The sequence below is a fragment of the Dermacentor albipictus genome, unplaced genomic scaffold, assembly GCF_038994185.2.
Source record: "Dermacentor albipictus isolate Rhodes 1998 colony unplaced genomic scaffold, USDA_Dalb.pri_finalv2 scaffold_11, whole genome shotgun sequence".
Lineage (NCBI taxonomy): Eukaryota > Metazoa > Arthropoda > Arachnida > Ixodida > Ixodidae > Dermacentor > Dermacentor albipictus.
In genome coordinates, this window is record NW_027225565.1 from 13,529,544 (window position 1) to 13,601,632 (window position 72,089).

The window sequence follows — 72,089 nt, forward strand, 5'->3', positions numbered from 1 at the left end:
AGAGCAGATTGGGTGAGGCAACAAACGCGAGTTAATGATATCTTAGTTGAAATCAAGAAAAAGAAATGGGCATGGGCAGGACATGTAATGAGGAGAGAAGATAACCGATGGTCATTAAGTGTTACGTACTGGATTCCAAGGGAGGGGAAGCGTAGCAGGGGGCGGCAAAAAGTTAGGTGGGCGGATGAGATTAAGAAGTTTGCAGGGACGACATGGCCACAATTAGTACATGAGCGGGCTTGTTGGAGAAGTATGGGAGAGGCATTTGCCCTGCAGTGGGCGTAACCAGGCTGATGAGTATGATGATGATGATGATGATGATGATGATGATGATGATGATGAATTTGGAGGACAGCAGTGATTAGGCAGCTGCAGTTGGACGAGGCCAGCAGCGCAGTCAGTGCTGGATGGTGCGAAAAATAGTCGTGGCCAAAGATCAAGTCATCGGAACACCTTTCAAGAACAGCTAGTAAAATCAAAGTGTTGAAACCAGCAACAGTTATTCGAGTCAAGAATAATGGGTGCTGCTCCATGGGGACCATGATAACACGAGGTGCGGCAGGTGTAAGTACTCCCTTCAGGTGGCAACGACGCTGGTTGCTCATTACCGAATCACGGGCTGCAGTATTCACAAGCGCTGGGGCATATACACCGTCAACTTCTACATCGACTATATTGCGTCTAGTCGGCAGGGTGAGACGCTTTGGCAGAGGCGTCGACAATGCAGCGCCGCCTCCGTGAGTTCTGCCCTTTAGTTTTCCGAAGGTACGCGCCCAGGTCAGAAAGACTCGACAAGCGATGAGACATGGATGACGTGGACGACTGGCAACGACTTTGCGGCGAATGGGACTCCTGAGTGCTTGGCGATGGCGAACGACGGCGTTATGTGTTAGTACCGCCGGTGGCATGCAGGTTAGGCTCGGCTTGTGGCTGGAACTGGCGAAAACTGTCATCTGAACAAGGGCTGTTTGAGAACGGCATCGACGGCCAGCGGTTGGGACAGTATCGGCCAACGGTGCAATCATCAAGTGTTCGCCGCTCTTCCATGTTGCGAGAAGTTCGAGGGAACCACTGATTTCGGGTATGCACGAGCGAAAGACGCTCGGTTGGCCGGGAACTGGCCACGGTGCAAACTGACTGAAAGCCGACATTGGCGAGTTCTTCGCACACAAGAGCGTGAGCTAGGGGAAACACAGGAGCGCATGTGCGAAAATATGACTATAAACGCATCGTTTTGCGCTAGTTTTCGACGACCTGCGTGAGCAGCTCGTCGTCGGAGAGAGGACGCACATGGCGTTGCACGTTGTGCGAGACACACGTTTGCGACGAGCTGCGCGGGCAGCGGCGTGTCTCGCTGTCGTGCCCGCGCTGACTGCGACAGATTGAGCAGAAATGGAAGGTGTCTGTTCTTCGCCTTTAGTCTGAGAAAGAAACATACGTGTACGGACTTTGGCGTATCAGAATAGCTTCTGAACTTGGTCGAGTTCCATGCCGACGAGCCGGACGGACGTCTCGAAAGCCCGCCAGGACTCGCGCTTGTCCAGGGCCCTCCAGTTGACCCAGTCGTCCTTGCAGTCGACTAGGTACTTGCCAGTGCTTTCCAAGAACCGGTCATCCACAGCCGCGTACAAGACGGTCTGGGCTCCCTCCCGGGGCGTCTGCATAATACGAATTCCACAAACGCAATGTCTCTCAAAATATGAAGTCTTTAAGAGAGTTCTAAGGTCTAAGTAACTTGTCTGTGAAGAACTTATGTATCGCAATAGCGAAATTTTTGACCAAGTCCTTGGCGAAAACCGGCAGTTGCTGCGTATTCATAATTACAATATCGCGAAAAGAAACGGGGCGAGCGTTTTCGACTCTCCGTACGAATACACGCTTTCTACGTCTTCTCAGACCAATCTAAATGAGAAAGATAAAGATAATGCTGAACTGGAGTAGCTCCGTCGATTCATTTGGTTAGCCGCTAGTTACCTGAGACTGCTATGTTTTATGATTATTTTTAGCTTGAAAACATATTTTGCTAGAAAATGGATGGAAGGCGACAGACCCAGGACGAACCACGACTCTGTTCCAAGCGTTGCTGTCTTAAGCACCAATCGCTGTTCGGCTTTTGACCTAGTATTTGAACCCGACGCAGATTACCTCCAAGATAGCGCACGTCATGCGCAGGCACGGCCGGGCTATAGAGGAGGAGACGCAGGATTACCCGACCCTTATTCCAAGGTACCGTACCCCCTAGCGCCATCTTGATCGCTTACCATAGGCATAGGCACTAAGAGGTGCGCCCAAAATAGCTGGATAAATTAGCGCCTGATCCTCTTCACAATCTCGATCTCTTTTTCACTCTCGTTACCGCGTGCTCTCCCTGCCACCCCCCCTATGCCTTTGCACATTGGCCGCGCCGTTAGATGGCATGTATCAAGACACCATCCTTCTTCTCGGGTCACCCTCGCACACTTTCCTTTGCACGCATGTTATTGCAATTCGGCTTTATACAGAACCTCATGGTGGCGCCGATGTCGACGATTCAACGACGGTTTCCGTAAACGGTAACGCGGAAAACAAAGCAGGAACGTGACGAACGACATGTACCAGAAGGACTCGTTGACTAAACTCCTGTAGCAAAGCTGCATTCACTTCAAGGTGACGGTATAATATCAAGAATATGACACCGCTGAACTTGTGCAAGCTCGAGGGTTATTGAAAACAACAGACCTCAACAACAACACCATTACTAGCGTGAGGAAGTGTCTATAACACTCACACCGGTTCCCAAGTCTGTTCATCCCAGTTGAAGAATGAAGTCAGTTTACACCCTTGAAACCTGGCGTTTTTTCCGCACCATTGCCCGGAAACGTCCAATACCGCAAGTAAATCCTTCACTTCTCTCGACTCGATATATTCTTCTTTTAGGTGCGCTTTATAGCATCCGATGACAGTATAGGTGCCTTATACTTTTCCAGACTTGCATGCGTGCAACGTTTCCAGAAAAAACGCATGTTTATGTGAACAGTCACGCCTGGTAAATATAGAATTCGACACTCACTTTTCCAATGGTCTCGTAGAGGAAGCGAAGAAAGAGCGACATCAACGAGTCCTTGTTAGCGATGGTGGTCTTCACAATGCCCGGATGTACCACGTTCACCGTCACGCCTGCAAAGAAGATACAGGACCATGACAGAAACATCACTTCTGAAAATGCACCGAGCTCCTTGCAAATAAGTTTACGTTCTACAAAAGTTTTCGCAACTTGCAGCTCTTCGTTAACTCTTTTCGTGCGTGGCATACTGGTTAGGGCACCCCAGCAGGAGGGATGCTCTAATTATTCAGCTTCTCTGACTTCCAAAAAAAAAAAAAAAACAAGCTCCATTCCATGCATCGCTGCGCTGCCACATTTGCGGTTTTACCGTAGGCGCCCAAAGTCAACCAATCTACCGATTACGAGCAGTAAACAGCGCTAAACAACAGTACAAAGAGAGGGACACAGACTACAGCGCTGTAGTCTGTGTCCCTCTCCTTGCCCTGTTGTTTAGCGCTGTTTACTGCTCGTAATTATGAACCAACCAGCCCAAATGCGTACTCTTCTGCAATCTACCAATCTTTGGTTAACTTCCGACTCCGACAAGATGTCAGATTCTAAGCACAAAATGGCATTTCCATACGTTAGCGCTGGCACCATTATTCCCTTTCCAGATGTCTCGCACCACCCCATATTTATTGTAGCCACAAAGGGCTGTATGTTTTGTTATCACTGTATTCCGCTCCCCTTTCGTTTTTAGATTGTCTTGGTGGATGCTAGAGTAGTTGTTTCCGTCATTTATGTATACACACAGGTATATATATAGATTGACTATGGGATGACTCCTTGTTTTATTGATACCACATTATCACTCGTCTTATCATTAAAGATCATAATTCCAGATTTCTCAGTGCTAAACTTAAAGCCTAGATTCATCGCTGTATTGCTACTTACATTCGTGAGTCTCTATAAAACCCTTGCATTATCTGTTAGTAGAGAGAGAGAGAAAGACAGAGAGAAGAGACGAAGGAAAGGCAGGTAGTTTAACCAGACTGAGTCGAATTTGCTAACCTACACGTGGGGAGGAGAATGAGCGAATGAAATAAAGAGAGTGAGAAGACATGAGTCTACTGGGGGCGAGGACTTACGGAGTCGCCATCTATCGGAAGCGCCTCCCTTTCGTAGTATGAGGGATCACGCGACGCGCTCCTCACAGGTTTCGCTTACGGCGCTCAGTAAAAACACCACGCGGCAGCCCTCCTGTACATTTCTGTAAGCAGTCTCAAAACGAGGAAAGTTTTTTACTGTCAAAATAATAATCTTGGGTAAACTGAAAGCACAGAATCGTTTACAGACGATGTCTCTTTACTGAATACGTACAGTGAACGCCACTGCGCGCGGTCGCCGCGATGTAGTCTCCCGAACTGGCTTCTTGCGTGAAAGGTAGGCAAACGCTGAGAGCAAACTATGTGAAATATGTTCTCATGGTGGGCTGTCTGTATAACCAAATGGAGCATAACAGAATGAAGCCTCAATGCAGTGATCGCACGGGTTCGAAGTGACTGACTGCGCGTCTGCATGCGTGTCCGCGCACAATGTTTCGCTTTCGCTGCGTGCGCGTTTTCGCACCGTGCCGCGAGCTTTACGCCGCAGAATATGAGCATTTGACAGTACACTAGTAACCATTGTTGCGTGGACGCTATCAGAAGTGTTCAAAAATGATTTCGTTATAGAAACTTCGACGCCTACGGCGACTGTGATGTGCCGTCGCAACGATTCAATCTTTTCTTTTTCTGCTAAATTCTTGGTTGGACGTTTCAATATTATTTCTGAAGTTGCGTCGCACTGCACTGTATGTTTATCGGTCTTCTCAGCGCGCGATTTCCCTCTGCTCATTTTTTGTAATCCAGTGCATTAATTCATAACAGAAACATGACCATATCCCATGCCTTTTTTAGTGTGAGTCTTACCACGCTTTTTCCGTTCCAGTGAACTTGCCAGTATCTAGCATCAACAAGTTCATAGACCAAACCGTCATGGCATTAGCCGGGCAGCGGGCGCGGGCGAGCGTCTCAGTGCGCATTTTCTGCTACACACCGAAGATCGCGCAGTACCGGCACCGTAGCAGAAATCTTCCTCGCGTCTGTGCTTGCTGCATACCCGAGTTGTAGCCGATGGCTGTCTACCGGTTCTAAGTTTCGCCAGCCAAGCTTCACGCAGCTCCTTGCCATGTGGCTACCTGTGAATAAGAGCCTACACCGGGCTCTGATGTGTCCGGCACTGCAGCACCGAGCAGTATAGCCTACCATGCTGCACGCCTCCAAAGGCAGCCACTACCTATTATAGTACCTTCAAATGTTGTCAAGCAGACATCCAGGGTGGCAAAGTCTCACCACTTAATCAGAACCGCGGCACAGATGGGACTTTAAACTTTCGTTTTCAGCTCGCTTCAGCGCTTCCCAAGCAGCCGACGCGGCCGCTGTGTCCACGTGATCCCTCATGCCATGTTTGCCGACGGTGGCGCCAGCTTTTCCAGTGGTGGAGTTCGCCCCCAATATCGCACTTGCACATGCGCTAAGCTAAGTACAGCAGGTCAGCAGTCGGGCACTCAAGTCTGTTGCCTTTAGCGTCAGCATACGACAGAGTCCTCGGCCAACAGCGGCACCTCGGGGCAACCGAGTGCATGCGCCGCATTCCTTTTTTTCTCTTTTTTTCTTTTTTTTGGTGAGCACACCTAATGGTCAAGTAAAACTCTTGCTTGGGCTAGTTGGTTCATGTTTGAAGTAGTAAAGGCAAGGCACAGAAGACCAGGACTCAGGAAGTCCTGGTCTGTCCTGTCGTTTGTGTTCTTCCTGAGCCCTGGTCTTCTGCGCCTTGCCTTTACTTCTTCACACCTAATGGGACGGCCGGAGCCAAATCTGCCACCGCGCGCAATCTCGGAAGGCATGGCTAATCATTATCTAGGTCGGTGCGTGCGTGCCTCTGGCGTGTGTGCGTAATTGGTCAGGACTGCGTGCCTCCGACGGTTGTTGTGTGGATGGCTGTGCGGAAGATGTCTCATGGTATGCAAATAAAATGTGTTATGTTTGAATAGGTTTTAATCGAGCTAATTTGTTCATAGTTATACGACGTGTTTTGAACAGCTGAACTGAAAAAACAAAAAACAAAAAAAAGGAACAAAGGAGTAAGGGATACAGACAAAGACGTCGCTATGCTAACAACTGATTTATTTTCGAGCTACGATAGACACGTATTCTCCAGAAGATAGGTGGTTGCATGCAATGTAATCGCCTATCATCTCCCTTTACGTGGCCGATACGAGGCGCGGACACTATGTATATACCTTTTCCTTCTTGCGCGTGCCCTATTATACAGGGTGTTTCACGCAACTTGTGCGAAGGATTTAAAAAAAAAAAGAAGTGGTAAGCCGCAGCTGAATGAAGCTAATGGCATATAGTTTGCCATCATGTGGCGCTGGTTAGAGAATGTTTTACATTCCGCCTAATAAGTTAATTAACTAAAATGAATTGGGCATTTTTTTTATATTCAGTTTAGGACCAAGTGCGTTTCGTTGTGTTGTAGAGGGGGTTCAGAAACGAGCGATCCAAATTTTTGTGGCAACGTACTGCACATCTACGTAGAGAGTTTTTCAGCGTTTAAAGAAGCCCACGATATATGAAATAAAACCACATGACTGCGCTCATGCGCTATCGCATTGCAGCGCTTTCCATCGCGGTTCGTAGGAAACAACCGGGCGAAGTGAGCGGCCGCGATTCCAGGCATCGGCGTCACAGTGCGTCAGCATCTTTGGCGGTAGCAAGCGGAAAGGAAGCGCCAGCGTCCCTGATAAGCGATAGGCTCGACGCACGGTTGAGAACGCTGCAATACGATAGCGCAAGAGTGCAGTCACGTTTTTTTATTTCATATTTTGCGGGCTTTCTTTAAACGCCTAAAGATACCGCCGCGCAGCATGTACAGTCGAGGACAGAATAAAATGGACCACGGGATCTCCGAAAACGTTCAATTCCCGAGCAGCCTGTAGCAGTAACCAGTAAAACTGCCCACGACAACATTGTTAGCATATTCTAGTCGGGGTCCAAAATGCAAATACCAGATTGCGTTGTGAGGTTGCGGAGATATTCAGCTTTTTCTTAGATTTCATGGTCCATAATATTCTGTCCACGACTGTACGTTGGCACAAAAAAATTGGATCGGTCATTTCTAAACCCCCTCTACAACACAACGAAACGCATTTGGCCCTAAGGTGAACATTAAGGCCCAAACAATGAAATGTTCCTTTCCTTCGACCGCTTCCTAACCTAACGTGAGGCCTCCTTACAACAAAGGATCGATGGAGGAAGCAAGCGTAATCTGAAAGCTTCCTTCTCCCCGTCCTTACGTAAGGAACGGTTGCCGCATGCCTGGGTTCGAGATGATCTCTTAAGAGCTTTATATACGCAAACAACATTATTCAATAAAAAGATGTTGTATCGTCGCATAATTTTTAAATTGAAGTGCTGATGTAGAGACGTGTGCACGCTTTCTTCTACTTTTGTTAAATAAACGTAAAAAAGTACCACATTATAGCGCAAAACTTGATAGGCTCTAGCAACGCTGTGCACCGGCGGCGTCGTGCAACACCTACACTGTAAACGGAAATAACTCCGAGGTGGGAGTATACTGCTTGTCCTCTAGCGACCCCCCGGTTCGGAGTTTATTATGCTCCGTATGATCGGAGTAGAATTTTTACTCCGTACGAGCGGAATTTTTGCGTGGAATTATGGGAGGTTTTTTTCTGTCTTTTTTTATTTTTTGCTTTGCAATTGACGGAGTTTTTTCGAGTTGCAACGGGAGTATAAAAAGAGGCATCGCGTCAGTTTGCGCGAACATGTTTACATGCAGAGGCTGCTGGTCAAATTTCGAAATGTGCACACGAGACCGCGTCAAATTCGATGAAACAAGTCAATGAAAGCACATATATCATGACATACATAAACATTCCAAAAACGCCCAATGCAGAAATTTGAAAGACATCCCACGTACACGCGATACTCAAGATGCAACGGTGCCAGTATATATAGCCACGATACTGTGTGCCTCGAAACCGCCAAGGGAGCAGCTGTGCTGTTTTCAGAATTACGACTCACATGCTCGTTCATACGAGATCTGCCTCTTTGAAACTAACAGAATACCTTAATCAACACAAAACTGTTAATTCAAAATAGTGAGAGAAAAAAGTTAATGGCGTTATTTTTCAAAACTATGCCATTCTGTGAGTGCTGAAGCGACTTCGCACACTGCTGGAGTTCGCGGCCAAAAAGTAGTGCGTTAGTTACAGTAAGCAAGAAAAATGTAAGTGCATGTGCTGCATAGCAAAATTACATTTCTTCGATGTAGTGGTAGCGTAGCAAGAAATTATTACATGTGAGCATGACCCGCAGCAGCCGACGTAACACTGAAAAATGCGCAGACATACATTTTATACACCGCACTACTTGCTCTGAGTACAAGCAATCTGTCTCGGTTGCGAAAAGGAGCTACATCGCTGATCTGTCGAGTGAACCAGTAAACTCGTAGCCAGCAGGCATGCGTCTAAATCAGTGTCTCGGATAGAGCGTAATGTTAATGCAATATCGGAAGCAACGACGTGACCAAAACCTATATGCGCGATAACAATTCGATTCACATCGCTCAATAAGAAGCTTTATTTTAAGCACACGTATATACTTATGTCCTACCGTTTTTCTTCGGGCGAGGATATCCGTTCACAGAGAAATAAAAACAGTTGCTTGCACTCCGGTCTTTCTCACTGGCAACACAGCACCGCAACGAACTTGGGTTACGCCATTCATGCGCGACTAGCACGGATGTCGTCGCTCGAACAGTGGCTGCTGTTGCCATTAATTGCTACGCGGTCCTTACAAACATTACACCGGACGTTGTCAGCATGTACTCAAAAGGACATAGAAGTGGCATTTCACGTACTGAAGAACACAAGACAGGGTGACGCAGCACGGAAACACAGCCAGAACGTGAGCCGACATCACGAACCAGTGAGCAGCTTCGAGGTATACCTAAGCCTTTTTCCGCACTTGAAAACGTGGTTCTTGCAATCATCGTTGTCAGCAAAGTGATCACAGCTAATGTACTTGAAGCTGAGATATAGTGAGCTTCAGGCATGCCTATAACACTTTCTGGAAGGAGATACGGGAAACAAATTGACGAAACGCTGTCACGGAACGACACTTCACAGACGTAAACAAACCGTCAGCCATGAGCACTGCCCGCTCCGCCGAACGCGCCCGGTCGCTGGCGAGGCGCACAGCCTCATGGGAAGCGCCACGTGACTAACCTGTATCGGCGGAGGGGAGTTTTTCAAAACTCCCTGTCGGAGTTTCACGGGAGAACAAAATTTTTAAGCGGAGTAAAATCGCGTCATGTCGCCCTAATACTCCGGCAGCTAGCCAGCGGAGTGAAACGAGGGAATGGCGCTGTTTTGCTCCCATACATCGGAGTAAATATTTGAGGAGGGGAGGTTTTAGGGCACATCACCTCTTAAAAACTCTCAGCTGGGTTTATTTTCGTTTACAGTGTAGCAACGCTCTAGCAACGCCTACGAACGCTACTCATGCCGAACGGGCGACTGAAACGAACATGCCTGGCAAAACGTACCGTGCTCGCGCTTCTCCGCAGGCGGGCGGCAGTGCGCATGCGCAAGCAAACATCACGTGGCTAAGCAATGAGGTGAAACGCTCGTTCAGGGCCAGGAGCGGCGTAAGGACGCATGAAGGTAGCTTTGGAGCTACCTTATGCTGAGGAAGCACCAAGGAAGCCTTCACCGAGGGCCCCTCAGTAAGGAAGCATTCAGAGTGACATAAGGTGGCCTCACCGCAATGAAGGCTTCCTTACTGAGGTAAGGAGGGTCTCATTGTTTGGCCCTAAGAATGTCGCATAAGTCATCTTAGTGAATTGATTAAGAGGAATGTAAAAAACCCTCTAAGGTGCGCCACACGACGGCAAACCGTATGCCATTAGTTTCATTAGGCTGCGGCTAACCAATTTTTTTTTTTAATTCTCGGCAGAAGCTACGTGAAACGGCCTGTTTATGTAGGCGCAAGCGCGAACATAAATTCACTTGTTACTATAGCGACGACTTCGTATTTTAGAGCGCAGCTCTGAGGTGCCCGTTTCAGATGCAAGCGTCGGCGTCGTCCCTCGGCGTCCTCGTAACCGAGCGAAAGAGCGCAGCAAAAGGGTTAAGGAGCGAACACAGAGTGCCGATGAAAGACAGTGATAACGCAGGGAGCGCGAGTAGGAAAGCGGAAGAGGAGGGAAGAGTAGCCAATATATCGCGAAATGAAAACACGTATACAGCTGCTCTCAAATTTTCCATTAGGGAGATAAATCATGATCGTCTGTGAATATTTTTTGGTTCAGCTGTCGAAAACTCATCTTAGTACTATGTTGTTCGTGTGGTTGATCTGTCCTGCTTCACGCTACACACGTAAAGAAGCAAGCTGTACGCATACAAAGAATTGCTACAGCTTTTGGTTCTCTCCTTGCGGCAAGAAAACTTTACAACAGTTTTATAAATCACTTCTAAACATGCAAAAAAGAGGTGTTAGTAATTTCCATTAAGCCCCTAATAAACGCACACACGTCATCTTTGTGCTCTGCATCACACTTGAAATGTACCACATTCTTTAATATAAACGCCTTGAAGTATGCACTTCTCCCAGCACACCATGAAAACACACGTATGATCTCTTCGAGCTCTTCTATATCTAGCTGCAGTATAAGAGCTCCACTATAAAAGAATGATTCATTATGCCTTGCCGCAAACCCTTCCGAATAAAAAAAATAATTGAATTAAAGAATGTTGACTTCTACTACAACGATAGCTCAAAGCACGACGTGTTTTGCAAACGTATCGCAACGCACTAGTGCTAAACCATGCAGTTTACTTGCAAGTCCGCAATGGGATGCAGTAACCCTCGTATTCGTAAATAAGTTATCTTTCGAACGCCTACCTATACTGAAGACATTCTGAAGTTCTCCCAAAATGCTGTTATTCCCTGCCCATGCTTGCAGGTTTAATTTGATTGCCTGCATTGCTAGCCTGTATATTACCGATGTAATGGCCAACGGTCTACACGAGTGAACTATATCTTTCTCCCCCCCCCCCTTTACATTTATAAATTAAATTCATTCTACTTTGTCGCCGACTGTCTGGTATTCGTCTATCTTTTAGACTTCCGTCTGCTGCTTTCAACAGAGCTTCCTTACTTTTTGAATTAAGTTCATCAATCAGCCTAACGAGAACCTCGTCTAGCCCTGACGAGGTTCACTTAAACTTCAATTCATGCCACCCGGCTTGCCATAAGCAATCCATTGTCTCATCTCTCGTGACGCGGGCCACACGCATCTGCTCAAGTGACCATGAAATGCAGAACGAACTGAAGAAAATTCGTCACGAATTATCCAGGAACGGGTACCCCAAGAAGTTTATTGACAAAATGGAAGCCCAGGTCCTCCATCCAAAGCCGTCTCAAGGCAAGTCGCTCATGAAACGCGCTGGCGTCCCATATGTTCCTGGCGTCAGCGAAGCTCTTAGCCGCGTATTCTCAAGATACGATCTCAGAATAGCCCACATGCCATCCAACAAGCTGAGAAATCAGCTTGTTAACGTAAAGGATCAGCTTGAAAGCAAGAATTATCCCGGTGTCATATACAAGATACCATGCGCAGACTGCAGTTGCAGCTACATCGGTGAAACGGGCATGTTCACGAGAAGATTAAAAGAGCACCAAAGGGACGTCTCCAACAAGAAAAAAGTATCGAACGCCCTTGCTGAACACGCCGATTATCGCAGTCACCGCATCGATTGGGAAAACGCTGTCATAATAGCTAAGGAAAAGAATTCGATGACGCGACTCTTGTTAGAATCTTTATTTATTCAAACTACTGACAACAATATCAACAGGACTGATGGGAATCTTCCTGCTAACTACACCCGTTCCCTACGTCACATTTTGCCATAAAAACGACTTGCGGCTTTTGCCCGCTTTTAGTGTGATCAAGGAACCCGTACGGGTCCCGAAACGTCTCTGTGTGTTTTTTCACCTTGACTTGGTCAGTGGCCGTAATTTCTTCATCACCAGCTAGCTCCTTTTCCATCTGGTTCTCTTTCATGCTCTTCTTTTTCCTCAACTATAACCTCGTCATTGCCTTGGAAAGATTCGGCTATTAATTTTCGGATGTAATTTTATGCCACTTCCCCTTCCAGTTTGTTTCCATCTTCGTCTAGGATTTGTTGTTGTATGGTTGTTGCCTTCCTGCCTAATAATTTTATGTGGTTCCAAAGTATTCTAGGTGCGGCCTGCCTTTTCCCACGTGTTTCTGTTAACCAACGCTCCCTTTCACCTTTTATGTTTGCTTGCACCAGTATTTGAACCATAGACCTTTTCTTCCGGTATATTTCACATTTACTGGCTGCTTCATCCTGCGGCAACTGCGCTTTATTTGCCTGTCTGTACTCTCGGGATGCTTTCTGTCGTTCGGTGATCACTTCTCGTATCTCCTTGTTCCACCAGCTTTTCGGTTTCTTTTATCGTTTCCAAATAACCTGTTGTTTTTCTTTCCGTATTTCGCCGTTATTACACTTGGAAACTCAATATATTCCAACTCTTTACTTGGCCATTTGCCAAGTTCTTCCTCGACTCTAGTAACTATATTTGTTATTTGTTCAGCGTTCAAATTTGGACTGGCCATTTTGCACTCCTTGCTCTCTTTCCCAACTACATATCCCATTTTCAATGTGATGCGTTTATGGTCCCTCCCTATGCTGCTGTACCCGTCATCATCAATGACCGTTTTTCTCAGCTTATCATGAATTCCTTCTGTCATCAGACAAGAATCAATTGTCGATTTCCGATTTCCCACTTCCCACGTGGTCTGCCGGTCACACTTAGGCCCTGTATTCACGAAAACGTGGTTATGTCGCTCACAATGATCTAGCTTTGACTTCCCGTTGTTGTCGGTATAGCCGTCCAAATCCTGGATGTGGGCATTCATCTCACCTAATAGGATAATTTTGGCATCATTCCCGAAACTCTTTATATCAGCACTAACACTAACTTAATATTGCACTAACTCTTGATTCTTCCTTGTGCAATTATTTGCGGTCCACTAATACGTTGCGCCCAGCCAAATTTTCTTTCCACTCATTGTACCTGAGAACAATTTTCTTGAACAGCGCAACACGCCCCCCCCCCCCCTATGCTCGAATCAGCACATATCGCTCATACAGCGTCCACAGCGACGACGCGGCCTTGAATCGGCCTGCCGACCATCAGTTGCTCACCGGTCCTATCTCTGCCATAGGATACAATGGCACAACCAAGCGTACAATTATACCCGCCCTGCGACCGCACCGCCAAGCGCATCCAGCAAGTGTTTCAGGACTCATCTTGCTGGATGCCACATTTTCGCCCGCCACGCATTCATGCGGCTCTCGTACCGTGTATCTTGAGCTTGTGCGCCAGGGTTCTCGTGAAGCAGACCATGGCCATCTTGGAGTCGCTGTAGGCGAGCGTGGGCGTCACCCAGGGGTGCGTGCCCCTGGCACGTTCCTCGAGCCGCTGCGTGTGCCCCAGGTGGTGCAGGCCCGACGTCAGGTTCACCACGCGGCTCGGGGCGCTTTTCTTGAGCAGATCTGCGCGCGTCACGGGGCGTCAACTTCGCGCGCGCACACACGGGCAAGCCGCCCACAAGGCGTCGCACGTGATAGCTGACACTTGTTCTCGCACGCTCGCTAAAGCCTCGATGGAACAATTGACGCCATTTCTGGTTGTTGCACCCGCCCCAGTGGCTAAACGTAGCTTGGTTTGTACCTATGCATTCAGGCTGAAATGTGATCTGCGTCTGTACCGCCGTCAGCTCGTTAAGCTGTTTTTCGCCTGCTAAGCGGATTGCCTGATTGTTTCTTTCTTAATTTTTTTTGCGCGTCATCTCTTATTGCACATAGCTAGTTTCCGTATGTATGGCTGGCGAAGCTAGGTGAAAAGAGTCATGCCATCTCAATGAAATCTCACTGGTTGTTATGTTCTGTTGTGTGTGCATATTGTTGTGTGCCACTTCCTCTCCGCCACCCGCTGTCTCCTGTGGCACCGTGATTGCACGATGGAGGTCTATAAACTCCGCCCAAATTCTAGTTCTGTTAAACTCTCAGGCTACCGCATTGTAATCCATACTAGCGTGATTCCATACGAAGCTTCAAACCAAGAACTCTCGTCCGCTGACCCAGTTTCAGATTTAAATTCCGTACGACGGACACCATCAGCTGGCGTCCTGTTACAGCTGTTCGAGCTCCGACGTTGTTCACAATTCTATAAGTTGGAAGCCCTGCGAATCCCCGTTGCCATCAAATTTCTCGCTCACAGGTCACATCCCTCGCTCAAGCACTATGCTTATGGGTGGAATGTGCGTTGCAGCTGTGTCGCGTTGTGCGTTTCTTAAAACTTCTTTTCATTTATTTTATATTAAGTCATTAAGTTATTATATTAAGAGCATCACCTATAGAGCAATATCTAACGCAACTACTTGCTTTCGAGGTGCGCCAACCAAAGCGTAGTTAGTAATTTCGAAGCGGCTTACGCGGGGATAGCCCAATTGCATCCTTTTTTTTTTCGTGCTTTATTACAACTTCAGAGATATGACACGTCAACAGGAATATTTTGATGAGGGCTGATCTTTACGAAGCAGTCATGTTATACAACTGTGGAACGCTTTTTTTGTTACGTGATTAAAGTATAGGTTGGCGTCTTCAATAGCTTCGGCTAGGCCTTCTTGTAGGACAAGGAAGACTAAAGCTACAACAAGACGAACGTTTGCAAGGTTTCCTACCCGAGTAAGGAAAGGCTAGAAGAGTGAGAAAACACGCGTATGAGGTAAGTTTTCTGTTTTGATTATTATTATTATTATTATTATTATTATTATTATTATTATTATTATTATTATTATTATTATTATTATTATTATTATTATTATTATTATTATTATTATTATTATTATTATTATTATTATTATTATTATTATTGCATGAAACTCTGCGTACAAAAGTGGATTCTCTACTTCTTCTGAAGGCTGAGTTTACTAAGCTTCCCAGAAGTGCTAAGGCACTAGAGAATTCGGTTTCATTTGTGTCGAAGCAGTATGATTCAGTAGCTGAAAAAATAAACGCTAGCAAAGAGCGCGAAACGCCCAGGGAGAAGACATTCTTCACTTGAAGGAAGTAGCCACGGCCCAAGTGGTACAGCTTGAGCTTCTGCAGGATGTACAAAATGAAAACGAACAGTACAATAGGAAGTCTAACTTTGAAATTAAAGGCCTACTACGGGAGCAAGATTTAAACTTAAGGCATGTGTTATCAGAGGTAGCCAACAAGCTAGCGCTACCTAGCTTTTCAAGCACTTATGCAGAGGCAGTGCATCGCGTGCCCAATAAACGTAAATGGATCCCTACAGTCCTGATAAGGTTCACTTCTGTAACAGCGAAAAAAAATCTTAGTTTGAATCACGAGGAAAACTGTGGCGACTATGCATGAACGGTTGTCTACCAAAGCTGTTTTTCAATGATAACTTGACAAACGCAAGTCTTTCTTTGCTTTGGCGCGCAAAAACTGTCTAAGGAGAGTTGATAGAAGTTCGCGTGGGTGAGAGGCGGCAGGATTTTTGTAAAGAAGGACTAAAATGCGCCTTTTATGCGAGTAATCGGGCCAGCTAATATTGCTAAGGATGTGTTAACAGCATGGCCTCTATTTTCTGTGCGCATCCTAATTTTAGAAATTGAAAATTGAAATTGGCCTGAGGTCACGACATAATTTTACTCTCATTATTGTAAAAATAAGAAGCCTCCGAAAGTATTGGAATTAATTTATAGAGATAGCGGAAGCGGCTAGCAATTGCGTTGACACCTTGTTCTCATTGAAGTAAACACACCACACGCATGTGCCGACATATTTACGCTGTCTGGTTATCGTTCACATTTCGTGACTCGACCCCGAGGGCAGGAGGTGGCATAGTGATTTTTGTTTGTATTAGAACAAACAAAAATTAAATATTATAACTGGAGTATATATTACATTCATTTATGTGGAATGTAGGGCCATAAAAATATATATATCAAGTGCCAATTTAATCATTCTTGCGTCAAATCGTTCACCATGTCACAGTGTGCGGCGATTTTTGGCAGAGCTCGATGAAATACTACGCGAATGGAGTTCAGCTGTGCAGTTATGCTTAGCTGGAGATTTGAACATAAATACGCTATGCGTCACGTCAACTAATGTGTCCCATTACTCATTCGTTTTGTGTTCTTGTGGGTTGGAATTCATCATAATTCCCCCGACTAGGTAAGAGTGCTTGAATAATCGAATAGTAGCGTCCTGCATAGACGAATATTCCTTGGCTACTTGCGTCATAAGTCAGAGGTTCATCATCATCATCAGCCCAGTTACGCCCACTGCAGGGCAAAGGCCTCTCCTATACTTCTCCAACTACCCCGGTCATGTACTAATTGTGGCCATGTTGTCCCTGCAAACGTCTTAATGTCATCCGCCCACCTAACTTTCTGCCGCCCCCTGCTACGCTTCCCTTCCCTTGAAATCCAGTTCGTAACCCTTAGTGACCATCGGTTATCTTCCCTCCTCATTACATGTCCGGCCCATGCCCATTTCTTTTTCTTGATTTCAACTAAGATGTCGTTTACCCGCGTTTGTTCCCTTACCCAATCTGCTCATTTCTTAACCCTTAACGTTACACCCATCATTCTTCTTTCCATAGCTCGTTGCGTCGTCCTCAAATTCAGCGGAACCCTTTTCGTAAGCCTCCGGGTTTCTGCCGCATATGTGAGTACTGGTAACACACAGCTGTTATACACTTTCCTTTTGAGGGATAGTGGCAACCTGCTGTTCATGATTTGAGAATGCCTGCCAAACGCACCCCAACCCATTCTTATTCTTCTGGCTATTTCAGTCTCATGATCCGGATCCGTGGTCACTACCTGCCCTAAGTAGATGTATTCCCTTACCACTTCCAGTGCTTCACTACCTATCGTAAACTGCTGTTCTCTTCCGAGACTGTTAAACAATATTTTAGTTTTCTGCAGACTAATTTCAGACCCACCCTTCTGCTTTGCCTCTCCAGGTCAGTGAGCATGCATTGCAATTGGTCTCCTGAGTTACTAAGCAAGGCAATATCATCAGCGAATCGCAAATTGCTAAGGTATTCTCCATCAACTTTTATGCCCAATTCTTCCCACTCAGGCCTCTGAATACCTCCTGTAAACATGCTGTGAATAGCATTGGAGATATCGTATCTCCCTGTCTGACGCCTTTCTTTATAGGGATTTTGTTGCTTTCTTTGTGGAGGACTACGGTTGCTGTGGAGCCGCTACATATATCTTCCAGTATTTTTACATATGGCTCATCTACACCCTGATTCCGTAATGCCTCCATGACTGCTGAGGTTTCGACTGAATCAAACGCTTTGTCGTAATCAATGAAAGCTATATATAAGGGTTGGTTACATTCTGCACATTTCTCTATCACTTGATTGATAGTGTGAATATGGTCTATTGTTGAGTAGCCTTTACGGAATCCTGCCTGGTCCTTTGGTTGACAGAAGTCTAAGGTGTTCCTGATTCTATTTGCGATTACCTTAGTAAATACTTTATAGGCAACGGACAGTAAGCTGATCGGTCTATAATTTTTCAAGTCTTTGGCGTCCCCTTTCTTATGGATTAGGATTACGTTAGCGTTCTTCCAAGATTCCGGTACGCTCGAGGTTATGAGGCATTGCGTATACAGGGTGGCCAGTTTCTCTAGAACAATCTGACCACCATCCTTCAACAAATCTGCTGTTACCTGATCTTCCCCAGCTGCCTTCCCCCTTTGCATAGCTCCTAAGGCTGTCTTTACTTCTTCTGGCGTTACCTGTGGGATTTCGAATTCCTCTAGGCTATTCTCTCTTCCACTATTGTCGTGGGTGCCACTGGTACTGTATAAATCTCTATAGAACTCCTCAGCCACTTGAACTATCTCTTCCATATTAGTAACGATATTGCCGGCTTTGTCTCTTAACGCACACATCTGATTCTTGCCTATTCCTAGTTTCTTCTTCACTGTTTTTAGGCTTCCTCCGTTCCTGAGAGCCTGTTCAATTCTATTCATATTATAGTTCCTGATGTCCGCTGTCTTACGCTTGTTGATTAACTTAGAAAGTTCTGCCAGTTCTATTCTAGCTGTAGGGTTAGAGGCTTTCATACATTGGCGTTTCTTGATCAGATCTTTCGTCTCCTGCGATAGCTTACTGGTTTCCTGTCTAACGGCGTTACCACCGACTTCTATTGCGCACTCCTTAATGATGCCCATGAGATTGTCGTTCATTGCTTCAACACTAAGGTGCTCTTCCTGAGTTAAAGCCGAATACCTGTTCTGTAGCTTGATCCGGAATTCCTCTAGTTTCCCTCTTACAGCTAACTCATTGATTGGCTTCTTGTGTACCAGTTTCTTCCGTTCCCTCTTCAAGTCTAGCCTAATTCGAGTTCTTACCATCCTATGGTCACTGCTGCGTACCTTGCCGAGCACGTCTACATCTTGTATGATGCCAGGGTTCGCGCAGAGTATGAAGTCGATTTCATTTCTGGTCTCACCATTCAGGCTCCTCCACGTCCACTTTCGACTAACCCGCTTGTGGAAAAAGGCATTCATTATCCGCATATTATTCTGTTCTGCAAACTCTACTAGTAATTCTCCTCTGCTATTACTAGAGCCTATGCCATATTCCCCCACTGACTTGTCTGCAGCCTGCTTCTTGCCTACCCTGGCATTGAAGTCGCCCATCAGTATAGTGTATTTTGTTTTGACTTTACCCATCGCCGATTCTACGTCTTCATAAAAGCTTTCGACTTCCTGGTCATCATGACTGCATGTAGGGGCATAGACTTGTACCACCTTCAATTTGTACCTCTCATTAAGTTTCACAACAAGACCTGCCACCCTCTCGTTAATGCTATAGAATTCCTGTATGTTACCAGCTATTTCCTTATTAATCAGGAATCCGACTCCTAGTTCTCGTCTCTCCGCTAAGCCCCGGTAACATAGTACATGCCCGCTTTTTAGCACTGTATATGCTTCTTTTGTCCTCCTAACCTCACTGAGCCCTATTATATCCCATTTACTACCCTCTAATTCCTCCAATAGCACTGCTAGAGTCGCCTCACTAGATAGCGTTCTAACGTTAAACGTTGCCAGGTTCAGATTCCAATGGCGGCCTGACCGACCACTATTTTGTGGCCTGCCGCCTTTTGAAGCGTTCTCTAGCTCAAGAAGACGAGTCGTGTTCTTCAGTTTTGGCTGGGAACACAGAAATAAATAAAATGAAAATTCAAATCACTAATACAAATGTGCATGAATAACGCATCTCTAATTTCGACTTGTCTGTGCTAATTGTTGGCAGTGCAGCCTATAAGCTGTATAAGAAGTTTTGCCATCAAATGCCTCTCGGCATTTCGTGTCATTAAACTTCTTTCTCTCTCTCTTGCCATCAACTTAGACGCTTTTAGCGCCTAAGCATATAAACTACAATGAAAAGAGGTGCACAAATAATATTAGCTGACTTAATGCCGATATTGCCGAGTGACCGCGGATACGGATCATGAGACTGAAATAATGAGAAGAATAAGGGTGGGCTGGGGTGCGTTTGGCAGGCATTCTAGATCATGAACAGCAGGTTGCCATTATCCCTCAAGAGAAAAGTGTGTACACTTTTCTCTTGAGCGTCGAGCTGCCTTCGGCGTGGTCCTCCTGGCAGAGTGATTACTCCAACTATCTTCCCGATGGTTCTCGAGTCAACGGCGTTAAAAATGTTAGGGCACTCTTTACCTTACTTTGGAGGGTACATTGGTATTGGCTGACATTTCACTTAAATAACAGGTTCTCATGTTGTTCCTTGCCAGCTTTTCAATATTGTCTGAGATGTGTGACGACAACTGCATATCATGTCAATAGCTATTGCCTGGTGACGGGAAAAGGAAGACCTGTGCTGAACGCAAATATTCTTACCATGTAGGTCGAGCTTGCTCAGGTATCGCGTCTAACTCTTTCTACGATGGGACAGCCGAAGCGTGACACTTCGGTGTGCAAAAGGTGCAGAGCATGCATAAAACAGGGAGCCCCGGCCCTTCAGTCAGACGTCACAGATCAAGGTGGGACCAGCGAAACACTGTTGGCCCTAATCGACGAAATTAGGGACGTCAAAAGGAACTTGGAATCACTGCCGGCTCGTCATGCTCAGGTCGTTTCTCTGCTGCTGCGCGAAGCTCAATTTGTGAAGGTGTCGAAAGCTGTCCCTGACCTCGAAGGTTCAATAACGGTTTTGTATAAATAGTACGACGTAACAAGGGACCCGTTGATGTGTTCTGAGGCGGCCATGCTGGATAGAGACAAAGAAATTCATGAACTGAATACGACGGCTCATACACAGGGGACACTTTTGAAGCAATTACCCCGACAACAAAATGAGTAGCAACAATATAGAAGAAAAAAACTTAGCAAGCCATGTTTTGCCAGTGCAGCGAAATGACCATCTTAAATCTCGGCTATGTTGTCTTGGTGATAAGTCGGAACTGCGCAACTTGTCAAGTGGTGATGTCATCGCTATACGCCGCCTCCCTTCGAGGTCCGAGTCGATTCCAACGGTCCTGGTCTTCTTTGCGATAGTAGGAATCAGGGAAAGCTGGTTTAAGACACCTGACAAACTTCGGTAGCTCGATGAAGCTAACTTGCTTACAAAGTTGTTTTTCAATAATAGCCTTACACAAGCGAGTCACCAGTTCTTTTAGCTTACACATTCTTACAAGCCAAGAAGTTTGAGTTTGTCTGGGTGACGGGTGCCAAAGTCTTCGCAAATAAAGGATTAAACCTCGCCCCTTATTCGCATGAAGTGTGAAGAGGATGTTGAGAAAATTCAAGGAACCAATTCGTAATGACTCTGACTGTTACAATTGAATTTACAAACTTCGATACTTTCAAAGCCAACATTGGCCCAAACTGCGGGATAGTCAGTTCATTGGTTAATCTCAACATTCGCTTGCGCAAGTATCGGGGCGAATTTAAAGCTAATGCAGATGATGCGGTTGGATTCGTTGATGTTTTTGTTGTGGCTGAAATTAACGTTCCTTATTCATGTGTTGATTTTTTTGTGTGTTGAATGGTTACAGTGCTAGTTTCATGACGCGTTCGTGACGCCGACGTAGTGAAATCGCTGTTTTTCTATTTAACCGGTATTCCTCGTCTCAATCCTGCTATAAATCTTACACATGCTGATTGCGTATCTTTAGGAATCCATGCTTCGCAATTTCCTCATAATCAGCTTGCCCTCTACCGCACGCCATCGCGCAGCGTAGGCCGTTTTGTACTCGAAGTAGATGTTTTAGGCCAATTTATTGGTGAAGGCCACATGCGCATTGCAGGTGATCTGAATAGAGAGCTTTAGTTTAGGGGACGCAAGGCGTTGGGGCCCCTAGCACTTGGATGCGTTTGTGTTTGGGTACGCAAGCAGAAACACGTTATGTGTTAAACGCAAGTCAAGTTAAACCCAAACCCAAGCCGCACTGAAGTCGCATGCGCTCGTAGCGCCATCAGCGTTTGATTGTTGCTGCGTTATTATTTTTTTAATTATGAAATCAAGCACATGAAGTAAAGTACAAACTATTCTTATTAAAAGCAGTTAATATATATATATATATATATATATATATATATATATATATATATATATATATATATATATATATATATAAACGATGTCTGACGACACTAGGCAAAAGATTTATAATACTATCTACGCGCCTACGTTACGACAGAAGCCGGGTCGAAGCAATCCAAACATACGTTTGGTAAGCTGTAGTGAGGCGTCTTGTGCAGCATAATCCGTTCTGGTCTGGCTTCTGTTTATTAAGAGCCCCCTGTAAATTTTGACATGCCGCCGTTGAGGCGACAACGTGCCAATGTGTGCTCTGCGACCAGCTTCTTTACCCCGTCGGCCGTGAAATGCACACCTGCACACGTCCTCGCCGGCGCAGCCATGTTTTCCGTCTGTATGGCGGGATGGGCGGCTTGTCTCGGCTGGTCTCGCTTCTCGTAAGTTCTCGTACACCGCGAGAGTCACATGTGTAGCGTGACCGCTTAGGGGCAGCGATGTTTTCGGCTGCCGCAACAACCCAAGGATGCAAGTGGACGTAGCGGTCTGCGCATGCGCAGCACCGTCGCCCCTAGTTCTTGCGTACGCAAGCCGCTTGCGTCCCCTAAACTAAAACTCTCTATTATCGATACTCTGCGTCCATGCCGGGTTCCGGTATCAGATTACTTATCCACTCTGTCGCCGTTTGGTTTAGAAAACACGATAACCATACCCTCGCGCTAAGAAATCGTTGATAGTAGACTGACGCATGCTTGTTTGGACCGCATTGCTCTACGGGCTCTAAATTGGAACATAGCTTCATGTGTGATTGCACAACGTCTAGCTGACTACTATTTTACTGCATGCGGTTTTTCTCAGAGCACTACACCTTCTGAATCTCTAAATACCACACCAGACATTCCAGTGAAAAAATCACGGGTGAATGTAGTCGATCAGCGCAAGCTGGACGAACTAGTTCAACCATTTAATTGGTCATGGATTATAATCTCTGGTTGTGCAAGTTCAACTTGCCAAAGAATTTTGTGATCAGATAAATAGTTTCGAAAAAACTTGTAGGAAGGTTGTTATATGCAAGCGCAGAAAGAACCACAACTGGTTAACCCCAGAACTCCTACAGGCAATCGCTGTTTGAAACGTATACGTTGGAACCGGTTAAGGCGTACAAAAAATAATGGTGCACTTCGAGCTGAATCCACAGTTGCCACAAGCACGGTGGTCGCTATTATGCGAAAAGCAAAACGCGATACTTCCAACAACAGTTAAAATTATGTAGTAAAATCCCAGCTAAAACGTGCTCACTGATTATATCCTTTCGCGGAAAAAACGATGAAACCTCTTTCGTGGTCGAGGTTTTCCCGTCTGATGCGGCGCGTACAGCGCTAGACGAACCTCATTTCTGTAATTGTAATTGGAAGGTTTGTTAATAAAGTTATTATTATTATTATTATTATTATTATTATTATTATTATTATTATTATTATTATTATTATTATTATTATTATTATTATTATTATTATTATTATTATTATTATTATTTCCTTGCACACCGCACAAATGTGCTGAAGAAGGAGACTGACTGATGACTGTAAACCGTTGCCTAAACAAGAAAATAAAAAGGATATTAGCAAAATACCACAAACCAGAGATGACAAGTACACAAGCGTTCGAAGCTCGCTATCAATTTCGGAGACAGAACATGCACTTAATACAGCATCCTAAAGAAAGAGTGTTTTTGTTTGTGTTTTGCAGGCTTCTCTCATCAGGATTAGAATGTGTATGCAGCGCGCAATGAGCAACTGATAGCTGGAACAAGAATTCTTCAGGATGGTCTACATTTTTTTCTTTGACAATTTGTCTCTGAATATAATGTCTGAGAGGTTAAGTAATTAAAAATAATTAATTACGCATTTAGGCGACATACAAAAAATAGTCGAATCGCTCCAAGCGACGGCAGACAACATTGGCTTGGTTCTATCCAGATACGTTGCACTCGCATACTTTCAAACCGTGGCACAAGTTGCGTGCGACACCCTGTACGTGGCTGAGAGGCAATATGTGTTATACCTATCACTCCTTCTCTCTATATGCACTTTTTGCAGCCACGTGCGAACTAGAAGACACGACACAACTTTTCAAACGCTCAAAAAGAACTGCTTTTAACAAACGCTTAATCCGCATGCTAAAGCTGATGCTTATCTTGGGTACACACAATTTGGTGAGAGCGGACTAAAAAGTACGAAACGCTGGGTGAGTCGGCATTAAGAAAGGTACAAGCGCATACTAAGACTGGAATTTATTGACAAAAGCGATAACATATATTACATTGCACACATCTGTAAAACAAAATAAAGAATGAGCAGTCAAGCAATTAACTTGTCCAGCGTCACAGATGACCTCGCAACACGCATGTCGCCAGGCCTGCGATTAAAGAAAGCTTCGGCAATCTCCCATGTAGTCTTGCCTTCGCGACTCGACCAGATATTCCTACATGACATGCAACGGCTTGCATTTGTACTCTTTGCAATGTAGGGATAAAAAGTGGGAGAAGACCATACGAAGCCCGCTCCTACAAGACCAGCAATGGGCCCTCCAGCAGGCTCGCGCAGCGGCCGCCAGGTACTCCCTGTCGGTCCCTGCGTGGGAGACGCCCACTGCGCGCTGGCGTGCGTCCTGCAGGACATTCATTAAAGTTTTTCCAATCCAATCCAATCTGCGATCCGTTAAACGATTATTCGAACATCGCCCGGTGTGAACGATGTACCAATCCTTAAAGGATTCGGTACTGTGGGGCGCCGCACCTTTCCCGCTTACGGCTAACCGGTCACGATGCTTAACTGTGCATTAGTGCCAATCTTGCGCGGCCACTTCAGCCTTTCTCTCTGCTGCTGTGCAGATATGACCCGACTTATCCTTTGCTGATAATCCATTTACGCCTTACCAGCTTCGCATGCCTTCTTCGTGCTGTGTGATTGCGCCACTGTGTGCAAGTAAGCAATATTAGCAACTTACTGGCTTATCGACAGCGATGCTTGTGTTACCGGTTACTTGCGTGCAATATGGATGTATTTGTTGAGCAAATGAGTAACGCAGCATAAATCAATACAGGTTCATTCATTTTGACACTGCAACAACTCTCTACCAGATATTTGTGTCCAATAAATTACTCCAATCCTCCTTTTAACCACTGAGCCAGGATAGAGCAACTTTTGCATAGCCTACCTGTAAGTAGTAGTGTCAGGAGGAAGTGGCCCAAGTAGTTGGCTTGGAAGCATTCTTCATATCCGTCGTCGGTCAGCTGAATCCTGTCTGAGAATAAAGCACGAGCATTTGCCCGGTTTATGGAGTGCGCATCATTTTTGCTTTCTCAATAGTTTTGCAAAGCGCGGTTATTTCATGCACGGTTTGTCGGTGTGTTCTTGATCAGTTTGTTCGCGTCCTATTCGAGTCCATATGTTGTCGCACAGAGTTGTCCTTTAAACACATTTAATTGTTTGTCCTGTAATTCGTGCGGCCCCGCGCTGTAGCACTGGGTGTGTTCGCGCCCGTTTAGGGTGGCGCTTTTTTCATAACCTGCTCTGCTTTTAGAGCATTTAAACGATTGGTTATTAGGTAAGCGCATTAGGTACATCAATGCGCTTGCTGTACGTGAGCTAGCAATCCCGGATATGAACAGCTGGATGCACAACCATCCACATGGAAGTACGCGCTCAACAAGAAGTTGTTGAACACTCAATATCCTTCGTCAACATTATAACAGCAAATTGTGTCGTTAAAACCAACTGTCCAACTGTGTCGTTAAAAACCAAGATCATCAGAATGACAGGAGAGACATTTCCCCAAAATGGTTTAAATGAAAGAAAATTTGTGTACGTATGAGTTTTCGCAAACGGCACCACACCATGTGGAAGAAAGAACTTGCCAAAAATCGAGTAATTCTTTCGTTGGCGCAAAATTTACTTTAATATAGCTAACGGACATGGTGTTTTACTGGTAAATAATTTAGACACTACTTTATAATTTTATTTTCCTAATGTGCTCCTAAAAATGAAAGAAATGTAGCATTTTAAGACGCTTTATGCAAAAGAAATATAAAGTTTGATGCGAAAGCCCAAACATACATTAATGCAGATGTCCTCAAAGCAGATTTATTTATCTACGTTTACTACAATACCCTCGGGGCTTCAGGGCGTTATAGAGGGCTATTGCCTATACAGGGTGACCCAACTTTCGTGCACAAAGATTTAAAAATATGCCACCTAGCTAAACAGAACCAAGGTAATGTTGTTCGCCGTAGCTTGGAGATACTCAGGCTATTTTTTTGCATTCTGCTTAATTACATAATTCGTCTAAATTCATCAAATTCTCTATTATTAAATTAAATGAAAAGTGTCAATGAGAAAATTGTAGAGCTACATGAAAAACTACCGATGAAGCTTTTTTGTTGCTCAGTACGTGCAGAACAAAAGGGCTTTTCCGAGCATGAAAGGAGCTTGCGAATACACGCAAGGTTCCTCGAGTGGCCAGTGAATTAAGCGTGAATTTTGCGCGGTTTTTTTGCGCTTACGACAACACTTTTATGTAGCACGTATTGAGCAACAGCAAGTTGTATCGGAAGTTTCTCATGTTTCCTACAATTTTCTCATTGGCGCTTTTCCTCTAATTATATAATACTTGAGAAGTTCATTAAATAATTTAGACTAATTATGTAGTTAGGCAGAATGTAAAAATTAATCTGAGTATCTACAAGCGACAGCAAAAGCATTACTTCGGTTCTGTCCAGTTACGTGGCATTTGCGTATGTTTAAATCTCGGGGCATGTATATATTCTGCCAAAATTTCATTTGTGCCTGAATGTTACGCAACTGCCCCGCAATAACACGCTCGACTTGGAAAACACAAAGAATTTTAGCCTATGCTCACGCATCCTATGCTAACGCGTCCGGCCTTTATTTTCTAACCTATTTCCTGCGCTACAATCCGCCTAACTGTTATGCAGGCAGCAACCTCCAAGCAAATCCTCACAAGCTTCCCCAGTGTCGAAGCAGTTGCAATCAGGATACGCGTACGATGCAGAACGCGTTCCGCACGGCTGGATACCTCTACTTCTCCGCTCACGAATGCATAGCTTCATGCCAAACGAAATAGCGCGAAAAATAATAGCGCAAGATTCTGGGTTTAGCCCATGAACCAAGAAGCCGTTGAAGCCGTTGACCAGGAAGCCGCACGCAAATCAAGGGTTAAAATTTTGAACCGCGAGGGCAGAGGTCAAGTAGGGGGTCGATCATATTGGACATTATTTTGAATTTAGGAACAGACTTGGTACTCCAGAGTGCTATATATAATTCGAAATAATCATTTCGTACTCTTTGTCATGAAAAAAAAAACGCTATGATAAAAGAGGCAGAAAGATTGTTGGTTAAAATTGCGCTTAATACGGCGTCTCTAAAGGGAGTTAGTAGGCTGACGAAAGCATTTCATGCAGGGAAGGTATTATGCTTGTTTTCCTTAGCAACGCTAGATGGATGAATGTTATGAGCATCCCCTTCGGAACAGGGGGCTGGCTTGCGCCCCCAAGCTCTTGCTATTTGACTGCCTAATATCCTACCTAGGTTAAAAAAGAAAAAAAGAAAAGAAAAACAAAACGCACGCGGAATTCCCACAAACAAATTTTCTGATCCCCTATTGTGAACTTTGTTTTTGTACGTCTACGGTTTTTTTTTTTTTGTCGTTCCCCTATTTTCTTCTACCAATCTTCCAATCGCCTCTTATAAATCTCTATTGCGGTCATGTTTACTTTCCCCCTGCTCTCGCGGAACCCAAGGGCTTCAAAGAGGCCTATGGTGCCTAAGTCCACCGCTGGGCTGACATCTTCACATTATAATAAAACATGCTCTATCGTTTCCCTAGATTTACCACAGCAAGCGCATGCTTCTTCTTCGTTCTTATATCTCGCTTTATAGGTGCGTGTTCTAAGGCATCCTCATCTCGCTTTGAAAAGTAATGAGCTTCCCTTTGCGTTAACAGAAATTGATTTTTTTTCCTGATTTCGGTTTTTCCTTTTATGTAGTTACTCATGGCAGGTTTCTTTTCGACCGCCGCCACCCATGAGATTATTTCGGCCTCTCTGACTTTCCGCTTGACGTTTTTTGTTGCTGTGTTGCCCACCCTACAGGCCGCATACTTGCTGGTCTCTGTAATGCTCTGTAATGCTCTGTAATCTCTTACTCCGCCGTCACAAAAGCATTCGAAAAAGAATAACAAGCACGTTTCCTGGGCAGTAGACGCAGCATATGCATGTCTGCATGCACATGCACATGACGCCTTTATTTTTTAGCGAGTATAATCCAACAGTTGTAAAGCCCGTCTTCCCGAGAGTTCGTAACCGCTTTCAGACATGCAAAAGTTGACGCTCTTAACGTATGCAGCTAAATGAATTCCGTCCAATAGCACCATGAAAATCTAAACTGAACTGACGAAGAACGCAAATGTAATGCCTTTAGCTGACGGCTATGAGTAATGGGATTACGCCGCACCGTTGAGCATCCCCATCGAGCCTCGCCCGATTATAAATTAGTCGCATTATTGCTTGTTTGTTTATTAGTCATATTAAAGGTAGGTCTCTGTGCTAAATGCAATGTCGAAGAAGTCGCTTTCTCATCGCATCTTCCCTGTATTTAAAAAATTCTGAACATATTTTCTGAACCACCCTACTAAGCTTAACTACATTATTATGCTGCACAACCGCGTCTTTTGGCCTCAATTTCGACCACAGCTCCGACCTTTCACTACCCTGTGCAACCTTAAAACAATATTACCTTTTCGCAAGCTTTCTGAACGAATAGTTCATGTCCATCTCTATGATAGCCGTTATTTGGCAGACTTTTACCAGGACCGCTACGGTGTTCTATGGACGCGTAAACATAGACCGACATGCTGTGTTGTCCAAGTTCAGCGTGGCTTTGCGAGGTTGTAGCGTGAAACTGAGGCGCAAATTAAGCTTTGGAAGATAATATGCTTTTTGGACATTTGTACGATTGTATTTTTGGGCTTTTGTATATCAGAATTTTTTGCATATAGTTTCTAGAAAACGCTATATTTTTGTCATTCTTAGAAGCAAATTACAGAAAGAAATATAATAATGGAGTGCCTGAATAATGTTACAATAAAAAGACATGTCTATCAACTATAATAATGTAAGTTCTACGGCAACGAGGAACATACTCGATTTTGGGGAATTTTGGCTCCCACCTAGTTTGGCGACGTCTGAAAAATAAATCATGTGGAACCCACGCACTGTGGAAATCAATGTAAGCTAAGCTTTCTGATCTGTTTGCTTTGGTTGATGATATCTGGAGCTGATTTTGACGGCGAGTGTTGTTTTTCAACGTCTAGTCCAACACAATAGTGGTGAGTTGATGTTAAACGTTACCTTGCCTGCACCACTGCTGTTTGTCTGCGTAATACACAGAACACACGAGGGAGGTGTTTGCTTGAGACGTTGTTGTGCTCCCTAATTCATAACGTATGAGAGGTTTGAGCATTGTCATTTTCTCACGTGGCGCATCGCCTCGTGGCAGAAGTATTAAACTTTGATGGAATTATGGGGTTGTGCGTGCCAAAAGCCCAATTGGATTATGAGACAAGTCGTAGTCCCGCACTCCGGATTAATTTTGGCACTGGGATGTTCTTTAACGTGTCCCAATTCTAAGTGTACGAGCGTATTTTATTTCGCCCCCGTCGAAATGCGGCTGCAGCGGTCGGGATTAAACCCGTGATATCGAGCAATGCAACAGACTCAAAGCTACCGCGCCTGGCACAAAAGGGTTGTTTGGACGTGTAACCGCTTCCGTAGGGTCGCCTAGACCCTACGGTGCGCTTTAATGCGGCTCTGCTTCTGCACGCCTTGCGTAAACTGTCCCAATGTGCATGGGGTTTGTTTTTCAAGAACACCAGAAACGTACCGTACCGCACCTTGAAATTAAATTTATCCCGTTTGCCCGCAATCACTGTCATGTCCTCACGTCACCTATTCTCTATCCTCCCTCCACCCCCCACCCCCCCACCCCTTGTATGTGAACTGCAGGGGAAGTGTGACAAGGTTGTTATTCAGTCGTTTCGCGACCGCGTCAATTCTGCCCATTCTCTGCCTTCTCGCTGTCATTCTAACTAGTTTCCCTCTGGACTTGCATGTGAGTAGAAATGTAAGCGCTGTAATTCCTGCACTGCTTTTGCGGAAGGTAACGGATAATTACAGCTGTCAAGAGGCTAATGTGGTGACGCCCAGGGAGCTCCAGAGGGCATTGTGCACATTCGATGCGGTGGAAAAGTCCAAACGAGCTATCCTGTATATTTTTTAAAAATAATATCGGAGGTGGTCGAGCGTATGGCCGCGACAGCTGACGTGGAATAACCCAATTAGAAGCCGCGCATGCGCCTGCGGTCGCAAACTTCTCGGTCCGACTCAATGTATGAAAAATACAAGATCAAAAGCAGTGACCAAGCGCTTTGCGGGGACCTCTACCGTCTATGTCCCTTTCGGGTGCCCATTCGATGGGGACGAGTCCAGTGTCTCTGCCTTGTTTGATTAGTAAGCGCACCTGGGAAAATACCGGCATTGTTGATGAGTACGTCGAGCCGCCGCTCATTGCGAACGATGTCATCGGCAAACTGGCGCACCGACTTGAGCGAGCACAGGTCGAGCTCGCGCACGACGACGGAGCAGCCGGTCTCCACCAGGATGTCCTCGGCTGCCCGCTGGCCTTTGGCCGGGCTGCGGCAAGCCAGGATGACGCGGGCGCCTCGCCGCGCGAGTTCCTTGGCAGTCTCTTTGCCGATCCCTGGAAGTGGGCGATACGCTTGACCGCCGGTCTATGCACTACACACTACAGCGGTACAAAACATCAAGAGAGATTAGTCAGAAACAGAGTCCGGCCTCTTAAAGAAGTCAGGCGCAACGCACCATGTGGTTTGAATAAGGGAGCTGCCGCAAATGTTTAAAACCCAGCTTTAGCAAAATTACCAGCACAAGACACTGCTCTTATAACGCAGACAATAGAGTTTCATTCCAAGGCTTTTTTAACGTACAAGAAAGCACCACAGTAGGAGGGTGCTGTCGCGACTATCACCTGCCAATAGATATACCAGACTGACTGCGGTTCACGCACAACATGGACAGCTACCAGTCGGGGACGGGAGATTCAATTTGCGGTACAGAATTTTTCCAGTCTCTCTTTTTTTTTTTCACTTGGACCAACTGGCCAAAACAATAGGTATATCTGAAGACGAAATAAACGTTTTTATTAGTATCGTTATTCACGGCACGTCGCCGCCGGTTAAAATATAACAGTTCCTCCTAACCTAACCTGACGCCTCGAACTTCCCATCAAAGTCAGCCTTTCTCTCAAGTTTCTCGTAGTCGATCCTTAATCCACGCTACTCTGTCTGCCGTTTAGCGCTGCACATATCGTTTTTCACACCATCGCTAGTGGCTCTTCGCCCTATCTCTCTCTTTCAGACTAGGAGAGGCTATAGACCGGTTCATCGGGCGAGGAGGATAGGGCGCGCGGAGACTAGGAGGTGTTGGCGGAGAGCCTTTCCTCCTCTCTGGCTTGGGCGATCCGGCGCGGCGCTGCTTGAAAGTATTGCTGTCGCGTGCTGCGGAACGATTTCGAGATGTTTTAAATGGTACTTTGTGAACTTCACGCAATGTCCGTTCATATAATGTCTTCAGGGAAGCCTTTCGGTGCATCGGTAACTACTGTAGGCAGAAATATGTCTTGGGGGCGCAAAAATGTGACGCGTTTTATCAGACGCGGTGTACGCACATTATCAGTCGCGGTGTGTGTATGTGTTGTGAACTATTTTGCTTATATCGGTTTTAATTCAACAAAGAAAACCGGTGTATCTGTATTAGCAGCATGAAATGGTAAATCTGCTCACTATCGAATCGCGTGGCGTAGGGAGTAAAACATAAAGCATAAGAGCGCATGCTCGTGCACGACCAACCTAAGGCAACCACAAAACACCTAAGCGGCAGGCGCAATCAAATATTTGTGATGCACCGGCATCGTTCTCGCGCATTTCAAGTCTAGTAGGCTTCAAATTACCATATGTCTACCCTAGCCTTCCTGCATGAGGCCGATGGCGCTGCTCAACACAGCGATCACTGCAGTTGGTGAACCAGCACGATACATATGTAAGCTGTGCGCTTCGGCATTGCCTTTTTGGCCTGCATACAGCCATAATATATGAGGGATCGCATAAAAAGAATGCGATGCCTATTTTTGAGGACAAAATTTCCGTAATACGTGTGAGTGCCTCGTAGAGAACGGAACGAACACAACCAAAAAAATCGGTTATCATCCTCTTTCTCGAAAAAGCAAGAGAAAACGGGCTAACGCCGCAGTAGGACCTCACATAGTCACGCCGCACAACGATTATAGATGTATAACCGCTGATGCCGTTTGCTTGGACCATGCGGTATATAGAACAAAGATATCTGTAATCCAGCACCTACCACTGCTTAGGACGCTCGCGTAGTTCGTAACCAGTCCATTTGCTGGACAAGTTTAATTCAGACTGTAAGGTACGCTGCTATTACTTGCCAAAACTATTTTATTCAGGGGCGGACACCTCATCCATCGAACCAAGTAGTGACGCAATGTAACCTGCAGCGAACAGTTTGAACGCTTGTCAAAGTATAACATCACAGCTCCTATTGTAGCAGAACGGTACCCACGCTGTTACGATCATCGCGTATGTTTCATGGCTCCTAAACCGCAGCTTGGAAATAGAGGATAATACTGCAATAAGGTCACATTAATTATTGGAACATTCAGAAATATACAATTGATCTCCGAGGCTGATTGTAGGCTCAAATATGCGCGCACACATCGCACTGCGTGTTCCGTCCACCTCAACGCCAGCAGAAATTCCGGCCATGACGCCTTAAACCACTTCAGCACGTCTCACAGAACCGCTTACCACGTAGAAGACGCACGTCATACTAAACAGACCACACGACCGCGAAAACAAACGCCAGAACCTACCACCGAGCGTATACCTGCCATGCAAAATACCGCTTTCACCGAAGCCAGTATGGCGCTGCTCATAGGCGGCGACACTGCGTTCACAATATGGCGGCGCCTACGAAAAAACGGTCTATATAAAGCGTAGGCTTGAACTATTCTGGTAAAGGATTACAGCGAAGCGCATCGTATTCCGGTATTTCCCGTCGTTCCAGCGGTAATAGTGAGCGCATGCAGCGTCACTCGTAAACCAGTGGTATTCGGAGTGTAACTTCCCGCAGTATACATATAATAAGTATAGACGGTATTTCGAAGGAAATTACCCGCTGTGAACAAAAATTTTGGGAGGTATTTTATGTTACACAACGTGTTTATTCAACGCAGTAAGCTTCATTGCAGACAATGGTACAATAAGCCTTTGCACATGAGCCCCATTGGCTGCAAGAACTAGAACAGTCCCATTCGAAGCATCAATAAGTTTACCCCCGACTCACCTGCATTGCCTCCTGTAACTACGACTGTCTTGCCGTCCATCCGATTCATGCCATTGTAAATGCCCTTGGTCCAGCGCAGGTACACGTTAGTGCCCGCAAGCGCAGCGACGATCACCAAGACCACCTTGAATCCATAACTACATAACGCCACCACAATCGAAGCAACGACTCCCAGTGAAAGGGACCAGACGTCGGAATCTATGACCGCTTCGTTTGTGCCCATAGTGTCGTCTGCAAAATTGGATCGTGGCAGAGAGATTAAAAAAAACGATGTGTTAGTTTTTCTCGTACTCAGTGGTTAGTGGCCATTATGGAAGACTCGCCAACAAGCGGGTTAGTCGGTAGGTTTGGTTGTTCCTCAATATACTTCAGTCGGGCCATTACGCGTTGCCCCTACTTTGACACGCGGTACTCCCACCAAGGATGTGTTATTGGCAGATCGACACGTTATGTCGGTAATGCGCTCATTTATGGGCGTTATTAGTCTCTCTTTAAACAAATATACCACATCTACGTCGGCCCAAAGTGTTGTGCAAGTATCGGACTGCAGCAGGTACCTCACGCGTGTGCTACAGAGACTACAATCATTTCTTGTACACAAGATAGGCATCACAAAACGACTCAACACAGAAGATGGCGCACTTCCTACGAACTGCTTTCATATGTGAATAACTGCAGCACTACAACGCAGTACAACACTACAACTACAACACAGTAGAATTTTTTAAAGAGAAGCTTGCTTTGCCTCCTATCCCCAATTTGCGGATGCTGGCAGCTGGCTGCTGCTGTCTTGTCAGTTATACTTGTTGGGCCACTGGGTATTATGTGCAAGTGCGTAGGCTTCCCAATAGACCACTTGCGTTGCTTGGTATGCGCCCTGGGTATTCCCAATAGACAACTTCGGCCACTGCGTATGTGCGTTGCTTATGTGCCACTGAGTCGATCCCCCAACAGACAAATTGAAAAAGCGAGAAGTGAAGAAGTCGGAAACAAAGGTGGAGTGTGGAAATGAAGTTTGGAGTACCGAAGCTTCTGTTAATTTTAGTAATATTTTTACTAAGTCGTAGGTCGTGGTGCTGAAGACGCGGCTGATTGTCAACAAAGATTTGGCGGGAAGAACCGCCACGGTTATTCCCGTGGCGTGTTCGGCAGCCATCTTGTGTATGCAGCGTGGCCGCAGCTTGTAAGTAATCTGTAGATACATTTTTTCACCTAATTGATTCACTAATTTGTCGCCGTGGAATTTTTGTGGAGGTTTGGAGCAGCCCCATGATACCACGGAGCGGTTGTCGCCTCGGTATTAACATTGTGACATTTGTTGCAACAGAAGTGCTTGTTGGCCTACTTGGTGCTTGCTAAAAGACATGTTTAAAATACATGGTGCGCAAGTCTCTAGCAAGAAACATGGCGCGTCCTACGGAGAATGCGCCACGGGGGTGGGGTACGAAATTCTCCTTGAGTGCGGCAAGTCCTACATAGGACAGACTGGACGCTGCATAAATGAGCGAGCCAGGGAACACGAACTAAATCTAATGAAAGATGGCGCGGCACATTCGCCAGCGCACTGCAATGCCTGAATGTGCAAACCACGTTTTTCTGAGATTAAGATTCTTGGCAGAAGCAGAAATCAAACAGCACGTGAGCTAATGGAAGCTTACAATATAAAAAAAGAAGGGTTCAAGTTGCATTAGCGATACATCAATCTTGCTCTACAAATCGGAAACGAAATTGCTTGACCGCTGGATAACGTAAGTTCGGGAACAGCCTGCGCATGCGTGTAGACAAGCCGCCCGTGTTGTCTTCTATGTGTTTTCCTTTTGCGTGTATTTTAAGTTGCGGCAAAAAACATGTCTTTTAACATTGTGACAGAAGAGGTGGCGCCAGCGCTGGCAAGCCCAACCGGTCTTCTGGCGTATCCGAAAGATCCAAGAAGGTTCTGTGATACCGATAGCGTCGACGTGGAAGATTGTATTGCCCCGTATGAGCGTGTGACTACCCACAACAGGTGAATTCAAATGTATGTAGTGTTGGCCAACTTGATGTTCTCCCTCCAATGCACGGCGAGGGTGTGGTCCACGAAGATGAGCTTACAGACCGGGACACATGTAAGCCGGGGCCCTCTAATGTAAAACTATTCCAATCTGTTTTTATTCCAATCTCCTGACGTCAAATTTACGTAACCACTGACGCAAGCATCGGGCGGTAACCCACAGCGTTGTTTGAAAAGCCCAATCAAACGCTCTCCTTTTTTATAGGCGGTAACTTTTTTTGCTTTCAAAACGAATAGCAACGCCTACATTGTGCATATTTCCTTATAGAATTGGCTGACAAGAGGCGACGAGCACGCTCAAATGGAGACAGATTCGATGGGGCCGAGCCAGAATAGTGAAAGTAGACAACCGACTGAAGAGAGTAGTGGCGGCGTCTGTGATTGATCCGCTTCCCTTTGCTTAGCTTGCGGTGGATGGTCGAAAATCGCGGCGGCGTGCAACGGAACGTTAAAAATGCCGCCAGAACGGATCCTCAGCAAAGCAGAGTTGGCAGAGTGATGGCGCATACGTGCCAAAGGGGCCAGATAGTGTTATAGCGCCACGGAAGAATGTTTACTATACGCAAGTAAACCCGTGTTCCGCGGCCGCTCCCAGTGCCTAGTGCCAGAGCAATCGGTGGGCAGTCATGTTCTATGCCTTTCTGAACGGGGCAGCCTCCGGCTATTCAGAAAAGAATTCAGTTTTGTTCGGCATATTAATGCGTGTTTTATGCGTACACGTCATTTTGACGCCATGAGTTTTCGTGGTTCTGTGACGCCGCGTGACAGACAGGTGAAGTGGGTGCAGCCCGAAAACTTTGGACCAATGGCAGAGTATTCTGGCGAAAAAAGCATCGAATGAGAAATAAATATTTTTATTTCGTTCGATCTAATCATAATCATAATCAGTGTGCACACATAATATCAGATGGAGCGTTTTCGCTGTTTTCTTGACGTTGCGTGAGAGACAGGCGTACGGGGGAGGGAGGGGGGCTTGATCATTTCGTGACCAATCATGGAGGGCTGATTGAAGAATTGGAATAAAGAAGTTTGGAATAACTTTACGTTATAGCGCCCCAGAAGCCGAAAAACTTGTTTGGTCATCCTTTTGGATGGAAGAATGCCGCTAAGAAAGACCTAGCGACCTGCTCCCAGACATCGACGGAATCATACGCCGCTTATATTCAGGACTTACCTGCTTTGCCACAGTGCTGACAGTGACATGTCTGATTTGGACGAGGTTGGACATAATTTGAAGGCCATCGTTGACGACTCTTTCAACATGCTGTTGTGCAAGAATTTTGGGACATTAAGCCATATTATCAAGTAGTGTCAACGCTTTGAGTAGGCAAAGAGCCACCGCGCGGCAACATCTTTGACCGAACACAGATGCGACATCCTCATGCGAGGACAGCAAAGTGCAGTGACCATCGACTTCAGAAGATCTGACACGAATCGCTCGGCGTGAAATTGAAGTAATGTTAGCTGCCACCCTTTCTACACGCTCCAGTGATCCCAACAGCTTGCCCGGGGTACCACTTGTCATGCGCACCAGTTTCCCTCGGGCCAAAGACGCAGGAACGAAATGGGCGAACTTAGAGAAAGTCATTAACCCTTTACGACAGCTTCGCTTCACATATATTCCAAAATGTGCATTGCATCATGCGTAATTCCCTTTTTAGAAGGATTTTAACCTTTTAACGTCGGTGTCACGTGCAAGAATTCGATTACAGCCTAATCAAGAATAAAGCGAGGAACGCATAGGTTAGAGTAACTATTTTAACGTTGCTGTAATCACACCCGAGTTTATACTTTTCTCGTCAATGCGTCCTGTGTAGCACACATGCGTCTAAAGAACGCTCAGAACTTGCCGATACGAGGCCACGATATCCATAAGCAATAACTGTGCGAAGTAAAATCTTGTGCTCACCTTTCGCGGTACAAATGGCTCGCAACGACCGTGACCCTGTGTGCCGCGACGTTGTGGCTCCAAAGTGAGACAGCACAAAAACCTGGCCGCACAGCCAACTTGAACGTCGCGCTTTTACTCTTCACCATTGTCCAACAACGGCGCTACACTTGGTTTCGAAACACGTCTCTTGTCAACGTCTAAGAGTGCGCAACTGAGTGTTGCGACCACTGGAACGAACGTGCCCAGAATTGAGGAAAGCTCGGTGAGGGTCACATCAGAGTGATTGTCTCGCACCGTGACGAAACAATGACGCTTTTTCCGTGGAACTCAAGCGACGTATGTTGAAATGGGCTCATAGACTACGCGACTACTTCACACTGCGGATACGTGGACACTACGCTCATTTTCCTTCTTGCAAGTAGCACGCAGTAACGATTGTGTTTGTAGAACCCATAGATGGTTGAAACAGCTTACAGTTGAAAAAGAAATTATGTGCATACAAAAGAAATCTCGTTTTTTTTTTTTCGTCTAAACTTCAGAATATGAATGGTGCAAAAAAAGATCTGTGCGTCCTAGGAACACATACGGACGTCCTGTTTTGACCTGTAATTCCTTTTTATTTCCATTCAACAACTTCCAATAGCTGTAATTGCTGTATTATTCAAAATACGCATTCTGTTAAATATTTTGCATACTCTTTGATACTTGTACGTGCTGCAAAGCTGACCTAGCTCATGTATGTACAATACTCCGTAGGGTTACTTGTATGTTGTGTTCTATTAACCCTTTGTGCTCTGTACAAGTTCGTAGATAGATTTTCAATACATTGAGCTGTAGTGGATTAAATTTGTTATATGTTGTTTTCATTCCTGTTCAAGAGTTTAATGTTCTAAAAGAGGCAATGTATTAAAAAGCACATCAAAATGGTTTTTGTACGGAAGCACTCGTGATGATTGCAGTAGTGCGCATATACTGTGTGTGCCAGACTTTGAATTGCTCTGTACAGGAACTCAAACAAGGCAGAAGTTCAAAGGAAGGCGGAAACTTGAAGCGATGAGCTCTAGTCGACCAAGGAATATCGTTTACGTTCCTTGTTCCGCTATTGCTCATCTTTTTTTTTCAGGAACTGTTGTATTAAATCACACCTGGACAAAAAAAAAATCTGCGGATGTTACACACATGTTGGAAAAGCTTTAGTAAGGCGGTTAATTAAATGCTTTAGAAATAACGTTGATGAGCGCAATTTTGTTTACTTTCAAGCCATGCGGTGCGTATTCTCATTGGATGTTTATCTTTATTCACCGCAAAAGTTGCAACTTTATGACATGCAAGTTCTGTGTTTATGTACTGCATCGTTCACATGCTATGCCGAGACCCAAACACAAATGGAGGCGAGTGCGTAGTGTATGTGAGACGCATGTGCAGTGATGTCACAAGGACGAAGGCGATGTAGTGGTGACAGTTGTGGTGCACAGTAAAAGTACGACACCTATTAAACAAGATTTAGGGATTCTGTACACCTCCTGTCACAATGGGGCATGCCCCATTCCGGAGGATTGCCCAAGAACCGTCACATCACCCGATGGCACACAATAAATGGCTAAATCCAAGATTATAAGGTAAGTTAAGGAATCCGTCAAATATAATTCACCATTCTATTAACAAATAGGTGTCCTTTAGGGATATCTGTGATCTCACATTATATGCCCAGGTATTATGCCGGAAGTTTATTTTTGTAGTGTTGTTTTACAGAACAGAGGTGCGCATGCTTGGTCAACACGCAAGGGTTATATGGGGTGTCCCAACTATCATGCACCAAGATTTAAAAATATGCAAATGCCACGTAGCTGAACATAACCAAAGTAATGTTGCTTGCCATCGCTTGGAGATGCCCAGATTATTTTTTTGCATACCGACTAATTACATAATTAGCCCTATTTATTTATTCAACTTCTGAAATAATATAATTAGATTAAAAGTGTCACTGACAAAATTGCAGAGCCACATGAAAAAAAAATCTCGATACCGCTTTTTGTTGCTCAATGCGGGCTACATGCCTCGTTCTGTTGAGTTTAGCCTTTCTCGCTGCGTGTGTATCACTGACGTTGCGACTTCTTCAAACGTGTTCTGTATTGCGAGGTCTTGGAGTTTTCATTGCTTGTTTTTCGTGGTCGTCCTCAGGCTATTTTGTATGCTGTGCATAATAACTCTATTACCTGCATTGTCTCTTTGTTTAAGAGTTTCTGGAAGGGGAGGCTGTAGGTTACGCGGCAGATGACAAAAGCCTGCTTGCGTGAAACCTTTCTTTATTTCTGGTAACCCGATGAATCATGCACGCAACACTTGTCGTTGTTTTCCTTAGGCTTGCTAAGGTGTGATCTGCTTTGCCATTCTCCTGTATCCATAGACCTAGTGTGCGTAGTGTTTTCACCTCTCTTATGGACCGGCCGTTTAGGTGTAGCTCGATATGTTGTCGTTGCTGATTTTACGCTTATGGGGCTTCCACCCTTAGAAATTCGGACTTTTCTTGTGAGCAGTGCATCCCTGCTTCTTTTAGTGAATCTCTCTACTTTCGTGATAGCTCTGTGTAGAGAATCCTGCTTGCTTCCGTTCGAGCCTTTAGGTGCCAAGATCATTATGTCCCCGGCGTAAATTGCATGTCCCAGGTCCTTCGGTTCCCCTAGCTATATCGCTAGTTTCCTCATTCCTATGTTGAAGAGTAGCGGGTTCAGTATCGAACCCTACGGTGTTCCTCTGTTTGGCATTCTAAAAGGTACTGATCTAGTCGACCTCAGGCCTATTGTTGCCATTCTATTGCTGTGAAAGAAGTGTATGTTTTAGTATACTCACACTCCGCATGCAATTTTCTAGACTTCTTCGAAGTTGAGGCTAGCCACAGTATACGTAATAAATCATTCTAGAAGCTGGAACTACATTATCAGTAACGGAACTATTCTGCAAGAGTTCTGGGCTTGATTTGTTTTTTCGGTGCGTGTTTCCCTCCCTGATAAAAATACATTACTAAATATCCTCTGCTCTGCAGCAGGCTTGATAAGAATGGACTTCTGTCCAATTAGAACAGATTCATGATTTACAGTACAATAAATATGCTCCAGCCATCGCTGCTATATCTTTGTCTCCATCTATTTCCATTGTATATCATGGAGCAGGCTTGATGGCACAATGTCTGTCCACAAGCCTGATTCTTAGGGCCAAACAATAAAATCTTCCTTACCTCAGTAAGAAAGCCTTCATTGCGGTGAGGCCACCTTATGTCACTCTGAAAGCTTCCTTACGGAGGGGCCCTCGGTGAAGGCTTCCTTGGTGCTTCCTGAGCGCATGCGTCCTTGCGCCGCTCCTGGCCCTGAACGAGAGCTTCACCTCACTGCTTAGCCGCATGACGTTTGCTTGCGCATGCGCGCTGTCGCCCGCCTGCGGAGAAGCGCGAGCACGGTACGTCTTGCCAGGCATGTTCGTTTCAGTCACACGTGCGGCATGAAAGCGTTGCTAGGCGTTGCTAGGCGTTGCACGACGCCGACGTGCCAGCGTTGCTGGAGCACATCGTTTTGCACTGTAATGTGGTACTTGTTCTACGTTTATTAAACAAAACTAGAAGAAAGTGCCAACGCATCTCTATATTAGCTCTTCAATTTAAAACATGTGCGACGATACATTTTTTCATTGAATAACGATGTTCACGTAAAGCTTTGAAGAGATCATCTCGAACTCAAGCATGCGGCAACCACTCCTTACGTGAGGACGAGTGAAGGGAGCTTCCAAAGTACGCTTGCTTCCTCCATCGATCCTTCGCTGTAAGAAGGCCTCACGTAAGGTTAGGAAGCGCTCGAAGGAAAGGAACGTTTCATTGTTTGGGGCTCCTGTTGCTGGTAAGGACAATACTCTGCAACATATTTTTGTAACAAGTGATATCTTTCGATGAAAGTATTTTTTTAGTAATTTCTCGCACTTCTTCGTTCATGTACAGGTAAACTTCATGCCTCGAGGGACTTGATGCAGTTTGCTTCGGCATGCCTTGAGAACCTGACAAATTAAAAGTTGCTTCTTTGTCTATACACAGTTTGTTCCTTCACTGGTCTAGCGGTCTCAGAAATATTTGGAAGCTTTATGCTAATAGCAATTCGATGTCCTCTCCACTTGCTTTGTTTTGTCGGGTGGTTTCTCTGAAGTCTCTTGTTAAACTGATTTTATCAGACGGTGAGCGGCTGAAGTACTTTTACCTGTGACGTCACATCTGCAAGAATTTGTACAATGCTCAGCACATTTTCGCAGATCATTTGCCTTGTATGAACATACATTGCTTGTAAAAAATTGTCTTTATGCCAATAAAACCAAGACTAGTTTGTATATTTACAAGACGAAGGGTGATCTGTTAGGAGTGTACTGCTATTTCTGCTCCCATATCACGGAACGATTTTTTTTTGTCATTTGTGTCCTGGTAGTTTCTTTTTTTCTTTTTGCGAAAGCTTTATATGCGTTGCATAATTTTATTTCACCATCACATATGTACATGATAGTCGGTGAGCTCCCGGTACAAAAGCATCTCTCGATAGCTTGACACAGCTGAGGACACCAAAGCACTTTAGCGGCATTCAAGCATGGGAAATTATGTGGGCAGATGGAGGCCTCGTGAGAGCATCTGTGGTTATAACCGCTAGATCAAAGTTGGAACCACGGACAAGCCCAGATGTCAATTTTAGTGTCCTGGAGGCGCCGCCAATGTGTACTGAATATTGACCCGTGGCTTATACTTAGTAGTTGCGTAAATTCTCAGCTCACTGCAATGCAATGCGTAAGCTTCACCACATCACAAAGCTGTATTGCTATGAAGCCATTATGAAAACTCGTATAAGATTCTCGTTTTGCCTTTTTTCGTTGCACACAAAGCTCCGTGTTTTAGTGGCATTTCTTCCTTTTTTACGTCTATTCCAATAAGACTCCTAAGTACTGTGTTGGCTGCGGGCTTGTGTTTTAACGACAGCGCATCCTCTTGTTCCTTAAATGTGAATGCAACGCCTCGCGAGTTTTTACGTAACAGCGCGATATTTTCTTTGCTTGCAGGCTTATGGACGCCCGGCTGCGTGCTTCTCATTTCCCACCAGATGTCCTCAGTCACTCTGCGTTGCCCAGAATAATTTTGCACAAGTGCTGCTCTTATGACCTAAGCAAGTGTATACGCGAGTAACCTTTGCGGCCCTACTGACATTCTCGGAAATATGCCTGTAATTTCTGAATTATTAGTGGCAACAAACACTTAGATGCATCATCCCGCCGTGTTCTTCCTTTTAGTTGTGGCCGTGTTCACTTTCCCCGTGTCATTGAAAACAAAGCGATGGCAGCGAAGCGTAGCGTTTCTTGAAGCATTTCAAGTTTCTTCGCGTGTCTCGGACTCACCGCAGTGCAAGCGATGCGTATTTCTATCGCCAGATGCCCGCTGCTTCACCGCGTCTACGCAGCGTCGGAGCGCAAACCAACGCGCAACTGGGGCGTCGCCAGCACGCGCCATCCCGGAGGCAGCGTCGCAGGTCGCGGCCCCCGTTGCCTCCAAGCTGGCCGAAGTAGCCTGCGTCGACAGCCAATAGACGTGCAGCTCTGGCCCCGGACCCTGCGTGGGACCTGATATCCTTATACGCTATGGGGCCGACCCATGGCGGATGCGAAGCAGGCTTCAAGTACTCCGCCCCTAATAATACTAATAGTTGATAATAATAAATGAAATAAATAAATCAAAATTTCTATTTATTTTTTATGTTTGTGCGTCAGCAATAAAGAAGGTGAGCGTGGGCCGATCCAGGAGATCGTGCAACACCAAACCGGCACGTGGCGGACGTGAAGCAGGCTTCAAACACTACGCCCCTAATGATAATAATGATAAGTAATAATAAATGAAATAAATCAATGAAGATTCATTGTTTCAAGCCGATGGGTATACTGGAATCGTTTGTGAACAGCACATGGACTCACAAACGGGTGGCTTTGCCATATACACAAAAGGCAAAATGTATGTGCAACCACACACCCTTGACTCGCAAGATGACAGTTCCACCGACTGTGGGGATGTCCATGTCGTACAAACTACACAGATATCCACCGTGTATATTGTCCAGGCACACCCAAATGTGATATCGAGAAGTTCATGACCACGCACTTTTGCTTGGGCTGGCCCCGATGACACTACCCGTATGATCATCGCTGGAGTGTTCAATGAGGACTTCAATTGAGGCTTCTATTCCAAAGCCAGAGAAGAATCGTGCACTCAGTTTCAGCTAGAAGAGTTCATTTCGAAGTGCCAGACAATCCCAAGTCACTCAACGACTCACTAACTGTGCTGTATAGATTTAACTTTGGGCAAGATACTGTCTACGGTTGTAACCGAATCAATCAGTGTAAATCGTATTACTCACGATTGCGAAATTCTGAAAACAAATACATGCACCATTGTCTAACCCTGTGTGATGTGCTACAGCTTTGCTAGTCATCCACCTTCACAGAGAGGAATGGCTCCTCAATTTTTTTTTCCGTTTCTGCGTTTGTTCTGCCTGCGCCTGCGACGAAAACGAGAAGTGGGAAGGCAGGTAAATAGAAGATCACGGGGGAAGGCGGTTGCGTAGTCGATAGCGTGCCCAACCTCCATATGCGCAATGGTGCAGTTACATGGGCTCGAATCCCGGGGGCGGTGGTTGTGAAGAAAGCTCTCACGACGACAACGGCCGTCATCAGCGTAAAAGAATAAGCTGGCAGGCAGGGCCAATCAAGCTTTTAGCACTTCACCACTGCCACAGTCAAGCACTACAGCAACCAGTGCGCCTGATCTGGCACGTTCAACCGATGTGTTTCTCACTTCTAACCTACACTGTGACACGCAACAAAAGCTCACGCTTACAGACACCTGTCATTATCGCAATTACGAAAATATAAACCTACAAATGTGCGTGTACGTAACAATTTCCTGGCGTTTAAATCCTTTGTCCTGAGAGTATAAGTCGTTTAGATAAAACGGGAGTGTGGAAGTTTCGGCTGCAGTTGGATAGAAGCATAATCCGTTGACAGGATTTGATTACACTGACAATGATTCCAAGACCTCCAAAAGGACACCAAGACGCCACCCCACCCCAAAGTCATGCTACAAAACATACCACAGTCCAAGGGAGCTGCTTACCCAACAATATCGGTGGCACAACTGCAGTTAAGCTGGGCTCAGGTCATATCTCCCATTGCCAAAACAATTACTAAAAATCCAGAATATGAAAGCATAATTGAGGAAGACTGCCTCCTAAAAGCTAGCCTGGCCGAGATTAAATAGGAGCTTGCCACCCTCAAACCATGTGAAAAACCAGAAGTAGCCGCAACCAGATCAATAACAAAAACCCCGGAACAGCCAGAACCAACCGACAATAGCAAACAGCTCGCCGAAATAACACAACAGTTCCCGCTCATGTTCGCAGAAAAACGTACGCTGAAGCGACAGCTACACGATTCGATTAATTTAACTAAAACAGCCATCCGCAAGCGCACTAGCAACAGCCCGGTGGCTCCGACCCGCCGTCTCAAAGCTCTGGAGACGACAGATAGCGAAGGCATCAATCATGGCTAGTGACGGAAAAAGATTGCCTAACAACCTTGAGGTGTGGCATTGGAACCCTCGCACACTCGAAAAACAAACATGCAGTTCTAACTCAATACATAAAGTCGGCACGGAGCCTACCAGACATTTTATGCATCCAAGAAATCAGTATGATACCGAAGCTGAGAGGTTACGATACCCATTAAAACCCCGTTTTCCCGCAAATCGCTACTTTTGCCAAAGAAGCATGTTGCGCTGCGTGTTAAGCACATGCCGGATTGCGATATAAAACACCAGATAATCCCGGTCTGGCGATACAAAAGGAACAAAGCAAAAATAATTACAACGAACGCATACAGTTCGCCCAGCGAGAAACAAGTAGACTTCAGTCGCCTCGTGAATTTTCGAAGCTTTGCGGGGAAGCTTTGCGGGGGAGAGAAAGTCATAATACTAGAGGACTTAAATGCACCATACTCGGACTGGGGTTACCGGAACGTTACACGTAAAGGGAAGGCACTACTGGAATCAATGGAACAAAGGGCATAGAAATAATAACACTCCCAGGAATGCCCACTCGCATGGGGAATAGCGTAGCAAGAGACATGACACCAGACCTAACGTTCACCAAGGACCCGAACCGAGTCAGGTGGACAAATACCGAAGAAAATTTAGGCAGTGATCATAACATAATAACATAATAACATTATACCTAATAACATAATCATAACATAACATAACATTATACCTAATATTAGGTATAATCTCCCTGAAATTAAGAAGAACGATGGGCTCCGCCATGAAAACAGACTGAACGGCCTTTAGGGCAAAATAGGACCGCCTCCATAGGGAGGAAAACGCGACATCCTAGGCCATATACATTAGGGACATACATGAAAAAACAACAAAAAAGATAACGATCACAACAGAAACACCCACGCTAGACGGACATCTCTTATAATTATGGGAATCTCGACGCAGTCAAACTAAGAGAAGAAAAAACAAAGACCACAACAGAAGGCTAAAAAGGCCCATCGCAGAGCTAGCGCAGGAAGCGCTTGAGTATGCTGAAACATTATACCAGGGCAACTGGAAGCAATTCTGCGACTCCATGCAGGGAACACCACACACAAAGAAGGCGTGGGCAATCCGTCGTAGCATGATGGGCCCCACAACTACGAAAACTGCCAGAAACAGAACGCTCAAACTGCTACAGAGCGAATACATGGGAATCAACACCCAGCTTACAGAAAAACTTGAAGAAATCTCGGTTGGCGCTACAGCGAACCAACCCTACAGTAAAACCAACTACGAAGGGACACTAAACCCGGCTTGACCGGTCAATAATGATAGCAGAGGTGTTCGTAGCAGCCCAATCGTTTAAGAAAATTATTGCCCCGGGAACCGTTCGGATCACGAATGCAGAAAATCTCAATACCCTCACCTAGATCACCAAATTGCTAAACGAACAGATCTGGATGAAAGGAGGTGATGTCCCGCAAGAGTCGAAAGAGGCAAGCATCATATTAATACCGAAACGAGGAAAGCCCAGAAACCTACAGTATCTGCGCTTCATCTCACTTACTTTGTGCATGGAAAAGTTGCTTGAGAAAGTAATACAAATCAGCATAAGTAACAAGGTAGAAAACCACAGGCTATTCCCGGATTCGTTTTTCGACCACACGTCTCAGCACAAGACACATTCCTCCTATTAAAGGAGGAAAGCCAAATCCCACCAAACGGCAGAGACGACAATATCGTCCTAGCGCTCGACATTAAGAAAGCCTTTGACACGATATCATTTAGGGCCAAACAATGAAATCTTCCTTACCTCAGTAAGGAAGCCTTCATTGCGGTGAGGCTACCTTATGTCACTCTGAAAGCTTCCTTACTGAGGGGCCCTCGGTGAAGGCTTCCTTGGTGCTTCCTCAGCATAAGGTAGCTCCAAAGCTACCTTCATGCGTCCTTACGCCGCTCCTGGCCCTGAGCGAGCGTTTAACCTCATTGCTTAACCACGTGACGTTTGCTTGCGCATGCACGCTATCGCCCACCTGCGGAGAAGTGCGAGCAGGGTACGTCTTGCCAGGCATGTTCGTTGCAGTCACACGTGCGGCATGAAAGCGTTGCTAGGCGTTGCTAGGCGTTGCACGACGCCGGCGTGCCAGCGTTGATGGAGCACATCAAGTTTTGCACTGTAATGCGCTACTTTTTTTTAAAGTTTAGTAAACAAAACCAGAAGAAAACGTCCACGCTTCTCTATATTATCTCTTCAATGTAAAGATTGTGCGACGATACAACATTTTTTATAGAATAATGGTGTTCCCATAAAGATTTTGAAAGATAGTCTCGAACCCAGGCATGCGGCAACCGCTCCTTACGTGAGGACGGGTGAAGGGAGCTTTCAGAGTACGCTTGCTTCCTCCATCGGTCCTTCGCTGTAAGGAAGCCTCACGTAAGGTTAGGAAGCGTTCGAAGGAAAGGAACGTTTCATTGTTTGGGCCAAAGTCTTATTTAGGGAATTACCACCACTGTTCCGTACCAGGTATAATTATCGACTCATTCGCGGGCAGATTCCGGAGATAGTCGGGCCTAAAGATGTGGGCCGATATTTGTCATTCAGTGCTCTCTGACAGGTTGTGATACGTTGTATGTTTAGCCCTTGTGGTGCAGTTTGTGTACAATATTTATGCAGTTTCTCATACTGAATATCAAAGTATGATGTTATGGCTCTTTCTTTTTCAGTATGGAAGTCCACAACAGCATGTTCTTTTCACATGTAGTGATGTACCTATACATTTCGCTGTGATAAATGTTGTTCTGTTGGTGCGTGATGACTTACGCAGCTGCACACTTCCTTCTGGTGCAGTTTAAGTCGGTTGCTATTTCCGTGTACTTATACAGTGCACAACAGTTTTCTTAAACGATGCCTGCGATTACCTGTGATACTTTATGACACCTGTGAATCTTTCAAAGAGCCGCTCACCAGGCCCCATCGCAAATTTTGGTCATATTGCTTGGCAAGTTATTACATGTCCTCAAGGGAGCGTTCTGCCGCAGAAATTTTTGAAATCGACTCATTATAGCCGAGATAAAAATATTTCAGTGCCGCGAACCTATGATTTCAGCAGGCGGGCTCCACTGCCAAGCAAGAAACCCTCTCTCCGTCTGGCCTCCGCAAGCTAAATTCCTTCCCTGCGTCCCCCCGCACCGGACCTCGTGGATCGCGTGACGCATGCGCCACAGGCCCTGCCTTCATTATTTTTTCTCCTCGCTTTTTTTTGTCGGCGCTACGCACCTCGGCTGAGAGCGGCGCGCGCAAGCTGTTGTCTTATTCGCGCAGCGCACCATTTTGCGCGCTGAGCACCAGGACACATGACCAGCTGTATCATTCAGTGCTACAGAAATAATGAGGCAGAACAAGCGGATCGCCGAGCATGATCACGTGCTACAACACGGTAGAAAATGGCATAGTTTCGGCACCTGCACACGTGACCGCACGACCGTGGGAACAAGCAGACGAAGCTGAAGTACATTTCTCTTCCTTCGGTACGAACTAAAACAAAAAAGACGCAGACATTCCGTTTGTGTGTTTTGTTATTTCTCTAAACTTCAATTCGTCAATTCAAGCAACAGATCGCACAGATAACAGATGTTGTCTTGAATAATTCTCGAAGTCACGTGTCACCACGATTGATGTCACACTGCGGACACGACTGCGTAGGCGCAAGGCATGAAGTCACCGTCCGGCTTGGAGCGCGGCGGTCGCGAGGAGAAGGAAAAGCAGCGCTCGGTTTTAAATTTCAGACCTACCCGCGGCGCGTAGTGATGCAATTCTTTGCAAACACGATCTTTGCGCGCATTGTGTGCTCTGCGCTTGTCAGCTCAAAGACCTGGTAAGGGGCCCTTTAAATGCAAGAACAACGTGGTGCAATATTTATTTCAACGTGTCTGTGATATGTTGCATAATGTCTGTACTAGTGCAGTACTCATGATTCTCACACTTCTTCAATGTAGAGACTGTCACACGTGATGCGTACATAAACAAGTGTTACTGTAAAACAGGTCTGTATGCTGAAGGCTGAAATAATACAGAAAGTTGCAGTTTTCCTCCAGTGCTTTTATTTACATGTGACTACTACATTTGTAGTGCTAGCTTACATTGTAGAAATATTACTGTGTAACATTCCAGTTACTGAGTTCTGCTGTATACAACTGAGGGCACCTTGTTGAAATCTATCAACTGCTCATGCGTGCACACACTTCACGGGAGCCACTGCGTTTGGCGTGTCGGGTGACCAGTTGGACGCCATTCTCGTCACTAGAAAGGAACTTTGCGGTTGTTGTGAGACAAAATGGTGGAGCAGCTAAAAGGTGCGCGTGTAACAGCACGTTCAATGGAGCGGGAGGTGTGATGTGCACGGTGCATTTTGGTTTTTTTTTGTGAGCTTCTCTGCGCGAGTAGAAAGCCAGGAAACAGGCGAAGACTCTGAAAAGTTCTTGAAAATTGGCTGGCACAATTCTTGTCAATGAGCTGTCTACTCGAAGAGGTGGACATACACCAAAATTTGAAATGCATATTCGACTAATTAACAAGAATTCACTCATAATGTTTTTACCTAATTACCTTATGGCACATATTGTCATCTATGAATTCTAGCGAATTCTGTGGATGCCACCATTTACTAGAGATACGCCCTTCAAACTTGCGCTAAACATGTACCGTCGTTCCACTGACTCATTCTATTCTCTCATATCTTCGTTTTAGTCATCGAAGCACAAAAGTAACTGGAACACCAACACATTTCTTTCCAAAGCTGGGGAAATAATATCTCGAAACTGGTGTCATCCTGAGAATTCGTTCCAAGTGGACCCGTTCTGTTAACTGCCCGGCTAGAACTTGTAAACTGCAATATCTGCAATACGCTAAATATAATAAAACTTAATTAGCGAAGTTTCGTTACTCAATTACAGTTTTCTATATTTCTTTGTTGAAGTTAAGTCTGCCTTTTTGAGTAGACCGGCTCACGGACTAGAATTGTGCTGTCTCCCACAGGCCATTTTTTTTTAGTTGGAAGTGTTCGCTAGAATACCCGCTAGATAATTCAATCACCAGTGAAGAGATGAACACTGAAGTTTTACGTAATCGCATCAAGGGGGTAGGGCTTACAAAATGTTCGCCTGACTTGCTTGAATTGCAGGTAAATGAATCAGAATAGACATGTTCGTAGGAAATCAAAATACTTCGAAATTTGAAACTGCGGTTAGCACTTAACCGCGTTTCGCTGTTTCTCGTCTTATAGCCGTGTTTCTTTGTTTCTCAAACAGGATAATAATAATAATAATAATAATAATAATAATAATAATAATAATAATAATAATAATAATAATAATAATAATAATAATAATAATAATAATAATAATAATAATAATAATAATAATAATGATAATATTAATAATAATAATAATAATAATAATAATAATAATAATAATAATAATAATAATAATAATAATAATAATAATAATAATAATATAGCAATAATATATTATTATTATTATTATTATTATTATTATTATTATTATTATTATTATTATTATTATTATTATTATTATTATTATTATTATTGACACAAATCCAAAAGCAAAGCAAAGAAACGGGCCTGTCTATGACCACGAGGACTTGTGCGACTAGGCCCGGCAGAGTCGGTACAGCGATGTGGTTACATATTACATAAAAAGTGAAAAGGTAGACATTTACATAATAACACGTTTTTTTTTTCAACATTGAGAAGAATGTTTGGTAGTATCACCCGTTAACAGACAATGGCATAGTAGATAAAGAGAAACACATAAACAACTTAAGTAAAGATCAGAATTAAATTTCAACATTTCATCAATAATTTCTTCAACTGTTTTTTCGAAGTTGCCAAAAAGAATTCATCGGCCAAATCGTTAAATATTTTTGGTATGTATACACTTCTCGCTTCACCATACTTCGTAGTGGAATAGGGTACCTTAAAACGTTCTTTATTTCTTAACAATCGAGGTGCATCGTATGCCTCTTTGAATTCATCGCTCCAATTATGCCGCATAATAACAGCTCTGGTAAATAAATCCTCCAATGCGCAAAATCCTAATTCCTAAAAAATATTGTTGTCGTTAAGTGTATACCATAAGCCACATTTCTTGAAATATTTTTTAGTAGTTTATCAATCCGATTTTTCCAGTGCTCTGTACAAAAGGCGAAGATCGTTATCCCATATCTCAGCCCACTGTATGCTAGTGCATGCACTATCATTTTCTTGACTGGTAGAGGTACTAAACCCTTTATGTTGAAAAGTAAATATGCAACACTACGTAGTTTGCCACACAAAAACGCCTTGTGACGTTGCCAAGACATGCCGCTGTTGAACGTTATACCCAGGTATTTGAATGTCTCCACATATTCTATAGCAGTACATTTACATGAAATACAATGTTCATTATGTAGAAATATTGGCAAGTTTATTTTCTGAGTTTTTAATGGACTACCAAAGCACATAATTTTGCTTTTCTTAGCATTGATATAAACAGTTTTCTTCAAAACATTGCATAGCCTTATGGACTGCATTTTGTAGGGTGCTAATACCTTCTTCATAGTGCATATGACGAGTGAGTAGAACTGTATCATCTGCATATTGATGCACAGTGGCTTTTGTAATTATCGTGGGAAAGTCGTTCATATATAAATTGAATAAAAGAGGGGACAACACGGATCCCTGTGGAACCCTAGCTGCAGTATATTTTCTAGCGCTAACAATTTCTTCACTGCCCATGGCCACCTGTGATCTATCGTGTAAATAATTGCAAATAAGATCAAAAAAGGGTCCCCTGAAACCCAAACGAAACAACCTTTCCAATAAAATATCGTGATTTACAGTTCCGAACGCTTTTGCTAAATCCAAAAACAGCACAACTATACAGGTTCTTATCTAGAGCAGAACATAATTCATCGGTGAACTCTTCTAACAGTGTAATAGTACCTCGCTCAGCAACAAATCCAAACTGTCTTGGTGTTAGGATTGAAAATTTCTTTAAGAAGGAAGCCATACAATACAACAGAAACTTTTCCAGTATTTGAGAGAGTATAGGCAAAACAGAGATAGGTCTATAGTTTTCAACTTCATCTTTTTTTCTTGCTTTATGCAGTGGCTTAACAATCGCCGTTTTTAATGTATCCGGAATTGATGCGGTGCTTATAAAACCATTAATCATAAAAAGCAGTATGTCTGCTAATGTATCAAAATTTCTTCTTAGTGTGGCCACAGCCAACCCATCTATACGAGGTTGTTTATTAGGTCCGAAACAAAAGAATATTCGCCTCAGATTTTCCTTCAACAACGGGGGGGGGGGGGGGGGGAAAGCAGATGCTTGAACAGTTTGTTTGAGTGAGCAAGTGTGTCTCTGCGACTGCGCAGTGTTAGAAAAACGTGTGAAAAAATTATTGAAATTATCTACAACTACATCTGGCTTCTCTGAAAAAGATTCCAAGAAATTCGCAGGTGCCGCAGTACTGCCTCGAAGCGTATTTATTAAAGCCCAAGTTTTTGCAGAATTTCTGTGTGCTTGATTAAATCTGTCTACGAAATACCGCCGTTTTGCTGATCTCAAGAGCGCAACGACCCTATTCCTCGCAATCTTATATTCCGTTTTCAAGTCTTCATTTTTCGGCGCACGCCTGCTTCTTTTCCACAACCAGTCTCTGTAGGACATAGCTCTCATTATGTCGGCTGTGAACCAGGGGTAACTTTTCCTTTGTTTTTTAGTTATTGTGTACCTACTAGAAAGCTCAAATTTTTTCACCTGCTCACAAAATTTTTCATAAACTTCAGCATAATTACAATCCTTAATCATTTCCGCCCAGTCAAACTGTGCGATCAAATGATCAAATGTTTTCCTGTTGAAAATCTGCACTTCTAGTTGATTACTATCATGTTTTTCTTCTGATTTGTCCTTTTCGGGCAGGGGTAAAAGTGCCTTAAGGCGACATGCGACAAAATAGTGATCCGCTATCTTTTGCCTTATGATACATGCCGCTAAAGAATAATTTGGTACTCTTATTGCTATGTGGCCTAGACAGGAGGATACTAGTCTATTTCGTAAGAGTTCTTCTCTTGTAGGTTGATTTATAGTCACTTGTAAGCCATAGGTTGATAAGGGGTAGTGGTAATCCGACACAGTAGTCGAACTGATGTTCAATATATTAATGTTTAGGTCACCCGCCAAACAAATCTGATCTGCTGCTTTGTGGCCTTCTAAAATCTGTTCAAGTTCACGCAAGAACTGTGTGACACTGTTATTAGGCGAACGATAAATAGCTATCAACAATAATTCTGTGTTTGTAAGCGTAATTTTTACTGTCATACTTTCGGCGTGGTTTAAAGAAATGTCCGTAAGCACAGTGTCACATCTTATCTTAACAAACAATGCTAAACTCCCTGCTCGTCGTTTCTGTCGTGACATGAAATGGGCTTTGTAACCCTTTAATTTGTAAATGTTAGTGCAGTCCTCTGGTACACTTGTTTCCACTATTATAAATGCATCTACTACATCTGCGACTGATTCCGCTACCTCTCTAAATTCCTCCCAATAGTTTCGTAGACTTCTGATATTAATACTAATTACTGTGAAACCATGTTCACGGCTGGTAGCAAATATATCTTTGAACTCTTTGAAATTTGAGACAGAGAAAAAATTTGTTGCCATGTTGCTTATGAAATTTTAAGAATATCAGCTAGACTCTTAATTGGGATCAGGGGTGCATCTTCATTCTTCTTCACGAAAATACTTCCGTCCTCGACCCATGCAAATTTGTAGTTCTTGTCTTTTGCTGTAGTTCTAGCTCGCCAGAACAGATTTCGGTTCATTCTTGTCAGATTATCATTGATGAAAAGCCACGGCAGAAGTCCAATTTGATGCAAGCGTCTTAGCTTCCCCCGCGCATCAAACCACGCATCCCTTGCGGTTACGGAAGGAAAACGTACTAGTACTGTTGGGTTCGTCTTATGTTTGTTTGGTAAGCGATGGACCGCCTCGATATCAGAGCTACAGAAATCTGATAGCTCCAGTTTGCTGGCTATGTTCGATAAGACTTCTTTTAGGTTTTCCTCGTGTTTAAAGGTAGCCCTTCAATTTCCATATTCACTTTTCTGCCATTCTGTTCGCTCTCATTTAGATCCTGTTGCAGCGGCTGCAGCTGTTCCGCCTGTGTTTCCAGTTGCGTTTTCATGTCAGTAATTTGTGCTTCACGCGCAGCTTCCCGTTCTTTACTGGCGGAAAGCTGTGCTAACACCATGTCGTATTGTTTAGACAAAAAGGAGACTGTTTCTTCTAGGCCTTTCATTGTTATGCTCAAGTTTGTGAATTCTGCCTTGAGGTGGAGCAGAGAATCTACTTTTCCATGTAAAGTCAGCAAAGAGGTCAAAGTTTGCTTAATACCTGCCAGCTCTGACATTAATGTGGCTTCTGAAGTGTCTTCGTCTGGTGGAGTCGTACTCGCAGACTGTGAGCCCGCCCCCCCTCGTTGCTTTACCGCGCGACACGTTTTGCACACCCATGATTCACGTTTACTTTGACTCTTCGCTGCGAAAGTATTTTGAGCTACACCTGAGCAATGTTGACCCAAATGATATGGGTTCCCGCACTCCGAACAAGTAATGAAACGACCATCATCGGGTAGTAGTTTGTTACAAGCAATACAATTGTCCATAATAACACTCAACAAGATACACTCTGCAGTCGGCGGCCAACACCCTCAGTTAGATTCACAAGGTAAGCACAGTACCTGTAAAATATGTGCGTTAATGTCCGGTCGTTGAATCGCCGCCGACTGCAGAGCGTCCCGTGCTGCAGGCTGTTTAAGTAGGCGTTTCTGCCAGGGTTTCCAGAGGCTGGTGTGATTTTGCAAAGGCCTTCTGCGATGACGTTTGCGCAGTGGCGATGGCTTGAAAACCGGATGAAGGTCCAATCCAGCAGGAGAATGTTCTCGGATGATAACACGTGCGAGCCTGTAAAATATGTGCGTTAATGTCCGGTCGTTGAATCACCGCCGACTGCGGCGATTAATAATAATAATAATAATAATAATAATAATAATAATAATAATAATAATAATAATAATAATAATAATAATAATAATAATAATAATAATAATAATAATTATTATTATTATTATTATTGTTGTTGTTGTTGTTGTTGTTGTTGTTGTTGTTGTTGTTATTGACACAAATCCGAAAGCAAAGAAAAAAAAACGGGCCTGTCTATGACCACGAGGACTTGTGCGACTAGGCCCGGCAGAGTCGGTACAGCGATGTGGTTACATATTACATAAAAAGTGAAAAGGTAGACATTTACATAATAACGCGTTTTTTTCTCAACATTGAGAAGAATGTATGGTAGTATTACCCGTTAACAGACAATGGCATCGTAGGTAAAGAGAAACACATAAACAACTTAAGTAAAGATCAGGACTAAATTTCAACATTTCATCAATAATTTCTTCAACTGTTTTTTCGAAGTTGCCAAAAAGAATTCATCGGCCAAATCGTTAACTATTTTTGGGATGTATACACTTCTTCTCGCTTCACCATACTTCGTAGTGGAATAGGGTACCTTAAAACGTTCTTTATTTCTTAACAATCGAGGTGCATCGTATGCCTCTTTGAATTCATCGCTCCAATTATGCCGCATAATAACAGCTCTGGTAAATAAATCCTCCAATGTGCAAAATCCTAATTCCTGAAAAATATTGTTGTCGTTAAGTGTAGTAAAATGGGCCACATTTCTGGAAATATTTTTTTAGTAGTTTATCAATCTGATTTTTCTAGTGCTCTGTACAAAAGGCGAAGATCGTTATCCCATACCTCAGCCCGCTGTACGCGAGTGCATGCACTATCATTTTCTTGACTGGTAGAGGTACTAAACCCTTTATGTTGAAAAGTAAATATGCAACACTACGTAGTTTGCCACACAAAAACGCCTTGTGACGTTGCCAAGACATGCCGGTGTTGAACGTTACACCCAGGTATTTGAATGTCTCCACATATTCTATAGCAGTACATTTACATTTATTTATTTATTTATTTGTACATACTGCAGCCCGATCGGGCTATTGCAGGAGTGGGTGTGAAAGGCAGAGAAATGAAAAATAGTAAACAACACAGGCCCAATACGAACAGTACAACGTACGAACAGTACAATAAAACAATACGAACTGTACATGAAATACAACGTTCATTATGTAGAAATATTTGCACGTTTATTTTTTGAATTTTTAATGGACTACCAAAGCACATAATTTTGCTTTTCCTAGCATTGATATAAACAGTTTTCTTCAAACCTATGCATAGCCTTATGGACTGCATTTTGTAGGGCGCTAATAGCTTCTTCATAGTGCATATGACGAGTGAGTAGAACTGTATCATCTGCATATTGATGCACAGTGGCTTTTGTAATTATCGTGGGAAAGTCGTTCATATATAAATTGAATAAAAGAGGGGACAACACGGATCCCCGTGGAACCCCAGCTGCAGTATATTTTCTAGCGCTAACAATTTCTTTACTGCCCATGGCCTCCTGTGATCTATCGTGTAAATAATTGCGAATAAGGTCAAAAAGGGTCCCCTGAAACACAAACGAAACAACCTTTCCAATAAAATATCGTGATTTACAGTTCCGAACGTTTTTGCAAAATCCAAAAACAGCACAACTATACAGGTTCTTATCTAGAGCAGAACATAATTCATCGGGGAACTCTTCTAACAGTGTAATAGTACCTCGCTCAGCAACAAATTCAAACTGTCTGGGTGTTAGGATTGAAAATTTCTTTAAGAAGGAAGCCATACAATACAACAGAAACTTTTCCAGTATTTGAGAGAGTATAGGCAAAACAGAGATAGGTCTATAGTTTTCAACTTCATCTTTTTTTCTTGCTTTATGCAGTGGCTTAACAATCGCCGTTTTTAATGTATCCGGAATTTATGCGGTGCTTATAAAACCATTAATCATAAAAAGCAGTATGTCTGCTAATGTATCAAAATTTCTTCTTAGTGTGGCCACAGCCAACCCACCTATACCAGGTTGTTTATTAGGTCAGAAACAAAAGAATATTCGCCTCAGATTTTCCTTCAACAACGGGGGGGAAAAGCAGATGCTTGAACAGTTTGTTTGAGTGAGCAATTGTGTCTCTGCGACTGCGCAGTGTTAGAAAAACGTGTGAAAAAATTATTGAAATTATCGACCACTATATCTGGCTTCTCTGAAAAAGATTCTAAGAAATTCGCAAGTGCCGCAGTGCTGCCTTGGAGCGTAGTTATTAAAGCCCAAGTTTTTCCAGAATTTTTGTGAGCTTGATTAAATCTGTCTAAGAAATGCCACCGTTTTGCTGATCTCAAGAGTCCCCCCTTCCCAGCCACCCTATTCCTGGCAATCTTATATTCCGGTTTCAAGTCTCCATTTTTCGGCGCACGCCTGCTTCTTTTCCGCAACCAGTCTCTGTAGGAAATAGCTCTCATTATGCCGGCTGTGAACCAGGGGTAACATTTCCTTTGTTTTTTAGTTATTGTGTACCTACTAGAAAGCTCAAATTTTTTCACCTGCTCACAAAATTTTTCATAAACTTTAGCATAATTACAATCCTTAATCATTTCCGCCCAGTCAAACTGTGCGATCAAATGATCAAATGTTTTCCTGTTGAAAATCTGCACTTCTAGTTGATTACTATCATGTTTTTCTTCTGATTTGTCCTTTTCGGGCAGGGATAAAAGTGCCTTAAGGTGACATGCGACAAAATAGTGATCCGCTATCTTTTGCCTTATGATACATGCCGCTAAAGAATAATTTGGTACTCTTATTGCTATGTGGCCTAGACAGGCGGATACCAGTCTATTTCGTAAGAGTTCTTCTCTTGTAGGTTGATTTATAGTCAATTGTAAGCCATAGGTTGATAAGATGGAGTGGTAATTCGACACAGTAGTCGAACTGATGTTCAATATATTAATGTTTAGGTCACCCGCCAAACAAATCTGATCTGCTGCTTTGTGGCCTTCTAAAATTTCTTCACGTTCACGCAAGAACCGTGTGACACTGTTATTAGGTGGACGATAAATAGCTATCAACAATAATTCTGTGTTAGTAAGCGTAAATTATACTGTCATACTTTCGGCGTGGTTTAAAGAAATGTCCGTAAGCACAGTGTCACATCTTAGCTTAACAAACAATGCTAAACTCCCTGCTCGTCGTTTCTGTCGTGACATGAAATGGGCTTTGTAACCCTTTAATTTGTAAATGTTAGTGCAGTCCTCTGGTACACTTGTTTCCACTAATATAAATGCATCTACTACATCTGCGACTGATTCCGCTACCTCTCTAAATTCCTCCCAATATTTTCGTAGACTTCTGATATTAATACTAATTACTGTGAAACCATGTTCACGGCTGGTAGCAAATATATCTTTGAATTCATTTAAATTTGAGACAGAGGAAAAATTCGTTGCCATGTTGATTATGAAATTTTAAGAATATCAGCTAGACTCTTAATTGGGATCAGGGGTGCATCTTCATTCTTCTTCACGAAAATACTTCCGTCCTCGACCCATGCAAATTTGTAGTTCTTGTCTTTTGCTGTAGTTCTAGCTCGCCAGAACAGATTTCGGTTCATTCTTGTCAGATTATCATTGATGAAAAGCCACGGCAGAAGTCCAATTTGATGCAAGCGTCTTAGCTTGCCCCGCGCATCAAACCACGCATCCCTTGCGGTTACGGAAGGAAAACGTACTAGTACTGTTGGGTTCGTCTTATGTTTGTTTGGTAAGCGATGGACCGCCTCGATATCAGAGCTACAGAAATCTGATAGCTCCAGTTTGCTGGCTATGTTCGATAAGACTTCGTTTAGGTTTTCCTCGTGTTTGACAGGTAGCCCTTGAATTTCCATATTCACTTTTCTGCCATACTGTTCGCTCTCATTTAGATCCTGTTGCAGCGGTTGCAGCTGTTCCGCCTGTGTTTCCAGTTGCGTTTTCATGTCAGTAATTTGTGTTTCACTTGCAGCTTCCCGTTCTTTACTGGCCGAAAGCTGTGCTAACACCATGTCGTATTGTTTAGACAAAAAGGAGACTGTTTCTTCTAGGTCTTTCATTGTTATGCTCAAGTTTGTGAATTCTGCTTTCAGGAGGAGCAGAGAATCTACTTTTCCATGAAAAGTCAGCAAAGAGGTCAAACTTTGCTTAATACGTGCAAGCTCTGACATTAACGCGGCTTCTGAAGTGTCTTCTTCTGGTAGAGTCGTACTCGTATACTGTGAGCCCGCCCTCCCTCGTTGTTTTACCGCGCGACACGGTTTGCACACCCATGATTCACGTTTACTTTGACTCTTCGCTGCGAAACTATATTGAGCTAGACCTAAGCAATGTTGACCCAAATGATAGGGCTTCCCGCACTCCGAACAAGTAATGAAACGACCACCATCGGGTAGCAGTTTGTTACAAGCAATACAATTGATCAACATAACACTCAACAAGATACACTCTGCAGTCAGCGGCCAACACCGTTAGCTAGATTCACAAGGTAAATACAGTACCTGTAAAATATGTGTGTTAATGCCCGGTTGTTGAATCACCGCCAACTGCAGAGCGTCCTGTGCTGCAGGCTGTATAAGTAGGCGTTTCTGCCAGCTATCGATTCCAGAGGCTGGTGTGATTTCCCAAAATCCTTCTGTGATGACGTTCCTGAAGTGGCGATGGCTTGAAAACCAGATCAAGGCCCAATCCAGCAGTAGAATCTTCTCGGATGATAACACGAGCGAGCCTGTAAAATAAGTGTGTTAATGTCCGGCTGTTGAATCGCCGCCGACTGCAGAGCGTCCTGTGCTGCAGGCTGTTAAGGTAGGCGTTTCTGCCAGCTAGGGATTCCAGAGGCTGGTGTGATATCCCAAAATCCTTCTGCGATGACGTTTCTGAAGTGGCGATGGCTTGAAAACCGGATGAAGGCCCAATCCAGCAGTAGAAACTTCTCGGATGATAGCACGTGCGAGCCTGTAAAGTATGTGTGATAATGTCCGGTTGTTGAATCGCCGCAGACAGCAGTGTCCTGGGGCCGAATCTTATAACGGTTCGGTTGGGGAACCGTTCCTTTGGCCTCACCTGATTGGCCAAAATTTTGATTACGTCACAGGTCGTCAGAGGCAGCGGGGCGGTATCGCAATTTTCGAATACGTCACGCATCTGTCAATCATCTTCAAAGCGAACCGGTCGTAAGAACCGGCGAAGGGGTAGTCCGCTTTGGGTTCCGTTGCTGTGGCTTGGCTGTTGGCTTGCGACCCTGGCCGCGCGCGCCGGTCGCGCGTCCCCGGAGACACGCGGGCGTCGCGCGCGCGTGCGTTGGTTGCTTCGGAGGCTATTACTTGCCTTCGTCGTCTGCTTGGCGTTTCTCTTTCGGTGTCGACCACGGCTGGAAGCGTTCGAAGAAGTGACGGATAATGAGTTGCGCCGCCCTTGCTGGCTGTCTAAGTAAACCTTTTGCAGGCTACGCTATCAAATGTAGGGGACTAAGCTGCAAGCGTACGAGTGGCCATTCCACGCAGAGGAAGGAATATTGCGCGCTGCTGTTCATCGCCACTGGCCTGCAGCTCCCAGAAATCGGTCGGACGTGAAGCATTCATCGGAATGACCTAGATCTCTGCTGCCGACACCGTCCACAAAGTTGCTCTCGCAATTACTGTGTTGGCCGGTTGAAGGGCTGGGTCAGCTTTCCCGTGACCTCAGCTTCAAAGCCAATGCCAAGGAGATATTTGCATGGTGAGATCGAATTCTCAGTGCTATCGCCAGCGTGAATAGCTTGCAGATCACCGTTCAGCAGTCAGAAGGGTTCAACCTAGGCTGGTTCAGCACTTCCATCGTTCGGCTGATAAAACTATACAGTCAGGACGGGAAGATATTGTGGAGATCTCTTACTTGGCTGTCTTTTTTTCTCTGGTTCGGGAGTGCCGCACTTTGTTACTCAATTTTACGGCACAGCGCGCACCGTCAGCACCACACTATTCGATTTGACTTCGCGCAGGCAATGCAGGGCCCGTGTATCGTAATGTTCGATTTCAAGTTCCATTGCTTTTATCACGCGACGCGCCGTGGGGCTTATCGCAGGGACAGCGGCAGCGCGGCGGCGAGTGAGTCATGTCCGAGCCGATGACGAAGGGCGAAAAAAGATGGAAAATTGATATAGTCGGCTAGTAAAGGTGTCCCTAAGAACCAGTTCACCGTTTTGTCGCGCTCGTTACTTGAGAAGTGCCGGCAGTGCGTTCCTGTTGCGTGCATCCTGCGAGCTCCTGGTAGCAGACGACGTAGCGCTGCGCTCTGCCAACTCATTTACGCTTGCGATACCGCCTGTCGGCTGAGAATAAAAAAGAATGACATTAATAAATTACTTCTGCATTGCGTAAACGCCCGGCACCACACGTTTATACTTCAGAACTTGGCGTATAATATTAAATTTATATTTTACGTTTATTTAGCAAGCGGAAACATTCTGCAATTCCTCGATTAGCTCGTCATATAATGACGTACACTTCAGAGGTGGCACCCTCTCATCTATTGGTCGCGTCCTCCCCTTCTTCCACCGCCGGCTTGGGAGTGGCACATCTAGTGACGTAAGCGGCGAAGCGAACGGTTCGTATTCCGAACCGTTATAAGATTCGGCCCCTGTGCTACAGGCTGTTTAAGTAGGCGTTTCTGCCAGGGTTTCCAGAGGCTGGTGTGATTTCCCAAAAGCCTTCTGCAATGACGTTTCTGAAGGGGTGATGGCTTGAAAACCGGATGAAGGTCCAATCCAGCAGTAGAATCTTCTCGTATGATAACACGTGCGAGCCTGTAAAATATGTGTGTTAATGTCCGGTTGTTGAATCGCGGCCGACTGCGGCGGCGATTCAACAACCGGATAATAATAATAATAATAATAATAATAATAATAATAATAATAATAATAATAATAATAATAATAATAATAATAATAATAATAATAATCTAGCTTGACGGGCTCTCCCCTCACCGATACAAATACATGATGTTTGCAAACAGTACAAGCGTATGAGCACAGACAAAAACTAATATCACAATACACAAACAAATGACAATTTTTACACAAATGTGCGATTGTTGACAGATATTTTAAATACTGGACAATTTTATGTAACCCACGAATACAATGGCACACGCACGTACTCAGGAGGGAGGCTGGGGGGGGGGGGGGGGGGCGCCCCCTCTCAAATTAGGCGCCCCACCTCCCCACCCCTCCTTCCCGCACACGCCACCAATCCTCACACACATTCCTAAAGCGCCGTCAAATGAATGTTGAGACTTTTTAGCTGTTCGGTCGTCAACATTTTCCTGACTTTTTCACTTCTTTTGGATGAAGGTATTTATCGGCATCTCCTGGGGAGTGAAGGCCACATTTCTCACCGATTCGGTGCCCTCGCAATTAACTCGATATGCGTATAGTTGTCCCCACCTTTTCAACGGTCACGTGCATCGATATTGCTTCGCTAGTTCAACCTTCTTTGTTAAGACTGATCCAGGGACCAGGAAAGGGATTCGGTTCGTAGTCAGCTGATCTGTTTGCTCGTAGAACGAGTTGCGGCCAGAAAATACGCCAGTTGCGTTTAACTTTTCCTTTCGCTTCGTTATTTCCTCGAGTGACGGCTCGCCGCGACGTTGACAAATACTCGGAACCCGCGATATGGGTTAGATAAGGTGGAAAATAATATTACGCGAAACAGCGTCCACCATCAAACCCTGCAATTATCCTTAAACCCATATACAATATGACTAACCCGTAACCTCGTCTGGTTTTCCCCTAATTGTACAGCACTTTTTATGAAAAATTGGCAACCGGAAAAAAGATTCGCAAGGAACTGAGAAATTAAGCCAAGGCAACTGCCAAACAGGGAGGAAAAGCGAAAATTAACAAATTCAACCATTGTTCTGAAAATATTTATGGATCAACATCTTTTCATTTAAAAAGGAAGTAGAGAAAACGCTGCCGGAAGTGGAGAATGATTGTGTGTTTTGAATGACACTTCTACAGCTTTCCCTGGAACCACCTGACGTAGCCACTTCTCTGCTGTGCTTATGAAAGTGTTTTTCTAACCTTCCGCGGTGGGCGCAGTACGTCTAGAACCATGCATCATTGCATCATTAAGCAGCTTCCCAAATAACAATACGAGTTGGTTTTGGCACTTCACTTGGTAGAGCAGTAAACGAGCGATCCAAAAGAACTGTGATCGTTTCGCAAATATCTATTTATTATTCCTCTATAGCTAATAGAGAAAGACGCCACTATACTCGGATACAACTTAAGTCTGCAGTGAAGCCCCGCGCACGCCCTCATTACCGCCTGCCACTGTTCCTCCGCGAGGCTGCAAGCAATCCGTACTTCAAATTTCTCCTGTTACACAAATAAGGCGGTAACCACAAAAATAAAATTATTAGCGCGTAATTCTATACGTTTTGCCTCGCCTATTATAATGGAATGGCGAAAGCCTAATTCTTTACTGAACTGAAAATGAGAGCTTGCTTCGCTGCAACTATTTATTGTGAAGTTTCACTTCAGTTGGCCGGGAAGTTTTATGAGTAAAATGGGCTCAGCAGCGAAATGAACTGTACCGCAGACTATTGCAGGTTTAATTATTTATGGGATTTTATGTGCCAATACCACGATCTGATAATGAAGCACGCCGTATGTGGAGCACTCCGGAAATTTGGACAACCTGGGGTTCTTTAACATGCACCTAAATCTAAGTAGACCGGTGTTTTCGCATTTCGTGCCCATCGAAATGCGGCCGCCGTGGCCGGGATTCGATCCCGCGACCTCGTGCTTAGCAGCCCAACACCATAGCCACTAACTTACCACGGTGGGTATACTTCTGTAGAGTGAAATGCTTAGAATCCTTACGCTTTGTCCATGTCTGTTTCCCAACTCATTGTTTCCGTCGATGAAAAGAGTCTTCAAGAACAGCAGTTGCTCCGGAATTGTCAAGTAAGACGCCATTTTGAAAAGGTCGCGTGGCGACGATTTTGTTTGCTTCTGTAATTGGCTGGCGGAGTAAAGGCCAAGATATAAGGGCAAGATATAGTCCGGCGTAACGCGCGCGCGCGGCCACGCGCGGCGCGGTTAAGCGACGTCGGTGAATAGCGGCCACTCTACAGTCCGGCGTCACGGCGTAGCCGGCGTGCCCAGGCGCGCTTGGCGAGCACAACGTCGCCGGCGCGGACATAGAGCGTGTTCTATTTCACGCGGCTGCCGCTAGACCAGAATGCACTGCGCGCTGCAGCGGCAGCGAGCAGAAGGCAGAATGGCGGCCTGCGGTGCGCGTACTGACAGTGCGGCTGTGGTTTTTTCAACATCCGTGTGGGATGACAGCGCGAGTGAGGACGCCTGCTTGAAGCGATTTGCAACCTTCCATGTGTATACGATGTGAAACGCATGGACTACCGCGACACAGAGCGCAAGAACAACGCGTGGGAAGCTATACGAAAGCAGTGTGGTCTCGCCACAGGTAAGCTGCATTTCGCAGCTCCTGTACTAGCTGGTGGTAGTCGCCGAGTTGAGGGCGCTTGTCGAATAGCTTTCGCATGTACATACATGGTCCGCTTCAGTTTTTGACGCAGCCGAAGTACTAGCAATATGAGTGCGATGTTCTGGCTGTCAGGCACGGCGGCCGCATTTCGATGGGGGCGAAATGCGAAAAACACCCGTCTCCTTAGATTTAGGTACACGTTAAAGAACCCCAGGTCAGAAAGAAAGTGGTTTTCGCACGTGAAACCTTATGTTTTTTTTTTCTGGCTGTCAGGACAAGTTGACGCCATCCCGCCCCAAAAGTTTTCGTTTTAGGCGCACAAACAGCGCGCGGAACGAGAAGCGCGCGCGCTGCCCGTACGACGCGCATGCGCCATGTAAACAGCTGTTCGCGCGGCGAAGTTGCGCTCCCGGACGCACAGATGGCGCCAGCCTCGAGCTGCGCGCGCACGCCGAACTCTAGAGGAAGCAAATTTCTTGCACCCCTGGCGTCGCTAGCGCAGCGTATCCGACTTCGCCTGCCGCGGCCTGCCGCGGCCTGGCGCGCCGAGAACGCCGGACTATATCTTGGCCTATTGGCGCCGAGGAGTTACGGAGTCGCCCTCTATCGGAAGCGCCTCGCTGGCGTAGTATGAGGGATCACGTGGCGCGCTCCTCATAGGTTTTGCTGTCAGCGCTCACTGAAAACACCACGCGCGAGCTCTCCCGGACATTTCTGTAAGTACTTCCGAAACGAGAGAAGTTTCTTACTGTCTAAATAATAATCTTTCGCAAACTGAAAGCACACAATCGTTTACAGCCGCGATCTCTTTACCGAATACGTACAGTGAACGCCACTGCGCGCGGTCGCCGCGATGGAGTCTCCCGAACCGGCTTCTTGCGTGAAAGGTAGGTAAACGCTGAGAGCAAACTATGTGAAATATGTTCTTATAGTGTTTGTATAACTAAATGGAGCGTAATAGAATGAAGCCTCAATGCAGCGATCGCGCAGATTCGCCGCGACCGACTGCGCGTCTGCATGCTTGTCCGCGCACTGTTTCGCTTTCTCCGCGCGCGCGTTTTCGCACCGTGCCATGAGCTTAAGGCCGCAGAATATGAACATTTGACAGTATACAAGCAACCATTGTTGCGTGGGCGCTATCAAAGCTGTTCAAAAATAATTTCATTGTAGAGACTTGACGCCTACGGGACTGTGATGTGCCGTCGCGACGATTCAATCTTTTTTTTTCTTCTAAATTCTTTGACCTTTCAATGCTATTTCTTGAGTTGCATCGCACTGTATGTTTATCGGCGTTCTCAGCGCGCAATTTCCCGCTGCTCCTTTTTTGTAATCCAGTGCATTAATTCATAACACAAACATGACCATATGCCATGCTTTCTTTAAATGTGCTTCTTACCGCTGCCTTTCCACTCCACTGAACTTGCCAGTATCTATAATATCACAAGTTCATAGACTAAACCGTCATGACATTAGTCGGGCAGCGGACTCGCGCGAGCGTCTCAGTGCGCGTTTTCAGAACGTCGCGGACCGGGCGCCGTAGCAGAAATCTTCCTCGCGTCTTGGCTTGCTGCATACCCGAGTTGTAGCCGATGACTGTTTACCGGTTTTATGTTTCGCGAGCCAAGCTTCACGCAGCTTCTTGTCCTGCGGCTACGTGTGAATAAGGCTGACACCGGCCTCCGTTACATGCGTCCGGCCCTGCGGCACCGAGCAGTAGCCTACCATGTTGCGCGCCTTCAAAGGCAGCCACTACCTATTTTAGTGCTTTCAAGCGTTGTGAAGGAGACACTCGAAGCGGGAAAATTTCGCCACTAAATGAAAACCGCAGCGTACGAGGGAATTTAAGCTCGTTTTCAGCTCGCTTCGGCGCGCCCGAAGCAGCCGACGCGGCCGCTATGTCCACGTGATCCCTCCTAGCACGTCACGCCGACGGTGGCGCCAGCTTTTCCAGTGGTGGAGCTCGAGGCCAATAGTCCGGCGTTCTCGGCGCGCCAGGCCGCGGCAGGCGAAGTCGGATACGCTGCGCTAGCGACGCCAGGGGTGCAAGAAATTTGCTTCCTCTAGAGTTCGGCGCGCGCGCGCAGCTCGAGGCTGGCGCCATCTGTGCGTCCGGGAGCGCAACTTCGCCGCGGCGAACAGCTGTTTACATGGCGCATGCGCGTCTTGCATATTGGCCTCGAGCTCCACCACTGGAAAAGCCGGCGCCACCGTCGGCGTGACGTGCTAGGAGGGATCACGTGGACATAGCGGCCGCGTCGGCCGCTTCGGGCGCGCCGAAGCGAGCTGAAAACGAGTTTAAATTCCCTCGTACGCTGCGGTTTTCATTTAGTGGCGAAATTTTCCCGCTTCGAGTGTCTCCTTTACAACGCTTGAAAGCACTACAATATGTAGTGGCTGCCTTTGAAGGCGCGCGACATGGTAGGCTACTACTCGGTGCCGCAGGGCCGGACGCACGTAACGGAGGCCGGTGTCAGCCTTATTCACACATAGCCGCAGGACAAGAAGCTGTGTGAAGCTTGGCTCGCGAAACATAAAACCGGCAAACAGTCATCGGCTACAACTCGGGTATGCAGCAAGCACAGACGCGAGGAAGATTTCTGCTACGGCGCCCGGTCTGCAATGTTCTGGAAAAGCGCACTGAGACGCACGCCCGAGTCCGCTGCCCGACTAATGTCATGACGGTTTGGTCTATGAACTTGTCGATACTATAGATACTGGTAAGTTCAGTGGAGTGGAAAGGTAGCGGTAAGAAGCACATTTAAAGAAAGCATGGCATATGGTCATGTTTGTGTTATGAATTAATGCACTGGATTACAAAAAAGGAGCAGCGGGAAATTGCGCGCTGAGAACGCCGATAAACATACAGTACGAAGCAACTCGAGAAATAGTATCGAAAGGTAAAAGAATTTTGAAGAAAAAAAAGATTGAATCGTCGCGACGGCACATCACAGTCCCCGTAGGCGTCGAAGTCTCTACAATGAAATTATTTTTGAACAGCTCTGGTAGCGCCCACGCAACAATGGTTGCTTGTATACTGTCAAATGCTCATATTCTGCGGCCTAAAGCTCATGGCACGGTGCGAAAACGTGCGCGCGGAGAAAGCGAAACAGTGCGCGGACAAGCATGCAGACGCGCAGTCGGTCGCTGCGAATCTACGCGATCGCTGCATTGAGGCTTCATTCTATTACGCTCCATTTAGTTATACAAACACTATAAGAACATATTTCACATAGTTTGCTCTCAGCCTTTACCTACCTTTCACGCAAGTAGCCGGTTCGGCAGACTACATCGCGGCGACCGCGCGCAGTGGCGTTCACTGTACGTATTCGGTGAAGAGATAGTGACTGTAAACGGTTGTGTGCTTTCGGTTGGCCCCAGATTATTATTTAGACAGTAAGAAACTTCTCTCGTTTCGAAAGTACTTACAGAAATGTCCGGGAAAGCTCGCGCGTGGTGTTTACAGTGAGCGCTGACAGCAAAACCTATGAGGAGCGCGCCACGTGATCCCTCATACTACGCCAGCGAGGCGCTTCCGATAGAGGGCGACTCCGTAACTCCTCGCCGCCAATACCCTCGCCGTTCGGGTAGCGCGCGCTTCTCGTTCCGCGCGCTGTGTGTGCGCTAAAATGAAAACTTTTGCGGGATGGCGTTAACTTGTCCTGACAGCCAGAAAAAAAAAACAAGGTTTTCCGTGCGAAAACCACTTTCTTTCTGACCTGGGGTTCTTTAACGTATACCTAAGCCTAAGAAAACGGGTGTTTTTCGCATTTCGCCCCCACCGAAATGCCGCCGCCATGCCTGACAGCCAGAACATCGCACTCATATTGCTAGTACTTCGGCTACGTCAAAAACGGAAGCGGACCATGTATGTACATGCGAAAGCTATTCGACAAGCGCCCTCAACTCGGCGACTACCACCAGCTAGTACAGGAGCTGCGAAATGCAGCTTACCTGTGGCGAGACCACACTGCTTTCGTATAGTTCCTACGCGTGGTTCTTCCGCTCTGTGTCGCGGTGGTCCATGCGTTTCACATCGTATACACATGGATGGTTGCTAATCGCTTCAAGCAGGCGTCCTCACTCGCGCTGTCATCACACACAGATGTTGAAAAAACCACAGGCGCACTGTCAGTACGCGCATCACAGGCCGCCATTCTGCCCTCTGCTCGCTGCCTCTACAGCGCGCAGTGCATTCTGGTCTAGCGTCAGCCGCGTGAAATAAAACACGCTCTATCTCCGCGCCGGCGGCGTTGAGTTCGCCAAGCGCGCCTGGGCACGCCGGCTACGCCGTGACGCCGAACTGTAGAGTGCGCGTTTTTCACCGACGTCGCTTAACCGCGACGCGCGTGGCCGCGCGCGCGCGTTACGCCGGACTATATCTTGCCCATCTTGCCCTTAACACAACCCCACGCGTTCCGCGTGTTTTGGTTGCCAACTGTTGTTTTTTAAAGTTTTATGCTACTATACAAATCTACTATAGGAAGAGTCCTTCATCTAGTAGTGGACATAAGATAGGCTAATGATGATGATGATATAAATATTGATTTTGCACTTTGGTTTGTTTACTTGTTATTAGCAGTGTTCTTCCTGTGCTTTCTTCCTGCGCGAGTCCATTCGGTGCGGTTTCTCGTTTGCCAAGCAAAGAAGAGGTGTATCTCACAGGCGTACTTCCTGTGAGATACACCTTATTTCAGTTCTCTTTGGTTTACTCATCTTTATGGCCAATCCCAGTTGAAAATGACAACAGAGGTTGTGTTCAGTGCTACAGAAATTTCTGTTCAACAGGATTTTTCTGTAGTAACTACAGATTCCTGATACAGCGACAGACTTTTCTGATGTACAACAGACATTTCTTGTTGTGACTACAGAAGTACAGGCTGTCGTATGTCTGTTATTACAACAGAAAGCTGAAGCTCTACAACAGATTTTTGTAGTACTACAGAAAAATTTGTCATCACTACAGGCACCCTGTTGTCCCAACAGAAATGTTCCTGATGTAACCCGAAAAACTTCTGTAGTGCTACAGAGAGCTGTTGAAATACTACAGAAACCTATTGTGGCAACAGGCCCCCAATTGTCACAACAGAAGTGTTCCTGAAGTAATGCGACCAACTTCTGTTGTACTACAGAAAAATGTTGTTGTATGACAGAAACCTATCATTGCAACAGGCCCCCAGTTGTCATAACAGAAGTGTTCCTGAAGTAATGGACAAACTTCTGTTGTACTACACAGAACTGTTCCACAACGGAAACCTATCGTCGCAACATGTACCCAATGATGACAACAAAAGTGCACTGAAATTGTGCGATGCGACAAGCTTCTGTAGTGCCCAGTTGAAAAATACAAGAGGAATTCCTGTCGCAACTACAGAAATTCTGTTGTACGACAGAAGTTCTTAACATTTCTTAATTTAGTGACATTTCTGACGTTACGACAGAAATTCTGATGTCGCAACAGAAGCATTCTGTCGCGAAGGCCAATAGTTATGAAGTCACAACAGAAACGTTCTGTCGCGACAACAAGAGTTCTGAAGTCGGAGCAGCTTTATATCCTGACAGTGACTCGGACGTTACGACACCAATTCTGACGTCGCAGCAGAAACATTCGGTCGCGACGGCCAAGAGTTCCGAAGTCGCAACAGAAGCGCTTTCCGTCGCGGCCCTTTAAAATTGTATGTTAGTTTCGCATCGGTGGTGTACACTGTACTTTTCTCTTGCGCGGTATTCAATCGCGCTTCTCTGAAGCCGGCAATGCTGATGGCACCAAGACCGTTATTAAAGTCGACGTGGCGAATAGTTATAATTGTGCCGTGACGACGCGGCACCAGCAACGCCCTACCGGCCTCCTCAAGATCGGCCGCTGATCAAAATCATACCATCTGCGGGAATGGCTGCGTATCCGTTTTATTTATTTTTTTTTGTAATATGTGGCACACAGGCCTGTGGACTTACATGTGCTGTTACACGGACACATTAGGTAATTTCCCAGGAATATTTCACAAGCTTATGCGAAGCGGAAAAGAAGATTTGGGATGTTCCACAAAGTTGCGTGAAAAGCTGTCTCGCTCGGGTCTCATTAATCTGGTACAGTGCTACCGTGAGAAGCCAGTATGCTGTCAGAAAGAACTCTCATGCACGAATATTTATGTAGCTATTTTGCATTGGACACACGAATTATATGCGCGCTCAAAAGTGTAAAGAACGTGAGACAACTGTCGAAACTAGCAGTGATAACCCTAATAGTCAACGTTGTCTATTTCTGAATTTCTTACTTAATATAGATATCGTACATCGAAATCGATGTTCTAGCACTCCACGATGTACCTGTCGATGGTACGAACACTCTTGCTCTTCTAGAGATGCGGCACTTGACGCGGTGGAGTGATAGCGGATCTTGGATCTTAAAATGCAAATGTAAACTTCAGCGCATCAGCACGTCGTACTATTCACAAGGCCGAAATGTACACTCGAAAAGCATGTCAGGAGTGGTGCATTTGCTGCAGATAGGGAGAGTGTTAGCTCATTATTAAGAATTACTGAAAGGTTTTGCGAGAAAAGCGGCAGTGAAATCAATAAGCAAAAGAGTGTTGGTCTCTGGCATGGCCATTGGAATGCCACGCCCGGTGTTTTTGAAAATATTCGGTGGCTCACAACACCTAGCACTTACCTGGGGGTACCTTTGGATGGGTATCGTGATAACGAGTCACTTTGGCTCGAAAAAACGGATGAAATGCGTGCGATGGCCGAAGCATGGGGTGGCCGTGAGTTGTCGATTTTTGCACGTGCCACTATTTGTAACGTTTTCCTCGTTGCGAAAATTATGTATCTTCTGCAGGCACTGCATTGTACACGTAAGCACATTCAAAAATTTCACCGAATATTTGCCACGTTTATCTGGTGTTCTACGTGGGAGCGAACATCAAGGACAAATTTGTTTCGTCGAGTAAAGAAAGGTGGTCTGTCGGTGTGCCACTTGTTTCTTTAGCAAGTTGTATCACGTTTCATATTGATAAGGGACGAAAGAGACCCGTTTCTGTGTTGTTTTTTTCAAACCATGTTAACATTTTCTATGCCTGATTTTTTTGTTTCTTCAGCCATTGGCCCTCACTACACAATTTCAAGGTTCTTGCGTGAAGTTGTAACGTCCTATCGTTTCCTTAGGGTGAGATTTTCCCTTGAGTACCTCTCCAATGTAAAAAGAAAGCGTCTTATGAAGGATCTCATTGAAAGTGTATTCCCTGTTCCATTGTATCGGTTAATTTTTCAAGAAGGGCCTGGGCAAGACGTACTTAAAAGGGTTAAAAATATGTGGATACCGGCGAACATTAAAACATTCTTGTTCAAGCTTCACACGGGAACCTCGCCTGTTAAAACTTGGCTAGAGGAAAGAGGGATTTATGTGCCATGGGGAAGCAGATGCTTTTTGTGCAACAAAGCTGAGACGATTGAACGTGTTTTCATCGATTGTAATAATGCCATATTCTTTTGGGATATATTACAGAGAACGTTAAAGATAGACCTACCCCTCAATCCACATGGCATTCGTTTTTTACCCCCTGAACGCGATTTTGAACAGATGGATGTTATCTTTTTACTTGGACTGCACGCAGTACGCCGTAGTCTGTTGGCATATAGACATTGCGATGTTACAGGCCGAACTGTGTA

General features: G+C 45.1%; 1 protein-coding gene across 1 annotated transcript; it reads right to left on the bottom strand.

Moving 5' to 3' along the window:
- Window positions 1-1,449: 1,449 nt before the first annotated feature.
- LOC135914943 (retinol dehydrogenase 12-like) lies at window positions 1,450-36,557 on the bottom strand. Its single transcript, XM_065447877.1, has 7 exons — window positions 36,529-36,557; window positions 33,305-33,441; window positions 30,381-30,620; window positions 25,003-25,089; window positions 13,542-13,736; window positions 3,050-3,156; window positions 1,450-1,658 (listed from the first exon to the last, which is right to left on the bottom strand). The coding sequence occupies exons 1-7, from the start codon at window positions 36,555-36,557 to the stop codon at window positions 1,458-1,460; spliced, it is 996 nt and encodes a 331-aa protein (XP_065303949.1). The 3' UTR covers window positions 1,450-1,457.
- Between the last annotated feature and the right edge of the window lie 35,532 nt (window positions 36,558-72,089).

Coding starts and splice junctions, on each gene's coding strand:
- LOC135914943 (XM_065447877.1), bottom strand. CDS start 36,557: ATGTCACTGTCAGCACTGTGGCAAAGCAG. Junction 33,442..36,528: donor TCAGCACTGTGGCAAAGCAG/GTAAGTCCTGAA, acceptor GGCGTTATGTAG/TTATGGATTCAAGGTGGTCT. Junction 13,737..25,002: donor CCTGACACTACTACTTACAG/GTAGGCTATGCA, acceptor TGACGCGCGCAG/ATCTGCTCAAGAAAAGCGCC.